This window comes from Salmo salar, chromosome 21 (assembly GCF_965601325.2).
Source record: "Salmo salar chromosome 21, fSalSal1, whole genome shotgun sequence".
Classification (NCBI taxonomy): domain Eukaryota; kingdom Metazoa; phylum Chordata; class Actinopteri; order Salmoniformes; family Salmonidae; genus Salmo; species Salmo salar.
The window spans coordinates 31535100-31591230 of NC_138311.1; the positions used below are offsets into that span (position 1 = coordinate 31535100).

Genomic DNA, 56131 nt, shown 5'->3' on the forward strand with positions numbered 1-56131 from the left:
ATTATTTTAGTGCCTTGTTGCAAACAGGATGTATGTTTTAGAATAACTTCCTTCTTTTCACGCTGTGTCACACCCTGACCTTAGAGATCATATTTATTCTCTATGTTTGGTTAGGTCAGGGTGTGACTCGGGTGGGAATGTCTATGTTTTCTATTTCTTTGTTTTTGAGCCGAGTGTGGTTCCCAATCAGAGGCAGCTGTCTATCGTTGTCTCTGATTGGGAATCATACTTAAGCAGCCTGTTTTCTACCTGAGTTTTGTGGGAGGTTATTTTCTGTTTAGCGTGTGTGCCTGAACTGTGCGTTTTCGTATTTCCCTTCTGTTATTTTGTTTGAGTGTTTCTTGAAAATAAAATATCATGAGCACTTACCACGCTGTGCTTTGGTCCACTTCTTCAACTACAAACGACGGGCGTTACACTCTGTCAATTAGGTTAGTATTGTGGAGTAACTACAATGTTGTTAATCCATCCTCCAGTTTTCTCCTATCAAAGCCATTAAACTGTTTTAAAGTCACTATTGGCCTCATAGTGAAATCCCTGAGCAGTATCCTTCCTCTCCGGCAACTGAGTTCAGAAGGACGCCTGTGTCTTTGTAGTGACTGGGTGTATTGATACACCATCCAAAGTGTAATTAATAACTTCACCATGCTTAATTTGTAAAACATTCTAGAAATATGATTCCACTTTGATATTATGTGGTATTGTGTGGAGGCCAGTGACAAAAAATCTAAAATTCATCCATTTTAAATTCAGGCTGTAACACAACAAAATGTGGAAAATGTCAAGGGTTGTGAATACTTTCTGAAGGCACTATAAGTGAATTGTGAAGGTGAATTTGCTTTTAGATCAGTGGCCAACAGAGATCCATCAGTCAAAAAATGTTGAGGGTGAAATGATTGATCCCTTCTGGTTTCATTGTAATAACTGTTCTGGCTGGTGAGGTGGAAGCGAGAGGAGTGTAGTTGGTTGATAGAGTGATGTAACAGGGCTGTTTGGCATTCCAGTTCCTAATCCTCTGAGAACAACAGCGTGATTTGATTCAGAACCCTGGAGACACAATGAGATGAGAACTGCTGTAAAACCACTTTGAGAATAAAATATATTTTAAAATACTTTCTGCCTCCTGTCATACATTTACTTGTATTTGATGCTAAAATATTTGATGGGGTTTGTTATTTGTTTCTTCTTACAATTTAATTGACATCTTTGAAACTTGAGATTATAATGGGATTCTAAAAAAGAATTGTAAGAAACTGTAGTGCCACATTTGACACTAGAGAAGTATAGGAGACTCTAGGGACTGAAAGGATGAGCAAAAACCCACTGGGCACACACTGGTTGAATCAAAGTTGTTTCCATGTCATTTCAATGAAATTACATTGGACCAACGTGGTATAGATGTTTATTTGAAGTCTGTGCCCAGTGGGAAGTCATTGTATGCTTCTGTCTTTACAACAACTAATGTGTAAAAATAAGAGTGGGGAGGGCTAGAACAAAAAGAGAGAGAAGGAGAACTGACACAGGAAGTGGCTGAGGTCTTGGTTAGCTGTGAGAAACTGACTGTGTTGCTGCTTACCCCATTCTACATAACGGTTCCACTCTGCATCCAGCTGCTGCAAGGAGACATTTAGTGATCTGTAAAGAATTTAATAGATTGCTGTATGTTGGTTATATGTCAGAAGAAGGCCTTTCGGTTAAGGAGAGCCTGTTGAAAAGAATAGCTTCAAGGTAGGTTCCTTCCTTTCCTATAATTTATGTTAATGCAGGTGTAAAGTTCGTACACTTGATATAGAGTACAGTCTTGCACAGAAACTGCCATGACCCAAAATAAAGAATATAAATACATATGATGAATACGAAGCGAAGCGTAAGTTCAGTGTTCAGAGGCTACTGAATTAGATCTTATTAACACTACAGTTATCCACTTGAAACATTAACCAATGTGGAAGTAGTGAAACAACACCACAGCACGATAAATCAAATAACATTTTATTGGTCGCGTACACTTATTTTGAAAATGTTATCACAGGTGGAGCGAAATGCTTATGTTTCTAGCTCCAACAGTGCAGTATACTTAACAATACAAAACAATACACACAAATCCCCCAAATTAAAGAAAGAAATTAAGAAACATTAGATACTGCAACATAATCAAGTTCAGGACAACAACATTAAAATAGAGAAGTTAATGAGTTAAGTTACAGGAGTTCAATGTATTAACATTTACAGCAAATACACATAGTATAGTAACAATGTTATCAGGAAAGCCCCACATCTGCATATCTTCTCTGGGCCTGTATATTAAGTGAGTCGTACTGCCTACCAGACAACCTACATATAAAACAAAGACATACTCAACAGTTTCATTTCCCATTTTGTAGCTTGTTCAGAGTGAAGAGGCTCTGAAAAAGAAAACAGCAAATGATTTGGTACTGACAGACCAGACATCAATTTAATCCTGCCCTGTCTTATGCATCTGTTTAGGAACCTTTCACAAAGGTGCAACAGGAAATCCAGCAACACACCAACTGATATGGGGTAGGCTGAAACAATTTTTGGGGTCATTTTTAGGTAATTTAATAGTACATTATAGTGAGTAAATACTGTACATTTCATAACAATCAATATTAGAATGTACTTGCTTCAGTAAACTGCAATGTGAACTGCCAAGCAGTGGACTAAACTACTACAGTGGCTGAAGATGGTACAGCAAGGACCCCTGTTATTTTGTGTTCCAGGGGCAGTGGTGAGGAGAAGGAGAGTGGTCCGGGGAGGCTTCACAGGAGACTGTCTCGTCTGGGGAGCAGAGGCTCTCTTAGAGAGCCCGCCAGACTTCCACCCCAACCTGTCCAACCCCCAGCACCATCTCCGGCCCCAGCCCCAGCTCCGGCCTCAGTCCCAGCTCCGGCCCCAGTTGACAGACCCACTCCCCCAACATCAAACCCTCCAACCCCTCCAGATCCAGCACCTAAACCATTGGAGCTTCCCCCGAAACCCCCTGATATCAAACTGAAGCCAAGCCTCCCCCCAAGGCCTCTAACCAGGAAGTTCAGCAGCAATGAGCATGGCACCGCAGTCCTACAGGTACAACCCAACCACACCGCTCATACACCAGCCAGAGTTATGAAAGGGTTATTGGGGTTATTACTTTGCTGGGAAAGTTGTCAAGATGTATTAGGATCCTAGGACGATTATTTTTGTAATCTATCTGAATGGTGTCCAACACATGCATTTATCAATAGGATACATGGGGAGATAGTTATTCCATTTTGTACCGTCAAAACTGTGATTATATGTAGAAGCCAGACAACATAGTTTAAATTAAGCCTTTAAAATTGATAGATCAAGAATATCACTAAACAAACGGGAGAGAGTGAGCGGCTAGTAATACACAACAGCGAACCAATCTGTGAGTAAAGTGATGCTGAGACTCGAATCCGACAAGCCTTGGCTTCCCTTAGAGGTAAAGACAAAGAACAACTTGGAGATGCAAATGAGAGCAACGAACAGCTGAAGGATATCCAGGAAATCATAGCTAAAGTGCTCTCAATGCTCACCAAAAAAATAGAGTCTATCATGTCAGATATGCATATACAGAGCAGGCACGTGGACGAACAAGACAACGAAATTGGCCTTCTGGAAACAAATGTGTAAACTTTAGAAGATGAACTGATTCAGCTAGAAAACAGATAGAGACAAAATAATATGATAATGTTGTCCCTACTGGAAGATGAGGAAAAAGGGGACCTTTCCAGCTACGTGAATCACCGAAGGATCTGGAGCGATGCCATCGGATCTGCATGAAGCAGAACAACTCTAAATACCCTGGCATGGTAATCTTTAAGCTGTGGAACTATCATACCAAAGTCAACATTCTGCGGGCACAGGGAGGAAAGGAGATCAAGGTCCAGGGCCAGTCCATTCGATTCGCCCAGGACGTGTCTGCTAGGCTTAGGAAAAAACACAAGCAATTCATTCCAATCAGACAGTCACTGGAGGAAAAACAAATCAAGTCTCATCTCCAATTCCCGGCAGTACCGTGAACAGGCTGCAGGAAACCTTTCCAGTTGAAGAAAGAGAGACCAGTGCCCTGAGGAGAAGCAGAAGTGGAATAAACAGATAAGCACACTACAGTAGGCTACATACATTGATGCCCAAGACCAGCTTATCGTAAGTTGAGACAATATTCGTTCCCCCTCCACCCAATAAAATCTAGACTCTATTGTCCCCAAGTAATTGTTCTTCTCTATGAAGTAACGATAGAATTAGCCGATACCAATGAGATACATGGACACTGAAAAGACAATATAAAAGTGTGAATACAGCTAATAATTGTCAATAATTGTTCTATGGATGTGTGTGTGTGTGTGTGTGTGTGTGTGTGTGTGTGTGTGTGTGTGTGTGTGTGTGTGTGTGTGTGTGTGTGTGTGTGTGTGTGTGTGTGTGTGTGTGTGTGTGTGTGTGTGGGAAAGAGGGTGTGAGTGGGTGTATGTGTGGGTATGTGTTTGTCAGTGGAGGCAGCTGACGGGAGAACGGCTCATAATAATGGCTGAAATGGAGTAAATGAAATTGTATCAAAAACATATTTTTAATGTATTTGATACCATTCCATCCACTCCATTCCATCCATTATACTCTATTCCAGCCAATATTATGAGCCGTCTTCCCCTCAGCAGCCTCAACTGGTGTCCCATATGAATGGGAGAGTGAAGGAGGGTGAATATGAATATGTGTAGGAAGGATGGGTGTGCGAAGGCATCGGATATATGCTGTGTGTGGATGAAGGAGAACGGATGAGTAAGCAGATGTATAGTAAATAATTATAGTAAATAAATGTATAGAGGTGTGAATATGTTTGAGAAGAAGGGTGGAGGAAGACGGAGGTTAGGATAAACTTAGCCTGGGTGGGTAAGGGAGGGCAAGGAGGGGAGGTGGTGACAAGTTTCGCTTGGGGGGACAAGGGGGAGTAAATATGGGAGGTGGAAATAAGCTTGACTTGGGTTGGATAAAGACAATTGGATTTGGATTTGGTTTGGGAGAAAGAGAAGAAAGGAATTATACTACAATGCCATTGTATTAGTTTTTTTTAATAACTTGTAAACCTGTTGTAAAATGAATAAGAGTTCTGGATAGATTAGGAAAGGATGTCGAATCATTATTATTCCTTGTTTGTAATTACAACAAAGATTTAATGGTGGTTATTGGTGAGAATGGAGAGGGGCCATATCCAGTGACTGGGAGGCCATCAGACACTTCTCTGAGGTGTGTGTGGGGCCTCCACTCATCCCATTTCAGTCTCTCGGAGGACCCACTCACCCTAAGTAGACCCCCACCAACCACTATAATTTAATTTAGAACATAATGCAAACCAACCACAGTACTTCAGTGGCAGTCTTTCTTCAAATATATGTACAATGTATGTATCCACAGTTTTTTAGGGGTAACATTAGGAGAGGAGTCTGCGCAAAAAAATACATACTTTGCTTTATGTTTTTTAATTTTATTTCTGCTCAGCTCACATGCCCACACACTCTGTATATGTAATGTATACAATAACTATGTATTTATACTATGATCCTCCCATTCTATGGAATGCCCACCGCCCTCATATGTCATGTATGCTAAAATGTTTTAATTGGTTCTTAAATGATAGACAGAACAGATAAGGTTAACTTTGATTCTATACTAGTAAAGAGCAGCATGTAATGTCCACGGGCTCCATGATGGGGAAAAAAGCATATGGTTCTCCAACACCTTGTACCTTACATGGTGAAAAATACATATTGATTTCATTGTGTATCCCACCAGGGGAAAATCTGGTGTTTTTAGATTGAATTCAAGCTACTTTATGATAAAATCCAGACAGTAACTATTATTTTAGCAGGAGACCTAAATTATATATTAGATAATATTGACAGACGTAGTAATAAAAAAGGAAAATTTATAAAAAATGGAATCTCTACAAATGAATTACAGGACACCTGGAGATCATTATTCCCAACTACAAAAGACTATTCCTTTTTTTTCTCGAAAAAGTAAGAAAAGCTATTCAAGAATTGACAAAAAAATGTTTCTCCAAAAATACACTCAACAATTTACTGGATAAAAAAAATGAATGATTAGTGATATCGGATCCGGTATCCTGTTTAATTATGCCAATTTAAAAAAAATTGCCGACAGAGTTTGGAGAATGAACAGAATGCATCTTCTGGACACAAAATGTATTAAATACATAAACAAAAACATTTCAACCTTTGCCATTACAAATGTAGACATAGAGGACAGAGAAAAGCCAACCCCGATATAATTTAGGATGCCTTTAAGGCATACATTAGGGGGATGATAAGATCATACTTGGCAAAAGTTCAGTCTGATTTAGAAATTAAAATTAAAGAAAAATAAATCTTAGAAAAAGCCCAGCAAAAAATCTTTACAAGGTAAAGAAGAAAATACCATTTCTGAAAATATCTTGCAGCTCTCACAAAACGAATACGTGCTAAACCAGTTACAATTTCTAAAGATAAAGATACAAAAACGGTCATTAGAAACAACAACGTGATTAATGACAATTTTAAAAGCTTCTATGAAAATGTATATAAAACAGAATTAAACAACAGTTGGAAGGATCTGAAAGCCTTCTTAGACTCAACAACTCTGAAGCAATAATCAGCAGACAAAAAAATGTCACTTAAACATTCGCACAGAGAAAAGCACCAGGAATGGATTGCTTTCCCATAGAATTCTATTCAACATTTTGCAACAAAGTAGCACCCCTATTTACACAAATGACAACACACATGTCACTCATTTCAGTACATCCTAGTTCCATGTATCAAACAGTTATTTCAGTTATATTAAAACCAGAAAAATCTGGAGAGTCCACTGCTGACTACAGACACATAAGTTTAATAAATTGTGACAACAAAATATTAACAAAGATTATAAGCAATAGAATGGCAAAAGTCTTACCAGACCTTATACATATCATTCAAACAGGGTTTATAAAAATAGGCAGTTACAAACAAATACAATAACATATTTCAGTTTAATACAATACCCCAAAAAACAAGATATAGGTTCATCAATAATGGCTGTTGATGCCGAAAAGGCTTTCAACTACCTTGAATGGCCTTTTCTATTCAAAATTGTGTAAGCTTTCAACTTTCCAGCTGAAATAATAAATTTAATAAAATATTGTATAAATGCCCTAAAGCAAAAATATACACAAATAATACATTGTCTGATGAAATTGTTTTAGAAAGGGGCACAAGATAGGGATGTCCCCTCTCCCCCCTCCTGTTTGACTGGCATTTGAACCGCTTGCAGAAAGAATTAGACCCAAACGTAGCAAGTGTCAGTATTGGTAAATATAAATGAATATAAACTATCTTATTTGCAGATGATCTCCTGATATACCTGACCAATATTGAAAACTCAATGCACCCTTTGCTAAAGATATTTTCAGACTACTCAAAAATCTCAGGATATAAAATGAACGTGGAAAAAAACGAAATAATGGCAGTAGGAAAAAGAAAAAGAATAACTCACGATCTACAGCTATTCTTTAAGTGGACCACAAAAAATATTAAATACTTAGGATGCTTAAAAAGTGACAACAAACAACAAATATATAAAGATAACTTTATTCCATTACTCAACAATATGAAAGCAGATCTAATTAAATGGAATAAACTTCCCAGAAATCTTACAGGTAGAATAAACCTCTTTAGAATGGCATGGCTGCCAAAGTTTTTGTATTTATTTTCAGTAATACCAATTACCCCACCGAGGACATTCTTTAAAAAACTACACTCGGTCATAACATACTTTATATGTGCAAATAAAATTCATAGAATAAAAAGGAAAGTTTTACATCTTCCTAAGTCTGAGGCTGGTTTTAACCTTCAATTTGCTACCCAACTATTCTACTTCTGACATATAGTTAAAGAGGAACATGGTACATATTGTAGATACGCATGGTCATCCCCAGAATCTTTTTCGTATCTATTTTCAAAGGATAAAGCTAACAACTTTGTAGTTAAGAACATTATAAAAATATGGAAGAAAATTAAACGTATTCCACAGGAACAATATCACTCCCTAAAAACACAACCTTATGGAACAATCCTTGGATAGTTTTTCAGAATTCACCGATAAATTGGTCCACCTGGAAATGACTTGGTAATAGGAAATACATTTATTTTCATGACAGAATTAAAAAGTAGTTTCAAATAAAAGTTAAAAGTTACATATCAGAGCAACCTGGAGGGAATCTTAGTTGAGTCAGAAAAGGATGTCTATATGATAGGGAAGATATACAAAACCTTTCAGGGAGCTCATCCAACTACAATCTCTTAGAAAAAAAATATTATCTATTGGAACCAAGGTTTAAGAAGAACGGATGTTGGCACAAGATGGAGGGAAAGTTGGAGCATAACTGACTAAATTACAGTTAACTAAAATGTACACTTAATCCAGTATAAACTAATGTGTATAATTTATTATACAAGAGACAAAATTCACAAATTCGAAATTGGCTGTCAGAAGTATTACAATGTAAACTTACTTTTAATCCATCTGTCTGCATATTTCAAGACATGGCATAGGGGGGTGTAGTGAGATACCCGATGGGCTGGACGATTCTCTTCTCATCACTCATCACTCATCTAAAAACTTGGAAATCAATCAATCTGCTATCATTAACACAATGGAAAAATCGAATGATTTATTATTGAAATATTGAAATAGCATGGGCGACTGAGAAAAACAAATTGGTACAATTTAAGGCCAAGTGGCAAACAATAACTAGGGATGGGGACAGGGGTGTGAGCATCCGGGTCAGGGCAGATAAGATGTAGTAGTCATATGTTGTTGTACTTACGTATAATTTTGTATCTGGAGTGAAAAAGATATATACAGTACCAGTCAAAAGTTTGGACACACCTACTCATTCAAGGGTTTTTCTAAATTTTTACTATTTTCTACATTGTAGAATAATAGTGAAGACATCAACTCTATGAAATAACACAGATGGAATCATGTAACCAAAAAAGTGTTAAACAAATCAAAATAGATTTTATATTTGAGATTCTTCAAAGTAGCCACCCTTTGCCTTGATGACAGCTTTGCACACTCTTGGCATTCTCTCAACCAGCTACATGAGGTAGTCACATGGAATGCATTTCAATTAACAGGTGTGCCTTGTTAAAAGTTAATTTGTGCAATTTCTTTCCTTCTTAATGCCTTTGAGCCAATCAGTTAGAGGTTGTAGGGGTGGTATACAGAAGATAGACCTATTTGGTAAAAGACCAAGTTCATATTATGGCAAGAATAGCTCAAATAAGCAAAGAGAAACAGTTTCACTGGTCAGTCTGTGTCCATCATTACTTTAGGACATGAAGGTCAGTCAATACTTCAAGTGCAGTCGCAAAAACTATCAAGCGCTATGATGAAACTCTCTCTCATGAGGACTGCTACAGAAAAGGAAGACGCAGAGTTACCTCTGCTGCAGAGGATAAGTTCATTAGAGTCACCAGCCTCAGAAATTGCGGCCCAAATAAATGCTTCACAGAGTTCAAGTAAAAGACACATCTCAACATCAACTGTTCAGAGGAGACTGCGTGAATCAGGCCTTCATGGTCGAATTGCTGCAAGGAAACCACTACTAATGGACACCAGTGAGAAGAAGAGACTTGCTTGGGCCAAGAAACATGAGCAATGGACATTAGACCGGTGGAAATCTGTACTTTGTTCTAATGAGTCCAAATTTGAGATTTTTGGTGCAAACCGCCGTGTCTTTGTGAGATGCAGAGTAGGTGAACGGATGATCTTTGCATGCGTAGTTCCCACCGTGAATCTTTGAGGAGGTCTGATGGTGTGGGGGTGCTTTGCTGGTGACACTGTCATGGATTTATTTAGAATTCAAGGCACACAACCAGCATGGCTACCACAGCATTCTGCAGTGATAAGCCATCCCATCTGGTTTGCACTTAGTGGGACTATCATTTCTTTTCAACAGGACAATGACCCAACACACCTCCAGGCTGTGTAAGGGCTATTTGACCAAGAAGGAGAGTGATGGAGTGCTGCATCAGATGACCTGGCCTCCAAAATCACCCGACCTCAACCCAATTGAGATGGTTTGGGATGAGCCTGACCTCATGTGAAGGAAATCATCCAACAAGTGCTCAGCATATGTGGGAACTCCTTCAAGACTGTTGGAAAAGCATTACAGGTAAAGCTGGTTGAGAGAATGCCAAGAGTGTGCAAAGCTGTCATCAATGCAAAGGGTGGCTACTTTGAAGAATCTCAAATATAACATATATCTTGATTTGTATAACATTTTTTTTGGTTACTACATGATTCCATATGTGCTGTTTCATAGTTTTGATGTCTTCACTATTATTCTACAATGTAGAAAATAGTAAAAGTAAAGAGAAACTCTTGAATGAGTAGGTGTGTCCAAACTTTTGACTGGTACTGTATATCATGAAGAGAGAAAAAATATTGTGGCCAACACTATTAGACAATGGAGGGGATCCAGACCATAGATGTAACATTTATGTTGTTCTTCCTTTCAGGGGTTTCAGTTGTTCAGAGGTGATGAGACTCTGTGTGATGTCATCCTAGTGCCTGGGGACAGCAGTGACACCTTCCCAGTACACAGAGTCATTATGGCCTCCGCCTGCGACTACTTCAAAGCCATGTTCACTGGTCAGTCTGTGATAAATAACATTCAATGAGGTTTTTCAATATGTTAATATATTTCAATATGCCAGTATATTTCACTGGTGATTGTTTCACAATGTGTGATCGAGAGCAGTCATCGAGTAAGTAAGTAAGTAAGTAAGTCATATTTTTTAACAGATGTGTCTTTTAGGGCTGAGCCTATGAAAAGTCTCTCTCTTACTGTATTTGCTCTCATGACGTCCACTTAGACCATTTTCAAACTATGTTTGAAAATTCTTTCACTCTTACACCATTAACTGTAACAGCATTCACCCTCTATATGTCTCACTTTTCCTCTTTCCCTCTCTCTAGGGGGTATGAGAGAGCAGGAGATGAGGGAGATTAAGCTCCATGGTGTGAGCAAGACGGGCCTGATGAACATCATAGAGTTCATCTACACATCCCGGCTGAGTCTGAGCATGGCCAACCTGCAGGACACTCTGGAGGCTGCCAACTTTTTACAAGTCCTCCCCGTCCTCGGCTTCTGCAACGAGCTGCTCAGCACTGAGGTGAGTTGATCAGGTTACTTACTGGTACTGAAACAATGAACAGGTGGATGTGCTGGATGGGTGGATTGAAGAGACAGTGAAAAGCATGGCCAATGTAAAGACAGGAGACCTGTCACAAGTTCATCCAGTCGTGTCTGTTTTCCTGTGTGTGTGGTAGATCACCATTGATAACTGTGTGGAGGTGGAGCGCATCGCCGGGGACTTGCTCCTGGAGGACGTGCAGGCCCACATTGGGAAGTTTGTCTGTCAGAACCTGTCAGCGTTGCTGCAGTCTGGCCGCTACCTGCAGCTCTCCGGGCCCAGCCTAGCCAACGCCCTGGCCAGCGACAGCCTCAAGGGCTTCTCTGAGATGGAGCTGTACCGCATCGCCCGCTCCTGGCTGGACCACGACCCTCCTACCCGCCGCACCGCCGCCTACTCCCTGATGCGCCACATCCGCTTCCCCCTCATGACCCCAACGGAGCTGCTCGAGATCTCCCAGGAGGATGAGGGGCACGACGACGGCGGGGCAGCCATGATGCGCTCGGACACGGCCTGCGTAAACCTCCTGCTAGAGGCCAGCAACTACCAGATGATGCCCTTCCTCCAACCTTCTTTACAGACAGAGCGCACGCACATCCGGTCCGACGCCACACACCTGCTGGCGCTGGGTGGGGTGATGCGGCAACAGCTGGTGGTGAGCAGGGAGCTGAGGCTGTACGATGAGGAGAGCGGCCACTGGAGGGCGCTGAGGCCCATGGAGGTTCCATGCTACCAGCACGGCGTTGCTCTGCTCGGGGGCTTCCTCTACATCGTGGGCGGCCAGAGCACCTACGACACCAAGGGCAAGACAGCGGTGGACAGCGTCTACCGCTATGACCCGCGCTTCGACCGGTGGCTGCAGGTAGCCTCGCTCAATGAGAAGAGAACCTTCTTCCACCTGAGCGCCCTGAAGGGGAAGCTGTATGCTGTTGGGGGCAGGAACGCCTCAGGAGAGATCGGTGGGGCACTAGTGTACTGGAGATGTTTTTATTGCAATCTGTTACAGAGAAATAGGGATCTTTAAGGTGCATATTGAGTGAATTTACGTTTGTTTTACTCTTTTAGACACCGTGGAGTGCTACAACCTCAGAAAGAACGAGTGGATGTTCGTGTCACCCATGATCGACCCCCACTACGGGCATGCTGGGACAGTCCATGGTGACCTGATGTATGTCTCAGGTAAGTTTCTCAGACCACTGACAGTTAGAATACAAACTCACCAAACAGTTAAAACCTACAAAGTGAAGGCTTGAATTGACTGTGATTGTTGTCCTGATGCAATCAGCTCAGTCAGACCAGAGAGGTTTACAGTTAATGTATTCAGGCAAACAAATGATGTGTTGTTGACCTATTTTAATCCACTCTCGCCACTTAACAGCTTTGATAGACTTTAACATAACATAGTAGCTCTGGACCGTTATCATTCTCATCTTGGTCGATTTCTATGATGGTCTCCTAGCAACCTTGGAGTAGAAACCAATTTCTCATGTTGAGAACAGAAGTTGTAGATATGGGATTGAGGGCCAGGAAACACAAAGACCTTTAGTTGAAATGGGTCAGAGAGTAGGTTAACCACAGCTCTCTGATGAGTAATTGTGTCGATTTTATGCTCGCGGAGACAATCAAAAACCAGCTAATTCTGAAAAGATGCTTTAAAAGGTCCATGCAGAAAATGTATTATTTTTTAACTGCATTCATTTCAGCATCCAAGTGTTAAAGTTACAAAGCAGTGGCTAAGTAGTTTGAGCCCAAGGGTGAGTGGGGATGGTATGGCAAAGAGTAGGTGGATTTCATCGGAGGCGTGGTGACATGTAGGGGATGGTGTAATGGAATAATGGTCACAGCTCTCTGCAGCTCACAGCACCAGACCACATCCTTCCTGTTCAGACCCAAACGGTCTGTTTTTCACAGTAGGGCCCTACTGCTCCTGTCCCACTCTATGGTTGATCATGTGGGTAGAAGAGCACCCGACCACTGCCTAACAGTTCAGCCCCCTACACCGTCACTCTTTCCTTCTCAACGTCCATTCTTTACATATGCTACAGTCCCAAAGTTACACTGCCCTCCCCTTGAACTCTCTCTGACTGTGGTGTATTCCACATCAGATGAAAATGTCATGGATGGATTGAAATGTTTGACTTATTAAAACCAGAGGATATTAGTTTGTACACATAAAACTGTATTTTAGTAAACATGTTTTCATGGTATCTATCTAATAAAACCAATGTCAATCCACTGATCCAACAGGTGGCATCACACAGGACACATTCCAGAAGGAGCTGTCATGTTATGACCCTGAGACTGACACATGGAGTCACCGTGCCGACATGATGGAACTGCGTGGCCTCCACTGCATGTGCACGGTGGGCGACCGACTCTACGTGATGGGAGGGAACCACTTCCGGGGCAGCAGCGACTATGATGACGTACTGGACTGTGAGTTCTACAGCCCCGAGGTAAGGCATGGCACTGGGCTTAGTTTTGGTCCCAACAATATGATAGGCAATTTGACCACTTTCTCGATACCTTACCCTTTTCCTAACTGTTCTGACTTTGATGGTCACATGTCCGGAAGTTTTAGGAGCTTTCTGGCTTGGGCGAAAATGATGACCAAACAAGGAACAAATTATATTAGGGGAGAAAAGCGGAATTCTGTGAGGCAGCTAGCCAATCAGAACTCAGATCTTATTATGATGTTGTCCCAAGACAAAGACCTGTGTTTTATATCTTCCCCCAGGTGGACCAGTGGACAGTGGTGGCAGCCATGCCATGGGGCCAGAGTGATGTGGGGGTGGCCGTGTTCAAGGGCCAGATCTACGTAGTGGGGGGCTATTCCTGGAACAGCCGATGCATGGTGGACATTGTGCAGCGCTACGACCCAGAGAAGGACGAGTGGGACCGGGTGTTCAACGTGCTAGAACCACTGGGCGGGATCCGGGCCTGCACCATGACTGTGCACCTACCTGAGGGTGCTGTGGACGACGGACAGATGCATGAGTGCCCGCTGGACACTGCCAAGAACTGAGAGCTGAGAGCAAGGACATATGGCTTTAGCCTCTGTGTTTGTGATGCTGAAAAATGTGACCTTTTTGCAAGCTTGAACTGTGTGAGAAGTGGAACGAACGTCAGCGGTAGCATTTCTCTAATATATCCATACATTTGGTTGACTGACTGTTCTTTTGTAATCTTTGTCTTTTGTGTTGGAATTATTTTCGTATCTGAATGACTTCTGCTTTGCTCTTTAATGTGAAACACCTCTCAAAAAGCTCCTTTTCATGGAGAATATGTTTTTTACTTTTGACAATGTATTTTCAAACTATAAGTGATGGCTTGAATTATGTTTTATTGATGGAAGAGTATTTTGTATTGTAATATGAATGACTAATGAAAATAAAATACATACTATTAATCATCATACTTTTCAATACAAAACAGACACCACACAATCTAACAAGTCAACCCACTAACTAGTCTAGGGGCTCCACCCTTCTTGGTTACTGTTGCAACCTCAGACAACCTTTTCCCGGGAAGCCCAATTCCCCATTCAACCAATGGCGAAATCCCCTCACAATGATCTCAAACTGTGTTTCTAATACACACTGGAATTGAACTCAGACTACCCATTGCTAACCAGGAAAGTCTTGGGTATGTTGTGGTGGACTGTCATTACAATTGCTTCATGGGAGCATGGTACAATTATGTTTGTAATATAACTACCGATGTAGGATCTTAAATTGATCACTCTTTTATTGATAATAATTTTACTGTACAGCAGCTAATGCAAACTTTTAGTGTGTTTGAGGTTTAAAAAGGCTTTTAAAGTTTGTAATTTCCACTTTCAAATGACAGACTTGATTTGCCCTAACAAAAAATGTATCAACCCCTACAAAAAATGTCCATTAATTAGAATTCACATTTCCTGTTGCTGTAGCAAACTGGCTCAAATTAAGATCTTACACTGAATGGCTGAATGGCTCTGAATTCACTGCCAGCAGGCAGTCAAAGCCATAACCACTGTTGGAGCTAACTAGTGCTCTCAAATCGCATCCTGATGTCTAGAGCAGATGGGAGTTGTATTCATAACATCGCTAACTTAGCTAGCTGACACGTTTTGAGAGAGAGAAAAAAAAAAGTACCCTCTCAGCTCTCTTGCCTGTCACTTTACCTAGTGGCAATCCCCATCGAAACCAGATGCAGTTCGACTACAATAGTAAGTTGAGGTCCAATTCACTAGTGTTGCCCCCTCGATTTAGCTTGAAGGCGCAAGTGAAGAACTTTGATCACTTTTGGGGTTGATATTACCCACAATTCAATGCAAACTGTAGTCACGTGTCAAACTCCGGTGGCCGCGAAGTGTCAAATTTAATCAACAGAACTGCATTTTCAGGATGTCAGTTGATATGATGATAGTAGCTTGCTAAAATATATAGATGACATTGATTTTAGAGTTGGGAAATTGGCTTCGTCTCATAATGAGGAGCCTATAATACATAACTAGCTTCATAAACATATTTTGGGGAATTATGACATTTATTGGAATAAATGACCAACTATTCAACTAATTAGCCAGCTATGATTAACTGTAGCTAGCTGGGTTAGCTTGCTCGGTACATTAATAACTTTAGGTTGGTTGTTTTTAAGCACCAAGGATGTTGCCTCTCCGATCATCGCTTGGGTAAGGGTCATTTAGTAAGGTACACTTGGATGTGACGATGTAAAAGGTCATTCAAGGGCTGAGGGTTTAGGGCCGAGGGCTGTCTACTTTGAGTTTGGACTGCAGCCAAGTTATATTAAATGGCTAGCTAGCTAGCGTTAGCAACGTTTGTTGGCCAATGAGACTGAGAGTTAGCTAACCAGCTGAGCTAGCAAACGATGTAACAAAAGTATAATTTCATCAACAGGCTCTGTATTTCAGGGATCACAGTAGCAAGTTCTCCTTGTGCATTGTTAAATTATTTAGCCATTTCAATATTTATTTTTTAAAGAAAACTCAGTTTTTGCCATAGTCCTCACTGGCTTTCATGCGATTTAAACGTAAGCTTTTCCAAGGTTTTGGGACTTGACAACAGTTCTGTGATTGTTTGCCCAAAATTATGGGGCGGGGCTTAGTGAAGGGTCAATTGAGTTGAAGTGATGCAGGTGGAATATGGAGGCTTTTGCATGTTTCAGCTCTAGCCTTGTCACAGTGACGTCATCCTCCATCCTCCAGAGAGAGCAGAGAGAGAGGCCCTGACACCAGACCAAGGACAACTAACGCTTTTGACACGTTTACAGACACCTTAATGCATACTTTTAAATTATTATATATATATCCTTGGTCTGGTGTCAGGGCCTCTCTCTCTGCGCTATATATATATATATATACACAGTGCCTTCGGAAAGTATTCAGACCCCTTTACTTTTCCCACATTTTGTTACGTTACAGCCTTATACTAAAATGGATTAAATTGTTTATTTTTTTTCTCATCGATCTACACACAATAGCCCATATTGACAAAGCAAAAACAGGTTTATATAAATCTTTGCAAATATATAAAATAAAAAAATGGAAATATTACATTTACATAAGTATTACTCAATACTTTGCTGAAGCACCTTTGGCAGCAATTACAGCCTCGAGTCTTCTTGGGTATGACGCTACAAGCTTGGCACACCTGTATTTTTGGAGTTTCTCCCATTCTCTGCAGATCCTCTCAAGCTCTGTCAGGTTGTATGGGGAGCATAGCTACATAGCTATTTTCAGGTCTCTCCAGAGATGTTCGATCGGGTTCAAGTCCGGGCTCTGGCTGGGCCACTGAAGAACATTCAGAGACTTGTACCGAAGCCACTCCTGCATTGTCTTGGCTGTGGCTTAGGGTCATTGTCCTGTTGGAAGGTGAACCTTTACCCCAGTCCGAGGTCCTGAGTGCTCTGGAGCAAGTTTTCATCAAGGATCTCTCTGTTCATCTTTTCCTCGATCCTGACCAGTCTCCCAGTCCCTGCCGCTGAAAAACATCCCCAGAGCAGGATGCTGCCACCACCATGCTCCACCGTAGGGGTTGTGCCAGGTTTCCTCTAGACGTGACACTTGGCACTCAGGCCAAAGAGTTCTATCTTGGTTTCATCAGACCAGAGAATCTTGTTTCTCATGGTCTGAGAGTCTTTAGGTGCCTTTTGGCAAAACCCAAGCAGGTTGTCATGTGCCTTTTACTCAGGAGTGGCTTTCGTCTGGCAACTCTACCATAAAAGCCTGATTGGTGGAGTGCTGCAGAGATGGTTATCCTTCTGGAAGGTTCTCCCATCTCCAGAGAGGAACTCGGGAGCTCTGTCAGAGTGACCATCGGGTTCTTGGTCAACTCCCCGACCAAGGCCCTTCTCCCCCAATTGCTCAGTTTGGCTGGGTGGCTAGCTTTTAAAAGAGTATTTTTGTGTCCTCCATCTTCCCTTTAAGAATGATGGAGGACACTGTGTTCTAGTGGACCGTCAATGTTGCAGAAATGTTTTGGTACCCTTCCCCGGATCTGTGCCTTAACACAATCCTGTCTCGGAGCTCTACGGACAATTCCTTTGACCTCATGGCTTGGTTTTTGCTCTGACACGCACTGTCAGCTGTGGGACCTTATATAGACAGGTGTATGCCTTTCCAAACATGTCCAATCAATTGAATTTACCACAGGTGGACTCCAATCAAGTTGTAGAAACATCCCAAGGATGATCAATGGAATCAGGATGCACCTGAGCTCAATTTCGAGTCTCATAGCAAACGGAGACTTTGCTATGAGACTCGAAATTGATACATTTAAAAAAGTAGAATTTTATCCATTTTAGAATAAGGCTGTAACATAAAATATGGAAAAAGTCAAGGGGTTTGTACATTTTCCGAAGGCACTGTATATATAAAAACATTTTCCTTAAAGTATTTTTTTTTGTACTGTTACTGTCCACACTACAACAATCAAATACTTAAATACATGTAATTTTGTCCTTGAAACATTTAATTGAAATTCCATTAATTCCTATGGAGGACTGTGCCTACTTGGGAGTGCCAATTTGGCCGGACAGTGGCTTCAAAGTCTCTCAATGGCCAATACATAGTGTCAGCAATCCAGGGTTAATATACGTCATTGATATTGTAGCCTCTCATTATAAGACATGTCCAGGGTGTTCAAAACCCCACAAAACCAGCTGCAATCACATACATTAGGCAGTCTCTGAGAGGATGAAACCACTTCAACATATGCTACTCAGATATAGAATAAATGACACTGTTAGGGTGAAAATACTGCAGATGCTTTATAGATCACGTTGAGAATCAGTGGCCAAGCCAGTCAAAATTAACCCAGCCACTAAATCTGCAGCGTATTGACTCTACCCTGACCAGAATCAGTTCATCACTGTGTCAATGGGAGAGCAAAGCGAATCGTTAGTCATCTGGCAGACGTCGTCTTGACTTTCAAGTCATCTCAAACTGTTTTCCTTGGCTGGTCTGGGGCCAGCAGCCTTGGTGGCCATCCTTGGCAGATACTGGTTGAATAAAATGTCCCTGCCCTCTCTCCCTCTCTTGCGTCTGCCTGCCTCTAGAACATGCCTCACTTCTCGCCCCAGAGTGGCAGAGTTACTGTCACTTCCAGCACATTCCCTCAGGCTAGAAAAAGGGGTTGTCGCAGAGGGGGATAACAGAGTGGGGTGATAGGTTTGGAGTGGGGACCAAGTCCGGAGCATTGGTCATGTAAAGGGCATGTTCAGCATGTTGATGAGCTGCCGGTTTATGGGCAAGTACCTGAAGCCCAACGGCGACTCATACAGTCTCTGGAAAATAAATACTGTACCAGCTCTCCTTTTGTTCTCCGTTCCTACCAGGGTTGGTGTAAATATTGATATTTAAAAAAATGTATTTGGTTTGTTTCTTCTCTGATTCATTTTTTTCTTCTCTGTTTGTTGGTAGAGGTCAGAGGTGACATTGTGGTGAGTGTGTTTGAGGAGGACATCAGGGACAGTGAGCTGCTGAGGACAGTGTGTAAAGGGAGCATCGCTGGTCTACCACAATGTGTCCCTCATAGATGTCATCGAGAAGGTGGACTACAGCGAGATCCACGGAGTCAACGTCAAAGGTATGGTCGGGTTTCACTGAAACATTGGGTTGGGATTGGCAGCAGTCCTGAGTGAAATGTCCAATACTTTCAAATACTTGAGCTGCACTTGAAAACTGAATTGACCCTGCTAACTCATTAATCTAATTTCTTCCTCAGGAACCCAGCTCCTTCTGTAGACGTACGTCTGGGAAAATGTGGTGTCCAAAGAAAGAAAGTGAATAAAGGCTAAATAATTGCCCAAGGCCCTGCCTGTAAGACTGTTCCTATAGCTGACCATCCCCTGGTCCATGCTTATAATCATTATTACAGTGGTCTGTAAATGTGTAAATTAAAGTTGTGTGATTACAAATCAAATGTCTGGCTTTTTCTTTCCTGGTCTGTTCCCATTTACAACCACTCTGCCTAATCCAGTTGATAACATTGTTAATTAACAAGAGAAGAGGAGACAGATTGTATTTTCAATCCCAGAAACAATAAATGCACTTGACCTAATTCTCTACTACAGTCAGATTGCAGTTGCAGGTCCATCTCTATGTTCACATGGACTAGCATAAAGGTAGAATTGGTAATCCATTGCTGAAATGTCGCTTATTACCATATAATACAGTGAGTGTCACCCCCAGATGGCCAGAGTGCAGCATGAAAACAAACAGGCATTGATCATCGGTGAGGTCATGGATCCACGGCCTGTGTCCTCCCCCCCTCCCCCATACAGACTAAGCACTTGACCAAGCACTGGGTCCTAAGCAAAACACCGACCAACGACTGGAGCAGGAGGGGTACATGGGTATGTGGGTATGTTTTCATAAGCCTAGTTTACTGTGCCAGCTGAGCTTTACGAGAAAGCAGGGAAGGAAATTCCTCCAACCCCCCATCTCTGTACTGTAATCAGATGTTGTAACTTAATATTTCAATGCCAGGCATTGTGAAATAACGTATTCTCTTCGACTTAATTCTCTTAAGGAGATTTCTGCCCTGTTTGAGGTTACTGTTGAACAGTAGAGGTTTGAATGGCATTTCTAGATCCAAAGTGAATTACAGTACTTTTAAATAGTCATTGCATAACTTCAAGCACTGTTGGGAGGGATAATAGGTTTTCCAAAGCTAAGGATCTGAGGCACAGACCACCAACCTAAGCGGTAAAGCTACAGAACAAGTTACCATTCGTGACATTCTTTCAAGAGAATGGGCTGGAAACTGAAAACAGCGGAAACTTTTCTCAGTATTTTAGCATTCTACATCACGTCCACAGTAGGTAAGTACCACTCATCTCTATTGCAGAAGCTTCTTCCTAATACATTTTTCATGTAATAAACACGATCCTTGCTCTAAGCATATTTATTATAGCATATGCCACTTCACTGTATGTAAATAACTCTGTTGTGAAACATGATTTTTAACGCAAATGGTGCATCTGTCATTGTTGTTGTTGGTGGTGGTGTTGTTGTCGTCAAGGTTCTTTATGGACATTTCTCCTCTGAACCAGCAGGGGAGGATGAGGAGTCCAGATCAGAATGTGCTGACTTCAACAACACGACCTGGCTGGAGTACCGTCAGCAGGGCAGCAAGCTACAGGTGCAATACCTGCTCCTGACACGCAAGAATACAGACTGTGCCAGCCTCTTCAGTCAGGAGTCCCTCAGCAACAACACCTCCTACTTCAACTCCTCCCTACCCACCAAGATCATTGTCCATGGATACAGGTGAGGAGAAGGGAAGGGAGGTCAAAAACTTGACACAGTAATTTCATACTCTTTACAGAGGTGAGAGAGATAGAGAGAGAAGTTATGCTGATGGGCACATATAAAGTGCGAGGGGATCTACATATAAAACATATAAGCTATCTCCCTCCCTCCCTCCCTCCCAGGGCTCTGGGCAGTAAGCCGTCCTGGGTGAAACAGCTGGCCCAGGCTCTGCTGCGGGCGCAGGATGCCAATGTGGTGGTGGTGGACTGGGTCTATGGGGCCTCCTTCGCCTACAACCTGGTGGTGGAGAACTACAAGGAGGTGGCCGTCCAGATATCTGTCCTCATCAACCAGCTCCAGGTCAGGGCCTACTCATTTGTTTATGTTTACATACTAATAAATGCAATCTCAATGTTCACTGACCAACAGCAAATTAAGTTAAAAGTAATGAAAATAATGTAGAACTGATGTCTGTCTCACAGAACCATGGATGCAAACTGGAGTCATTTCACTTCATTGGGGTTAGCCTCGGGGCACACGTGTCTGGATTCGTGGGGACCCTGTTCAAGGGGGAGATAGGGAGAATCACAGGTGAGCTCCATCTGTGTCTGACCCAGTAACAGTTGCACAGGGCCCCTACTGTCTGCAGAACAAGGCTCTACAGGGCCAGACAACGACTGGTCACCACAAAGCAGAGCAGTCACTCACCCTTTCATCTCTGCCAATTGGACTGAATGAGGCTTTCAGAGAAAGAGAGAGCGCGCTCCAGAAAACAACAGCAGACATTGAAAAGCGCTGCTCTGAATTTGTGAACGATGGAGACGTTACCCTTCTGAGGACACACAATGGCACAACAATGCATACAATTGTCTGTCTTCACATTATCTCTGGTGTTTTTGTCTGAGTAGAGGCATTCAGCCCTGTGATGTGAAGTAGTCTGAATGTTTAGGTGCAGTAATTCACAGCCGTGTGTGTGTGTGTGTGTGTGTGTGTGTGTGTGTGTGTGTGTGTGTGTGTGTGTGTGTGTGTGTGTGTGTGTGTGTGTGTGTGTGTGTGTGTGTGTGTGTGTGTGTGTGTGTGTGTGTGTGTGTGTGTTTGTGTGTTTTACTATTCAAGAATTGTAAACAAACAACAATTTGACCAACTGGGGACATTTTGTTTGTCCACACGAGGTCAAATGCTATTTCTAGGGGGATTAGGGTTGAGGTTAGAATTAGTGCTAGGGTCAGGGTTAGGAACTAGGGTTAGTTTTAGGGTTAGGGTTAAGAGCTAGGGTTAGGTTTAGTGTTAGGGTTAAGGTTAGGTTTTAGGGTTAGGGTTAGGGGTTAGAGAAAATACGATTTTGAATGGGATTGAATTGTGTGTCCCAATAAGGTTAGCTGTACAAGACTGTGTGTGTGCCCCTCTTTTTGCTGTAATACTGCCCCATGGCAAAATGAGTAGAATTGCAGGAAATTAACTCTAAAACCGCTAGCAAGAGGAGGATCGCTTAAATGTTTTACTCGCATGGCTCTGTATGGATGTGGGTACGCAGAGCCAACGCGGCCCCTCACGATAAGTTGAGATTTTTTGTGAACCCCAACCCCATCAAAGTTGCCCATCCCTGCTGTAGCCTATCACTCACTCACTTCAATCATTCACTGCTCTGTCTGTATCTCCTCCTGTAGGTCTGGATCCAGCTGGACCCATGTTTAAGGGAGCCGACACGTTTGACCGTCTTGACCCCTCAGATGCACTGTTTGTGGAGGCCATCCACACAGACTCTGACTGTAAGAGAACACACAAACAATGTTATTGCAAAGAGATGTCTGTTATTATCTTTCCACCTAGCTTGCTGGTTATTGGGCTAGGTAGCTAGCTTGGATGCTAGTGTGTTCTGTTTTGTTGTAGGTCTATTCACTACACAAAGGTTGGCTGCACCCCAACAACACTGCTTACCTGACAATCTCCTGATATCAGCCGTTTGTCTATATTTTCTCTCAGACTTCGGTATCTCCATCCCTGTTGGCCATGCTGACTTCTTCCTGAATGGTGGGATGGACCAGGCAGGTTGCGCACGCTCAAGGTTTGAGTCAAGTAAGTGTGTGCTTTTGCCGCCAAAATGTTTAATTGGTGTAATATTATTTAAATTGAGGAGCACATCCTACTACAATTGGCATAGAGGCCTGTGCAGAGGCGTCATTCCTACAGGGGGCACAGGGGCAGGTGTTCCCTCAGATTTGTCCTTTATTTTTAATTTTTTTGGGGTTGTTTCTCTGTAATAATACTGGCCCACCAAGCAATTTAATGGTTGGATTTAGCTAGCCCAGATAGGTTCACAATCTCCCAACGTGATAACAAGCTATCGAGAAGCCATTTCAGGCTATCAATCAAGTTAGAGTAGCTAGTGTGTCTAACTATCTTAGCTGGCATGCCTGCTGGTAAGGTTGGTAGACTTCAGAAAAGCAAGCAATAACTAAATGTACTGACTAAGACTCACATTCCTTTCAATCTTTTACCCAGATTTTAGCAGAGATGAAGAGAAGCATATTTAGTTTCTTTAAAAATAAGAACCACCAGTCAGATGGATACAAACACCTCAAGAGGTATGCTTAGATATGCAGAAAAATAGGCATATATATTTTTTTATATAGAATCAATTATAACAATTATGTCTCTAAATTGCAGGAAAAATCTGTTTCAGGTGTTTGAAAAATTCTATATTCTACAACGTCCATGATGCCCCTGGTCCTGTGTATGATAGTATGATATGCCTACATAAACTTCAGACATATTTGGTGGTAGATATATTTGGTGGTAAGCTGATGGCTACCTGAGCCTCTTCGTTTGTTGTCAGTTCTTGTCTACTTTCCAGTGTATGGCTATGTGATCTGTGACCACATGAGGGCGCTCCACGTCTACATAAGTGCACTGAACGGGACCTGCCCACTGACTGGCATCCCTTGTTCCAGCTATGAGGAATTCCTGAAGGGGCGCTGTTTAGGCTGCCAAGGTGTCTTCAATGGCACATGTCCACAAATAGGTAGGGTTATCAACATGACACAATTTCCTGAAAACTAATCCAACCTGTTGTCTGTGAGTACTTTGATCATGGGAATGTAAAAAATATAAATAGCCACTTCATACATGTATAGTAGGCTATATGTAAATGATTTTCATCATGTTCATATTTTGATATTTTGAATAGGCCTAATCATATTAAAAGTTCCCAGCACACTTTCCATTTTCACCTTAATTAGGTTTCACTCATTGAGAGATAGGGCTTCTGTCTGACCTAGCAAGTGTCACGTCTGGTCTGGTGTCCACTTACAGTATCACTGTGGCCACTGGCACTGCAGATACAGTTACAGACATACAGTATACAGACAAAGCGTTTAATGTAGTCTGGAGGCCTTTCATCTGTCATAGATGTGATAGGAAGGTCTACTTTACATCTCACTCTCTCTGTCTTTTGTACATCCATGTGTCCTTGTGTGTTTCAGGGTTATTGGAGAACAGCGGTATAACAGCCTCTCCTCTTCCTCAACAAGAGAAGCTTTTCCTCCTGACAACCTCTGCACCTCCTTTCTGTGGTGAGTAGGTGCATCTAGCCTACCTCTCGTGATCTCAGACTGACTGTCCAGCAGAAGATTGTTGAATTTCCATGACACGTCACCACTACTTTCACCCCACAGTTTAATGCTTAAATAAAGCAATATTTGAAGTGATGATGATAAAGTTATTTTCCGTCCCCCTCCTCCACCCTCTCCCCCTCAGCCCATCACATCCTGGTGCAGCTGGAGGTATCCCCCCTGGACAAGACTGCTGAGGTGCAGGTGACCCTAAGAACCAGGGGACTTCCTGAAACAGAGCACAGACTCAGGCTGTAGGTATAACAACCTCTAACCTCACTGTTAGAGACAAAACAAATATTTAGACAGCAGCATGAATCACAGCTGTTCACTTTATGATACGTAAACATGGATTATATTCTCAGTAACAGTCATGCTGTGTGTGTGTGTATTCCAGAGAGACAGACGGTACCGTTTACAGGAGGGTGATAGCCCACCTGGTGCCACTGTGTGAGATAGACTCCATCCAGCTGAAGAACACTGGAGCACGCTTCTACAGACAGGGAGACATCCACTTTGTGTCTGTCTGCATATCAGAGTTCCCCTCTGTCGGGTATATGTCCTTTCATCTATTTAACACACACACACACAGCAGCATGCAGTCTGTGTGTGCGTACCTGTGCATGCATATGACACTGTTTCTCATCTGTTTCTCTTTCAGAGAAGTGGAGTCGTTGTGTGTGAAGAAGATTGACATTAGACGAGGATCTCCGTGGAACCATGATTTTGTGCAGCTGTGTGGGAATGACTGAGAACCCTTATGTCCTGAACACACACAACCTATGCACCAACATCTGTTTCTTTGGCTGTGTCAACATCCCAATAGTTCTGAACTAGCATCCTCTCCTCGTCTCCTTTCCTTCATCATCAATGATGTGGAATGCTTTGATAGGTCTAAGCAGTAAGGAGGAAGCCTATCCTGTCCTTATCATTAGGCATGAAGGAAAGGAAATTAGGAGAGTTTTACTGGGACGCAGCCTGTTTCCAGCTCACACAGAAACACACACACATGCAGCCAATAGCTCCTGTTGGAAATATACATACAAACACACACTCATATGTTACTGATGGACCACCTACAGCCAGACTACGCTACAATTTTCTTATTGTTACATTTCTTCTGTATTTTCTAATAGCATTAGTATTGCTGTACATAATCATTCCGATGCAGCTGAATGTTACTTTCTTAATAAGAGCTTCTGTTGAAGCGAAACAGTTCTGAGAAGCAGGGGTGAGCAATGTGTTCAAACTGTGATGAGTTTGAATACCTCATCATGATAAACCTGAAGACTCAATCTTATTCTGACTGAGGATGGAGGAGAGAGGAGACATAGATGAAAAAAATGACAGTCAATGCATTTTCACCAAGACCTTTACGGAGAAAGATTGGCCCCATGAAAATACATGTTTATCACATTATGTATATGTAGGCCCACATTTTGGGGGGGGGAAACAACAAAAACAAAATACTCCTGTTCTATGTTTTCTGACAAAATGTACAATGTGTGAGGCATCTCACGTTTACAAGCACGTAGACAAAATGCAGAAGTGCCTGTTACATTTGGAATCATGATTTGAAAATATGTATGTATGAAGAGAAAACCCTTTTAGCATGCTCTCACTCAAACATTATTCTCTCAGATTATGTCTGCACAAACAAACAAGATTAACGTGCCCCTAGCTAGCCAACCCAACCCTGGCTGTTAAAAAATCTAATACTCATGATTAGTTTATGTGGAATCATAATAGCATAATCCTATCTCTACTTCAAAAGACTTTCCATCCAGATGAATGGGAGATGTGAGTGACATAATAAAAAGAGTATACCATTCTTTTCTGTGACATTAACTAATAAATTCAGTTTATAACATAATTATGTTCAGTGTCCAGAGTCTCACTCTCTCCTTTATTGTCACGCGTAGATGACATCACAGGAGTGAGATAATGTTAGGTGAGAGACTGGGATGTGGTGTTGGGTGGGCCTGATTCCACCCAGGACAGTGGTGATAGTTATATCCCAGGTTGTCTTTCCTGCAGTTCCACTGGTTTTCTCAGGAAAATGCTATAGATATGCATAAACATTTTGTGATAGTGTTATAAGCTGCACAGCATGACTGTAATTAAGACAACCTGGAACTGTTTGCGCTTTGGGTAAAACTATCACAGCTTAGGGGTGTCCGTGGGAGCCAGAGGAGCTCTTCCTCTCTGGTATCGCATTGGTAGAGTCCCAGCGGTTTCCCCTCCTGTGGAATAAACAGAGGACATCTGTCAAAAAACAAGCATAACTGTTACTACGACAAACTTCCTTATGGCAGGCAAGCAGATCATATTCACCTTGTCCGAGTACAGAGAGTATTTCATTGTCACCTAAATGCTATGTATCACGCATTACAGCTGAACATATAGTATAGTGTAAGGTTGCAACATGATCTCACAACGAACGTTCCCATTGGTCGAATTAAACTGGCATAGTCCTCACATTCCTGACAACTGGTTAACAGTGAGAGATGGAGGAACTACTGACCTATGATGTCACAATGACATTGGAGTGATAGGCTGTTCTCTGAGCCTGGCTGGTCTCTGCTTTCACATGACCCACATCCCTCGCCCTTCTCTTATCCCTTACCCCTGTCAAACCCTCACCCCTCTCATTCCCCTGCTTGCCGTAGCCACTGTCTAACTGACCATAGCCTGCATCTGAAGGTCAGCAGCAGCCGTTACAATGACAGCAGAGCCAGAGCCCTCCACCAACCACCCAGCAGCTGTCCTGGAATCCAACCCCCCTCCTGCCCCCCTCTCTCTCCTCCGCCCGAAACACGATCTGCCCCCGGTTGGGTCAGGGAGGATTTTAGGATAGGGGGGAAAGGGAGGGGGTAGTGGGTAGGCATGTGGATTAATGGCATGGCACTGGATCTCTGACTGCCAGGATATCCCCAGTTTCCAGCAGGCTGTAATCATTGTCTCTGTCAGAGAAAAACACACAGATGATTGCCAGCCTCCCACCCTGCTGTCTCCCTATCCTGGTCCAAACTACAAACCTCCAACATATATACAGATGGTACCCCCATCTGTTTGAACCAACATAAGCTATCAGGGTCACCCTCAGGTAAACTGTTGTGTACAACACCGTCTTTCATCTGGCCAAGCTTTGGAATCCAGCCAGAAAGTACAGTCTAACTAACCTAGCTAAACAAACACACTCTCCATACACACTCTACAGTACATCCAGCTACCAAGAGGACATGCCACATACCGGAAGAGGAGTGGTGGAGAGGCTGTAATATACTGTACATACATATACAGTATAATGTAGAGAATTAGACCAGCAAGAGTTTTGGGTGTAGAGATCCTGAGGCATCAGATCTCCATTGAGATGGAGTGGAGGTAAACTTTATAACAACAATCCTCAGAGACAGAGTGCGTACCTAAGAGGTGAGGTGTCCCAGTTTTGCCAACTCTTTGGTCAATCTAATGTTCTTCCCTTCAGGCTCATTCATTTTGACCAAAAAATTTATTACATTTACTAACTCACTCTCTAAACGTTCATATCATTTTCAAAAGCGAAGGAGCAAGCAGTGCATAGCCTCTGCATAAGATAGATGGAATATGTGTGAAAACAAACAGAAAATCACTTAAATAATTGTTGAAATGAGGTTCTTTAACACAGGGCATTGCCATTTTAAAACTGGATTAGTGAGAGTGTGGACATAGCAAGCAAAACACACAACCCCCCCCAGCCCACCCTATCACTGCACACAGCTGTACTTACATGTAGCTTAAGTAGTGGCCCAGTGTGTTAGCTCCAACAACCTGCCCTCTACCTCAAATAATCCCTCTCACTCCCATAATCCATTAAGGACCCGGTCATATCAGCGAAGTCCTCCAGGACCAGGCTGGTGGAGTCCTCACCAGAGAGCATCTCCATGTCTGAGGGCCAGGGCTGGCGCTGGGGGTGTGGGCCCTGGGGTTGGCGGGGGCTTGCAGTTGATTGGTTGGGGGACTTCTCTTGGATCTGCAGCCGTGGGGTCGGTGGTGTTGGAGGCTCTGACTTCTGGTAGGCTGGCACCGGGTCCACATCCACCACTGCTGCCTCCTGCTGCTCCACTGGGTCTACCCGGTCCCTTGCACTACCACTGCTGCTACAGACCTCACCCTCGCTGCCCGGGGGTGAGGGGGCCAGGACATGGTAGAGACTGGGCAGGCGGATGTCGAGGCGCACACCGCTCTTGGCGAAGAGCTTATCATTGAGTGAGTAGAGCTTGTTGGCAATGTCGCTGCCCAGCATGACGGAGAAGAGGCGGGTGATGTAGCGGTCCTTGGACAGCAGCATGTAAAGGCGGCGCCGGCTCCACGAGATGTAGCGGCAGTCCGTCTCCGCCGTCAGGGTCACCTGGTGGTTAGGAATGTCAAAAGTCAGTGGTAAGTGTGAAGGAAAAGGCTAAAGCTTCAGAAATTAATGAATGAATGAATGACGAGAATCCGTCCAGTACCTGAAAGTTCCCCTCTTCATTGGGTCTGAGAGACTCCCACTCAGGAGAGTCCAGGAACTGGAGTGGGAAGATGTAATGGAGGAACTGTCCTTCTAGAGACACACGGATCCTACCAGGGAGAGCAGGAAAGGACAAGGTTAGTAAGAGAGGAGAGGGGGAAAAGCATGGATAGGTGATACTGGGAGAAGAAAGAGAATACACACATCACTAGGTTTGATCCAAAACTTTGAAACAAGTTAACATGAATATCTATGTCCTTAACCTCAACACTCAGGGAAGTAATCCAAGTTAAACATAGACAGAGGAAAACATCTATTCTTGGTTTATAAATCACAGACACTCCAACAGTGCTCTTTCATATCTGATTAATGTTGATGGTATTCATTTGAATCAATTGAAACTAGGAATTGCTTGTCATAAACAGATGTCATCTTAAGACACCAAATGTTATTTGCATATGATAATTAGCTATCCTGAAGTTATAAACTTGACTTGCACTCACATAGCTGTCAGTACCTTTAATGAACCATTCATTTTAGAGGCCGTATAGGAGTTAGTTAACTGTGTTGATACACAACCTAAGGAGAGCAAAAAATATTTATAATATCACAACACTTTAGCAGCCGCCAGACCTGGGTCAAATACATAATATACTTCCAAATTCTTGAACAGCACTTGATTTAATTTGCCCGGTACAATGGAGCTAAATCAAGCACACCTCAAATACTTGAAAATAAAGTGTTTGACATGATGTATTTGACCCAGCTGTCTGCTGCTAAGGGGAGCAAGTACACTACAGTGAGTCAGTGACACGAATACTCTGTGTTTTACAACGTCTGGGGCTCTGACATTTTAACCATACCCTCCCAATCCCAACACACTTGATACACACACTAAACCTGATATTAGCCAAAAAGCAAAGAAGTGATGGAGTCACTGCTGAGGACCAGTGTTGGGGAGTAGTGAATTACATTTAGTTCAACTAGTAATTGCATTATATTTTGCAGTAGCTTGGTGGTAGTTGAACTAAATTAAAATATTGGTAGTGTTTTCAGTAGGTAATACATTTTTTTGCCATGTAGTGGTGTAGCTAACTACTGGAATTACACACTACTTTATTTTAGCTCAAATAAAATATGGGTGAAGTAGTCAAGAATGTCCTTTCTTTTTCATCATCAGACATGCCTAATTCTCACTTGAAACACTTTGTGCCTAATTCTCACTTTTTTGTGTTTAATAAGCTAAATTACACATTATGTTAACATCTGTCTCCAGAGTGATTTGTTCTTGCAATTTGTAGTCTATGACATTTCAGATTTAGATATGATAATTTTTCACAAAGTAGTTTGGATGTAGTGAACTACTTTTTCTAACTAATTTTAGTTAAGTAAGATGTGTTTTTCTTAAGGGTAGCTTTAGTGCAGCTTAGCTTCTTCCTGTGTGAAGTAATTGGTAGCTTAGTAAACTATATTTTCAGAGTAGCTTCCCCAACACTGCTGAGGACACATGACCTCTTGAAAGTGTTCTGTGTTTAATTATATTGTTGGTATGTGATATATCTCACTCAGGTTTCCATGAGCCCTAGTCTAAGCCATTGTTTTTTTTGGACAGACAGATCAAGAGATAAAATGCTAAGAGAAGAACATTCACTGGGAACACTAACTCTACTACCTGACAATTGCAATCTACCTACAGCAATGTAATTAAACTACAGTTGGCTATGTTCCTCCAGCAACTCAACTAAAACAAGACTCAGGTCTGTTCCAATATCTCCAGTAACATAATACCAAGAATGAATGAAGTAATGTACTATTGATCATGCATTCTAAGTGGTATGATACAGACATTAGAACTGACACCCTCCTCTCGCTCACCTCCCAGACAGCAGAAAGGATAGCTGGTTGATGGGTGTCTTGCCCTCCACTGCGTATGTCTCCTCTACTCTTAGGGCCAGCACCTTGTTCTCACAGGCCCCCACAATGTCTTTGAACACCAGTACGGGCACATCCAGGGGCAGGTAGACGGCTGAGTAGAGGGCCGACAGCTCCTCGTTGGCCAAGCCATCCTGTTGCAGCCTGTATATGAGGTGGCAGATCTGGAGCACGCAGGCCACCAGCAGCAGCAGGTTCCAGGTGAACACGTCCACCCCACACATGGTCATCCAGCCCCACAGGGCCAGGCAGGTGAAGGCAGGCGTCATGAAACCAAAGATGAACAGGGAGCCGTAGGCGCTGCTGCCCCCCATGTACCCCAGGAACAAGATGGTGTTGCCCAGGTGGTAGAAGGCCCCCTCTGTGTTGTTGGTCCAGCCATCACACAGTGGATGGCCGTAGAAAACTGTCTCCAACAGGGTGGAGTTGTCAGCACTCATGGTGGAGGGAAGCTGTTATTCCAAACCAAACTGTCTAGTTGTTCAATAAGTTCCAAAAAAACTGTTACACTCAGAATATTCCAAAATTTACTACACTACCTGAGGTCAAAGCTGGAAGAAAAGGTTTGTCCTTCACTCAAGCCTCAAGTTGTTGTTGTTGCTTTACCAGTGAGTCTGAAAAGTTGTCATTGGAGTTGGTCTATTTCTTAAAAGTTCAATCAAGGTATTGTCAAAACAGAGAAAACGTTGCAAAAAATAGTATGAATTGTCAAAGGTTGCTCTGTTGCCCTCTTACGTACAGCTGGACTACAGATTGTCTTTGTCCTGCTTCGGTTATTACACCATAAACATGATTGGAATGGATTTCTCCTCACATTGTGCGTCTCTCCCTCCCTCTCGTCCCTTCTTTTCCCCGTCTGTGTTTTGCTGTGTCTGTCTCTTGATTTTCTCTCTATTTCCCTCAGCCATTTGCTTACTCTGGAGAGCTTACAGTTGGCAGCAGAGAGAGAGAGAGGGAGGGAGAGGGGAGAGAGAGGGAGAGAGAGAGACCCCTAGTAGGATAACCATGTTTGGAATTGAAACCCAAGGAGTAGAAAGCCACAGACAGAAAGCAGACCAACTACTTATCATAACACTGCTGGGGAGAGAGAGAAAAATAGAGAGGGAGGAGCGAGATGATAACAAGTGACAGAGAGAGAGAGAGAGAGAGAGAGAGAGAGAGAGAGAGAGAGAGAGAGACCCTTGAATTGAATTGAGAGAGAGGCTATAGTCATGCCTCCAGGTAAGTCATACCAATAAAACTCTCCCTTCTGCCAAAACGGAACCATGTTTTAACAGAATACTTATTTGGCCCCTAAACCTCTGGTTCAATGGGGTGCCAAGAGAGTGGGTCTGCTTGGTGCACATTTATAAATCCTGAAATAGTATAATTACAGTGTAGGTCGGGTTAAAAAAATTCACCATGCCCCACCAGTCAGACACTGTTCTAAGGGGACTGTGTCACTGGAATAGGGGTCAGGGTGAAGTGAGTGGCTTTGTTATCATACCAGTTGGGATATATTCAAAGCACACGTGATTCTGGTGTGTGTGTGTGTGTGTGTGTGTGTGTGTGTGTGTGTGTGTGTGTGTATCTTAGAGACTCATAAACAATTTGGACTGAAAGTTACATTTGCTTCAAAAGCACAGGTGCTTTGAATCATATAGACGTATCTAATGATTCTATACAAGGTGTGTAGACTATGCCCCCACTCACATCTTTCTCGTACTGTACACATACTATCTCCTTTACTTGTGTGTATCAAAGACATCAGTCAGGCAACGGCTGTTCACATGGCAGTCCTGAGTAGCTCCCGCCTTCTGCAGCAGCAGATAAGTCGGAAAGGTCACAGTGTAGGGCTGGTTCCCTGGCATGGCGTCCATACAAGGCATTGGGCCAGGGAAAGGGTGCCAATGCAGAGATACCTCAGTGTTCTCTCTACTAGTATATTACAATGGCATTCTTCTGCAGGACACAAAAACAAGATTTATCACAGATACTTGTCCTAAACTACCAAGAAACAAATTGCGCTGGGAAGATTTCTGCAGTTGGTACATTCCAGGTTGTGTTAACTGCCTAAAATACCTACGTCGATCTATTTGCAGAATTTGGGACACTGGCAACGCTCATTACATTTCCATTAAGCACTTGGCTCCTTTGCAGCACATAGGCCATTGAATGACCTCCATATCACTGCTCATTATGTTCGCATATTTAGCAAGCATCAGGTCTTACAACTTCAAGTCCATTGCTAGCAAGCAGGCTTCTAAACTGAAAGGTACTCAGCACTTCACAGAACAGTCGCACCTGCGGCAATGTTTACACAGTGAGCCCAATTAAGATATATATTTTATTTTTTCACTAACTGGTCTTTTGACCAATCAGATCAGCTCTTTTGCCTATAATTGGGCAAAAGATCAAAATTGGGCTCTGTGTAAAAACAGTCCTTGTTGTGAGAGGAATTCAGATATGCGAAGTGTTGACTTGAGCAGAAGTTATTTTAAGCCAAAGTGCATACCAGAGAGAGCAGCTGTCACAAGCCAGCCTCAAACAGGAAGGAGAATATCAAAGGACATTCAAACCAGGAAGTTTTTTTCAGGGCGACAGGAAGTAAAGTCTGCTTATGTGTATATAGTTATGGCGTCGGTATGGTTCAGCATGAAATTAGGACAGTATTGCATCTTTAAATGGCAATCCACAGTTCAAACAATAAAGCTTTTCTCCCATCCCCATTTCACTAAAAAGCTGAGGGATGGGGCTGGGAAAATGTAATCACTTTTAAATGTAGTTAGAACTATGTATGCAAGGACTGACCATCCATGATATAAAAATGTGTTTTAACCATGTTGAGGCTATATAGGGTTTACATTTACTTTGTTTACAAACATTGGACATAAAAACAATGTTATATTTTGGTTTCTGGTTGGGTACATTTCAACTAAGCTCATGGGGCATTTATAAAGTTACAGTTGAAGTCGGAAGTTTACATACAATTAGGTTGGAGTCATTAAAACTCATTTTTCAACCACTCCACAAATTTCTTCTTAATAACAAACTATAGTTTTGGCAAGTCGGTTAGGACATCTACTTTGTGCATGACACAAGTAATTTTTTCAACAATTGTTTACAGATTATTTCACATATAATTCCCTGTATCACAATTCCAGTGGTTCAGAAGTTTACATACACTAAGTTGACTGTGACTTTGAACAGCTTGGAAAATTCCAGAAAATTATGTCATAGCTTTAGAAGCTTCTGATAGGCTAATTGGCATCATTTGAGTCAATTGGAGGTGTACCTGTGGATGTATTTCAAGGCCTACCTTCAAACTCAGTGCCTCTTTGCTTGACATCATGGGAAAATCAAAAGAAATCAGTCAAGACCTCAGGAAAAAAAAACAGTAGACCTCCACAAGTGTGGTGCATCCTTGGGAGCAATTTCCAAACACCTGAAGGTACCACGTTCATCTGTACAAACAATAGTACGCAAGTATAAACTCCATGGGACCACGCAGCCATCATACCGCTCAGGAAGAAGATGTGTTCTGTCTCCTAGAGATGAACGCACTTTGGTGCGAAAAGTGCAAATCAATCCCAGAACAGCAGCAAAGGACCTTTGAAGATGCTGGAGGAAAAAGGTACAAAAGTATCTATATCCACAGTAAAACGAGTCCTATATCGACATCACCTGAAAGGCCGCTCAGCAAGGAAGAAGCCACTGCTCCAAAACCGCCATAAAACAGCCAGACTGCGGTTTGCAACTGCACATGGGGACAAAGATCGTACTTTATGGAGAAATGTCCTCTGGTCTGATGAAACAAAAATAGAACTGTTTGGCCATAATGGCCATCGTTATGTTTGGAGGAAAAAGGAGGATGCTAGCAAGCCAAAGAACCCCATCCCAACCGTGAAACACGGGGGTGGCAGCATCATGTTGTGGGGGTGCTTTGCTGCAGGAGGGACTGGTGCACTCCACAAAATAGACAGCATCATGAGGATGGAAAATTATGTGGATATATTGAAGCAACATCTCAAGACATCAGTCAGGAAGTTAAAGCTTGGTCGCAAATGGGTCTTCCAAATGGACAATGACCCCAAGCATACTTCCAAAGTTGTGGCAAAATGGCTTAAGGACAACAAAGTCAAGGTATTGGAGTGGCCATCACAAAGCCCTGACCTCAATCCTATAGAAAATGTGTGGGCAGAACTGAAAAAGCCTGTGCGAGCAAAGAGGCCTACAAACCTGACTCAGTTACACCAGCTCTGTCAGGAGGAATGGGCCAAAATTCACCCAACTTATTGTGGGAAGCTTGTGGAAGGCTACCTGAAACATTTAACCGAAGTTAAACAATTTAAAGGCAATGCTACCAAATACTAATTGAGTGTATGTAAACTTCTGCCCCATTGGGAATGTGATGAAAGAAATACAAGCTGAAAGAAATTATTCTCTCTACAATTATTCTGACATTTCACATTCTTAAAATAAAGTGGTGATCCTAACTGACCTAAGACAGGGAATTTTGACTAGGATTAAACGTCAGGAATTGTGAAAAACTGAGTTTAAATGTACTTGGCAAAGGTGTATGTAAACTTCTGACTTGAACTGTATACTGTTCAAGAATCACTGGGTACATATGATTAATTTATAAGTACAAAAATGGATGTAACCACTGCAGATTGCCCCTTTAACACTACCTATACAATTAATTTAATTGTGGTTCATCCTGCCATAAAAAAACAAATAGTCATGTTGCATTGGACATATATTTAATTCCAATCAGCAGAACAAGATTCACATAATTCAGAAAATCAGAACATTAAGCCAACACATTTCACTCAGTGGAACATCATCCTTGCAGCGATCACATCTTCCATTCAGGTTGCAGTATAAATACAAACAAGAGAAATATCCCAGGTTTCCTTCCGGACAGCCGGCCACCAACGACACACTGCAAAGGGAGAACAGAGGAGTGTCAACTTTAGCACATATAAACCATTTCATATAGCAGTCAGACCTTCTTAAATGTTGTTAATCCAATGTGACAAGGTTATGAATACTCTGATCAAAATAAAGAAAAGCACTACTAATATACAAGCTTGTCCCCATCACTGCTTGCGAGCATCATTTAATAAATCACATTTAATCCTCTTTAAGTCAATCCAAGAGAAACAAGCCCTGCACCACCAAAGGTTATTTGCTCTTATCCATAAACAAACACTACAGCTGTTGACATCAGCAGCTTGATCAACTTGAGCAGAAAAAAAGGCAGAACATGCTAACTTACAGAGGACACTGCAAAACATGCAGAAGTTAGGGAGGGGCCTTATCCACAAAGCATCTCAGAGTAGAAAATGTGTTAGTTATAGAACTGTCATTCTCATTGAAAGCAGGTCTAAGAAGCGGTAGGTCTGTTCCATGAGCACTATTTCTATACTTCTCTTAAGTTTCGTTTTTGCATCTTTTACTTTTGTACATCAGCTTCAAAAACAGCTGAAAATACAATATTTGTGGTTATTGAAAATATATTTCACAGCGGTTTGGACGGTACAATGACTACCTACACCTGTTTTGTCAAAGTGAAATTAGGCAAACAGGAAATGGCGGATGGATTTCGGAATATTGTACCTTTAACTTCATTTTAATGTAAATAAAAATGACCTAATAGCAGGAGTGTCTACTACTGATTAGGGATGGATCAAAATTCACAGAATTGGTACCTGGAGGAAAATGTGGGAGGGTCATTAAATTTCAGTCAACGGGAGGGTTTAGTATTTTTTTTTAAATCTAGTCCAGGGGAGTGTCATGTAATTCATAATTGATGAAATGTATATTTCCCAGTGTTTTAGAATGTATTGCTTATTAGAAGATGAGATCGATAAACAGTACATCTGTCTATGTGTGCTCAATGCCGCCCCTCATCTCTGATTCTCCACTGGGAATGCAATATCAAGTGAGTCTATAGGCTATTTAGTGTGGTCTAAATCAAATGATACATAGCCTATAGGCTACGAAGTGCATGCGCGTAGACGCACAGAGCAAAGTTATATTTCTAAGATAGCTGCTGGGACGGTGTAAATAAAACTAGTCTGCACTACACATTGCAATGGATATTCCAAACCTGATCCCGGCCTGCTCTGGCTGATCAAATCTAAATTTTATTAGTCACATGTGCCGAATACAACAGGTGTAGACCTTACAGTGAAACACTTACAAGACCCTAACCGAGAGTGCAGTTTAAAAAAATATGGAAAAGAGATAAAAGTAACAAGTAATTAAAGAGGAGCAGTATAAAATATTATATACAGGGGGGTGCTGGTACAGAGTCAATGTGCGGGGGCACCGGTTAGTTGAGGTAGCATGTACATTTACATTTTAGTCATTTAGCAGACGCTCTTATCCAGAGCGACTTACAGTAGTGAATGCATACATTTCATACAATTTCATACATTTTTTTTTTGCTGGCCCCCCGTGGGAATCGAACCCACAACCCTGGCGTTGCAAACACCATGCTCTACCAACTGAGCTACAGGTAGGTAGAGTTAATTGAAGTGCCTATGCATAGATGCCAACAGAGTGCCAGTGTTGCGGAGAGGGGAGGTCAATGTGAATAATCGGGGTAGCCATTTCATTAGATGTTCAGAGTCTTATGGCTTGGGGGTAGAAGCTGTTTAGAAGCCTCTTGGACCTAGACTTGGCACTCCGGTACCGCTTGCCGTGTGGTAGCAGAGAGAACAGTCTATGACTAGGATGGCTGGAGTCTTTGACCATTTTCAGGGCCTTCCTCTGACACCGCCTGGTATAGAGGTCCTGGATGGCATGAAGCTTTGCCCCAGTGATGTACTGGGCCGTTCGCACTACCCTCTGTAGTGCCTTGTGGTCAGAGGCCGAGCAGTTGCCATACCAGTCAGGATGCTCTCGATGGTGCAGCTGTAGAACCTTGAGGATCTGAGGACCCATGCCAAATCTTTTCAGTCTCCTGAGTGGGAATATGTTTTGTCGCGCCCGCTTCACGACTGTCATGGTGTGCTTGGACCATGTTAGTTTGCTGGTGATGTGGACACCAAGGAACTTGAAGCTTTCAACCTGCTCCACTGTAGCCCTGTCGATGAGAATGGGGGCGTGCTCTGTGCTCTTTTTCCTGTAGTCCACAATCATCTCCTTTGTCTTGATCACGTTGAGGGAGAGGTTGTTGTCCTGGCACCACACAGCCAGGTCTCTGACCTCCTCCCTACAGGTTGTCTTGTTGTTGTCGGTGATCAGGTCTACCACTGTTGTGTCATTGGCAAATTTAATGATGGTGTTGGAGTCGTGCAGTCATGAGTGAACAGGGGGTACAGGAGGGGGCTGAGCACGCACCCCTGAGTTGAGGATCAGCGTGGCGTGGTCCGTCAGGATCGAGTTGCAGAGGGAGGAGTTTAGTCCCAGGGTCCTTAGCTTAATGATGAGCTTCGTGGGCACTATGGTGTTGAACGCTGAGCTGTAGTCAATGAATAGCATTCTCACATAGGTGTTCCTTCTGTTCAGGCGGGAAAGGGCAGTGTAGAGTGTAATACAGACTGCATTACAGTGAGGGAAAAACGTATTTGATCCCCTGCTGATTTTGTACGTTTGCCCACTGACAAAGAAACGATCAGTCTATAATGTTAATGGTAGGTTTATTTGAACAGTGTGAGACAGAATAACAACAAAATCCAAAACACATGTCAAAAATGTTATAAATTGATTTGCATTTTAATGAGGGAAATAAGTATTTGACCCCCTCTCAATCAGAAAGATTTCTAGCTCCCAGGTGTCTTTTATACAGGTAACGAGCTGAGATTAGGAGCACACTCTTAAAGGGAGTGCTAATAAATCTCAGCTTGTTACCTGTATAAAAGACACCTGGGAGCAGAAGCAATCAATCAGATTCCAAACTCTCCACCATGGCTAAGACCAAAGAGCTCTCCAAGGATGTCAGGGACAAGATTGTAGACCTACACAAGGCTGGAATGGGCTACATGATCATCGCCAAGCAGCTTGGTGAGAAGGTGACAACAGTTGGTGCGATTATTCGCAAACGGAAGAAACACAAAAGAACTGTCAATCTCCCTCAGCCTGGGGCTCCATGCAAGATCTCACCTCGTGGAGTTGCAATGATCATGAGAACGGTGAGGAATCAGCCCAGAACTACACGGGAGGATCTTGTCAATGATCTCAAGGCAGCTGGGACCATAGTCACCAAGAAAACAATTGGTAACACAGTACACCGTGAGGGACTGAAATCCTGCAGCGCCCGCAAGGTCCCCCTGCTCAAGAAAGCATATATACATGCCCGTCTGAAGTTTGCCAATGAACATCTGAATGATTCAGAGGACAACTGGGTGAAAGTCTTGTGGTCAGATGAGACAAATGGAGCTCTTGACATCAACTCAAATCGGCGTGTTTGGAAGAGGAGGAATGCTGCCTATGACCCCAAGAACACCATCCCCACCGTCAAACATGGAGGTGGAAACATTATGCTTTGGTGGTGTTTTTCTGCTAAGGGGACAGGACAACTTCACCGCATCAAAGGGACGATGGATGGGGCCATGTACCGTCAAATCTTGGGTGAGAACCTCCTTCCCTCAGCCAGGGCATTGAAAATGGATCGTGGATGGGTATTCCAGCATGACAATGACCCAAAACACACGGCCAAGGCAACAAAGGAGTGGCTCAAGAAGAAGCACATTAAGGCCCTGGAGTGGCCTAGCCAGTCTCCAGACCTTAATCCCATAGAAAATCTGTGGAGGGAGCTGAAGGTTCGAGTTGCCAAACGTCAGCCTCGAAACCTTAATGACTTGGAGAAGATTTGCAAAAAGGAGTGGGACAAAATCCCTCCTGAGATGTGTGCAAACCTGGTGGCCAACTACAAGAAACGTCTGACCTCTGATTGCCAACAAGGGTTTTGCCACCAAGTACTAAGTCATGTTTTGCAGAGGGGTCAAATACTTATTTCCCCTCATTAAAATGCAAATCAATTTATAACATTTTTGACATGCGTTTTTCTGGATTTTGTTGTTGTTATTCTGTCTCTCACTGTTCAAATAAACCTACCATTAACATTATAGACTGATCATTTCTTTGTCAGTGGGCAAACGTACAAAATCAGCAGGGGATCAAATACTTTTTTCCCCTCACTGTATCTGTGGATCTGTTGGGGAGGTATGCAAATTGGAGTGGGTCTGGGGTTTCTGGGATAATGGTGTTGATGTGAGCCATGACCAGCCTTTCAAAGCACTTCATGGCTACAGACGTGAGTGCTACGGGTCAGAAGTCATTTAGGCAGGTTACCTTAGTGTTCTTGGGCACAGGCACTATGGTGGTCTGCTTAAAACATGTTGGTATTACAGACTCGGACAGAGAGAGGTTGAACATGTCAGTGAAGATACTTGTTAGTTGGTCAGCGCATGCTCGCATTACACATCCTGGTAATCCGTCTGGCCCTGCGGCCTTGTGAATGTTGACCTGTCTAAAGGTCTTACATCGGCTGCGGAGAGCATGATCACGCAGTCTTCCAGTACAACTGGTGCTCTCATGCATGTTTCAGTGTTATTTGCCTCGAAGCGAGCATAGAAGTAGTTTAGCTCGTCTGGTAGGCTCGTGTCACTGAGCAGCTCTCGGCTGTGCTTCCCTTTGTAGTCTCATGGTTTGCAGACCCTGCCACATCCGACGAGTGTCAGAGCCGGTGTAGTATGACTCGATCTTAGTCCTGTTTGCTTTGCCTGTTTGTATAACGCTCCTTGAAAGCGGCAGCTCTAGCCTTTAGCTCAGTGCTGATGCTGCCTGTAATCCATGGTTTCTGGTTGGGGTATGTACGTACGGTCAGTGTGTCGACGACATCGTCGATGCACTTATTGATGAAGCCAATGACAGATGTGGTGTACTCCTCAATGCCATTGGAGGAATCCCGGAACATATTCCAGTCTGTGCTAGCAAAACAGTCCTGTAGCTTAGCATCCGCGTCATCTGACCACTTTTTTATTGATCTAGCCACTGGTGCTTCCTGCTTTAATTTTTGCTTGTAAGCAGGAGGATAGAATTGTAGTCAGATTTGCCAAATGGAGGGCGAGGAAAAGCTTTGTATGCATATGTGTGTGGAGTATAGGTGGTCCACATTTAACATCTTGATAGAAATTAGGTAAAACTGATTTAAGTTTCCCTGCATTAAAGTCCCCGGCTACTAGGAGCACCCCCTCTGGGTGAGCGTTTTCTTGTTTGCTTAAAATGGAAACAACTCATTCAATGCTATCTTGGTGCCAGCCTCTGACTGTGGTGGTATGTAAACAGCTACAAAGAATATAGTTGAGAACTCTCCCGGTAGTTAATGTGTTCTGCAGTTTATCATGAGAAACTCTACCTCAGGCAAGCAATGGTTCGAGACTTCCTTAGATATCGTTCACCAGCTATTGTTTACAAAAATACATAGACCGCCGCCCCTTGTCTTATCAGACGCTACTGTTCTATCCTGCCAGTACATCGTATAACCATGTTGATATTGTAGTCGTTCAGCCATGACTCTGAAGCAGAAGATGTTACAGTTTTTAATGTCCTGTTGGTAGTTTAATCTTCCGAATAACTCATCCATTTCATTGTCCAAAGATTGCATGTTTGCGAGCAGAATTGAGGGGAGTGGGGGTTTATTCGATCGCCGTCTACTTCTCAGAAGGCAGCCCGCCCTCCGGCCTCTCTTTCTCCGCCTCCTCTTCACGCAGATCACTGGGGTCGGGGCCTGTATATCACTGGGGTCGGGGCCTGTAGATCACTGGGGCCGAGGGAGCCGTATATCCTCCGCATTGGGCTCATCAGAGTCGTGAAATAAGAGAAAGGATTCTGCTCGTCCGTGGTGAGTAATCGCAGTCCTGATGTCTAGAAGTTATTTTCGGTCATAACAGACGGTAGCGGCAACATTATGTACGAAAATAAGTTACAAACAGCACAGATAAACGAACGTAAAACGTCTGCATTCTGCTCCGCCGCCATTTTACAAAACCTTTTTTTGTGTGCTGCCTAACCAATACTGTGCAGGCTTACATTGGCAGATCAGGAGGAGAGTCTAAGGCATCTTCTGAAAATATTATTTTTATTAGGCCTAGTCCAAAAAATGAAATATCTTAGCCTATTCAGTTCAGTTTGAGAAGGCGATCACCGAGAAGGAGGACCAGAGGTCAACTTGAATTGCTTGCTACAACTATCATTTATTTCATTTTAATTACTTTCCTAACAACAAGAGGGCTTTGTGTTGGAGCCTATTTCTTGCTATTTAAGAAATAAGAGGTAGGCCTACCTGCTTCACAGTCAAAATTATGCTACAGGTGTCTATTTCCATAGATTTCCTGGCAAATTCCTACACCCACCATGCACTCTTTAAATAGCCTACCTCCTTCCTGTCAGTGAAGGGCTATTCAGTTAAAACCAGGACTCAAATTGAGGGGGTATGAGAGGGTATGCCATAGGCCTACCTTTTATTAAATAAAATGGCAAAAAGCACAGACCTACCCCTTGTTAGTTTCAGATTTTGAAGAAAATATTTATATAAAAGTGATCTACTGTATAACAGCGCTTTGGTCCACAATGCTTTATGCTACAAACAAGCTGTAAAATACCTGGGAAAAACGTGACTCCGATGCATATGGGGATATCATTGTTTCGTTTCTTTGACATTGAGGATGAGCAAAGTCCTCGGCTATACAAGGTTACCACTTTTTTTCACCTGACAGGTGTGGCATATCAAGAAGCTGATTAAACAGCATGATCATTACACAGGTGGGGACAATTAAATGCCACTCAAATGTGCAGCTCTGTCATGCCACAGATGTCTCAAGTTGAGGGAGCATGCAACCAATCAGAGCTCTTGCAGCACGAACTGACATGTTGTCCACTCAAAGGATCAGAGAATAAATCTAGTACTGAAAGCATAAGCTACAGCTAGCTAGCACTGCACAAAATGTGGTGAGTAGTTGACTCAAAGAGAGAGAAAGACCATTTTTAAAGAGTTAACAAATGTGTTTCTTAAAAATGAAGAAGCGAGAGAGAGAGATGTTTTTTTATCACTTTCAGTTTCACTTAGCTCGCAAATGTCATGTTAGCTAGCTGGCTATGACTATCCAACACAAGTCTACCAAGTAGAGCTGTTCTTGGTTTTATTAATTTATTGCCACTGGGGCCCGCCAGTGTAACTACTTACTGACTATACACTAGCATTACTGCATGATTGTAGCAGGTTTAGTAATGCATTAGTTCTAATAGCTATGTTGACTAGGATTACTTTAGCTAATATGGGTACAACGATGTAGACTGCACGTAGCAGTTATGACATGGTTCGGCTTGTAAAGGTTTTTTCACCTGGTCACATACAGCTGTGTTGTTTGTTGAACTTAAGGTGAGAGGAGTAGAGTACATAGAGGCAAGAATGAATACAACGTGGCTGCTATGAAAGTGAACTGTGTTTATGCGTGATCAGGGGTGTATTCATTCCGCTGATTTTTTGGGGGGAAAAACGTTTCTCAAACGGAAGAAAACAAAACAGGGATAAAAATACTAATTTGTCCAATAGAAACACTTTTTGCAAATGTTGGACTAATGATTACACCCTAGATAATCTAGATGCAGGCAAGAGTGTGCAAGGCGATATTGAATGTGTGACTGTCTGTCCATGTGTCACTATCATCTCAAATTTCTCTCTCAACCGGTGTACATTGCAAACTTTCCTTCATAAGCCAGGTTGTAGCAACCTCATGATGGGTATTGGGAAAATTTGAGTATCATGTAGTTGCCTAAACCTATTGATGTTACATTGAACTGGGTGAATGGAATATGAATTACAGTCATCTAACATGATGTAATAGAAATAAGGCCATACTCATGTAAAAACAAAATCGTCCTCCCTCATCAAAAACCCCACAGACCGCCACTGAACTGAATACTCCAGAGAAGACAGTCCACAAGAAACTGTCACTTTACAAGTATAATGCAATTCAAGTTCCAATACATGTAAGCCTACCAAACATCCCTGACTTTCTTCGTCTCAGGGCACGCACAACTGGGTTTCAGTGGTTTATTCTCTGTGCCCTCAATGGCCCGACGCTGGCAGCAGACATGGAGGACATTTTTCAGGCTGTAAAATAAACAGTGTAAGCGATTAGCTGCATGGCATCATCATAAAACGGTCAATGTTATCCCGTTTCCTTAGAACGTCCCTACCCTTAACCATATTAAACGTCAACCTCAAAATTGGGTGGGGATGTCCCAAGGATCCCGGATAGAACGGACCATCATAGAACGCAGAGTGAAAATGGAGGCAACTTTACACGAGAAGATACTCTGCTACATGCGTTTCAAAGTGACAGTTCTCAATATATTTGCTAGCTTCCCAAATTGACGGCAACATTGTGATTGTAGGTAGTTATTTAACTAAAGACAAACACAGTTTCCTATAGCTGATGTCACTTCGCTTGTTACATTATAGGTAACTTAATATCACGTAGAAATTCAACTTGCAAAACCATAGTTGGCCATCTGCTAGAACCAAAACTATATGTCTAGGCTAGTTATCTAGCTAACATACAAAGCTATATTTTAGAAAAACATTAGCTTGTAATACTGTATGTCAAGATCACTCGTACTGAATTATTTAAGAGCAGAGCACAATTAAAACATTCAGTAGAGAAGATATTTAACAACACACTAACGAAAATAATCCTTATGTAAGATACTTAGCTAGCTAGCTGTTATGCATGGATGCCGATTTATGTGTGTCCTTCCTTATACAACACGGTGTAGCCAGGTATGTTTTTTGATTCTCATTTCTTTGGAATACCTCTGGCTGTTATGTTTATGTTTTGCATGTTACTGTTAATTTTTTTAAAAAGTTTTTGATGGTTGCGCTAACATTTCTGGGACATGAAGTTTTCATTTCCAAGCTGCAACAAAATTGACAAGTGTAAGTTATTCCACTCATCTTTGCTTCTACCAGGGGCGCAACTTTCACCGGGGGGGGGGGGGGGGCATGATGCCCTCACATTCTGAAATTGCATATTTGTCCCCCCAGTTTTATCGTTGCACTGTGATACGCAACGCAGCACCGGTGTGCTTTAGGACCATCAAATCAAATTTTTGGTCACATACACATATTTAGCAGATGTTACTGTGGGTGTAGTGAAATGCTTGTGTTCCTAGCTCCAACAGTCCAGTAGTATCTAACAATACACACAAATCTAAAGTAAAATAATGGAATTAGGAAATATATAAATATTAGGACGAGCAATGTCGGAGTGGCATTGACTAAAATACAGTAGAATAGAATACAATATATACATATGAAATGAGTAAAGCAGTATGGTATGTAAACATTATTAAAGTGACTAGTGATCCATTATTAAAGTGACCAGTTATTCCATGTCTATGTATATGGGGCAGGGTTGAGTAACCGGGTGGTAGCCGGCTAATGATGGCTATTTAACAGTCTGATGGCCTTGACATAGAAGCTGTTTTTGAGTCTCTCGGTCCCAGCTTTGATGCACCTGTACTGACCTAGCCTTCTGGATGATAGCGGGGTGAACAGGCCGTGGCTCGGGCGGTTGATATCCTTGATGAGCTTGTTGGCCTTCCTGTGACATCGGGTGCTGTAGGTGTCCTGGAGGGCAGGCAGTGTGCATTGGGCAGACCGCACCACCCTCTGAAGAGCTCTGCAGTTGCGGGCAGTGCAGTTGCCGTACCAGGCGGTGATACAGCCCGACAGGATGCTCTCAATTGTGCATCTGTAAAAGTTTCTGAGGGTCTTATGGGTCAAGCCACATTTTTTCAGACTCCTGATGTTGAAGAGTCAGATTGTCAGTGGTGTACGCTGATGAACTTGAAGCTTTTCACCATACAGATATGATAGAATGCCCAGTCATGTTCATATAATCTCAGACAAATTACTGCAGTTTAAAACCCATCCATAGAAGGTACTATATGCCAGTGAAACTGAATATCATGCGCTCAGAAATGTTATTCTTCTGCTGGAGGTGTAAAACACAAAGGGGACGTAATATTATTTGCATATTTTATGGTCTTGTGGACGCTGGCTGAATTCTGGCAAAGAGTAAGTTATTTTATCTCAGCATATCCTAAGATTCTCCCTTCTCCCTGTTTTTGTTTGCTTGGAAATGTTGATACTGGAGACTGTTAGGCATTCCCTAGCTGCTGTGCTGCTCATTCCTGGCCCTGGGGGTCTGCCGCACTGTTGGTTGTCACTCTGGCCGTGGCCTAACACACCTGAAACCAATAATGAATGTTTCACTAAGATCCTAAAGCTGAGTGGGGTGTGTTGGGTTGGGGCGCTGCAGGGCAATGGACCCCTTGGGGCAAGACGGGATGACCCAGCTATATTGTGTGCAAGTAAAAAGAGCTCTACAGTACTATTAGGCCTATGATAGAACTAAAATGTAAATGTAAAATGTAACCGAATTTGGCAAAAGGCTCGGCACAAGCATACTCAGGCTGACTGGCTATCGTTCAGGCAAATTAGAAATAAGTGCACTCAGGCTATCCGGAAGGCCAAAGTTAGTTAGTTTAAGGAGCAGTTCTCGCTCTGTGGGTCTAACCCCAAGAAGTTCTGGAAAATGGTTAAAGACCTGGAGAATAAACCCTCCTCACAGCTGCCCATGGCCCTTAATGTTGATGTGGTTGTTACTGACAAGAAGCACATGGCTGAGCTCTTTGATCACCACTTCATTAAGTCAAGATTCCGATTTGACTCAGCCATGCCTCCCTGCCTGTCCAACATTTCCTCATCTCCCTCCCCTTCTAATGCGACTATCCCCTATGCTTCTCCCTCTATTTCCACTGCACCGCTGCAAAGTTTCTCCCTGCAGATTGCTGCACCCATCTTCGCCAAGTCTGTCTTCTTTCTGGGGAGGTTCCCATTGCATGGAAGGCAGCCACAGTTAGTCCTTTATTTAAAGGGGGAGATCAAGCTAATCCTAACTGTTATAGGCCTATTTCTATTTTTCCCTGTTTATCAAAAGTGTCAGAAAAACTTGTCAATAATCTACTGACTAGCTTTCTTGATGTCTATAGTATTCTCTCAGGTATGCAATATGGTTTCTGCTCAGGTTATTGATGTGTAACTGCAACCTTAAAGGTCCTCAATGATGTCACCATTGCTCGAGTCGAAGCAATATTGTGCTGCTGTTTTTATTGACTTGGCCAAAGCTTTTGATACAGTAGACCATTCCATTCCTGTGGGCCGGCTAAGGAGCATTGGTGTCTCTCTCAAAGAGCGCAGTGTATAAAGTCAGAAAATCTGCTGTCTCAGCCACTGCCTGTCACCAAGGGAGTACCCCAAGGCTCAATCCTAGGCCCCATGCTCTTCTCAATTTACATCAACAACATAGCTCAGGCAGTAGGCAGCTCTCGCATCCATTTATATGCAGATGATAGTCATACTCAGCTGGCCCCTCCCCAGATTTTGTGTTAAATGCTCTGTTACATACACCTCTTGGCAGAGGTAACGGAACACCCTGCTACAACTCAACTCCCCATGGAGTGAAAAAGGTGTGTGATCGTAGGTGCGGGGGAAGGACGACAGAGGCAGAGAAAATTACCGTTACAGGTAATTTATTATTTCTAACACGGAATTGTGGGGAAAAGGGGCTGGACGGAACCAAAGCAAAGAAAGTAAGAGAAAGAGTCCCCTCTCCTACCTTACCTGCCTACCCACTACTTCCCTAATCTTTTAGCACCTCCTGGCGCGCCAACCAAAATACAGGGGGTGGTCCTCCCAGGTCTTACCTAGTGTGCATAGACAGTAAATACTACAGGTTATGTATGCCCGCAGGCCTCTTGCCTAAACACTCCCAAGGTGTATTCTCCCCCCCCCCCCCGAGGAACAAATAAAATAGAATTACTAACTTGAAGTGAACAATTTCAATAATCAAAAACACTAAATCCTATTGGCATACCCATACCTCATGCATAGCGGCTACAAAATACTTCCAACAAAAACTTTAGTGGACATCAAAGAAGCACTCCCCTCCTGACAAAGGAACACTGGCTTTTATCCAGCTGTAAAAAGGAGTTGGTAATTCAAGACAGCCGTTTCCCCTGACGAGAGGGAGGGTTCAGAGCTCCAATCGTCGATGGGGCCGACCAATCAGCTGCTTGAAGAATCCAGGATTCCATTTCCTGAAATACACACAAACCCACAACACAGAAACTGGGGAGCGTAACACTCTACAACAAAGCTTTGTTAGTGTCCAACAAGCTTTCTCTACCCTTAACCTTGTTCTGAACACCTCCAAAACGTAGGTCATGTGGTTTGGTAAGAAGAATGCCCCTCTTCCCACAGATGTTATTACAATCTGAGGGTTTAGAGCTTGAGGTAGTCACCTCATACAAGTTTTTTTATTTATTTTATTTCACCTTTACTTAACCAGGTAGGCCAGTTGAGAACAAGTTCTCATTTACAACTGCGACCTGGGCAAGATAAAGAAGTGCGCCAAAAACAACAGAGTTACACATGGGATAAACAAACATACCATCAATAACAAAATAGAAAAATCTGTATACAGTGTGTGCAAATGAAGGCAATAAATAGGCCATAGCGGCAAAGTAATTACAATTTAGCAATTAACACTGGAGTGATAGATGTGCAGATGAGGATGTGCAAGTAGAAATACTGGTGTGCAAAAGAGCAGAAAAACAAAAACAAATATGGGGATGAGGTACAGTTGAAGTCGGAAGCTTACATACACTTAGGTTGGAGTAATTAAAATTTGTTTTTCAAACACTCCACACATTCTTGTTAACAAACTATAGTTTTGGCAAGTCAGTTAGGAAATCTACTTTGTGAATGACACAAGTAATTGTTCACAGACAGGTTATTTCCCTTGATCACAATTCCAGTGGGTCAGAAGTTTACATACACCAAGTTGACTTTGCCTTTAAACAGCTTGAAAAATACCAGAAAATTATGTCATGGCTTTAGAAGCTGCTGATAGGCTAATTGACATCATTTGAGTCAATTGGAGATGTACCTGTGGATGTATTTCAAGGCCTACCTTCAAACTCAGTGCCTCTTTGCTTGACATCATGGAAAAATCTAAAGAAATCAGCCAAGACCTCAGAAAACAAATTGAAGGTACCACGTTCATCTGTACAAACAATAGTACGCAAGTATAAACACCATGGGACCACACAGCTGTCATACCGCTCAGGAAGGAGATGCGTTGTCTCCTAGAGATGAACGTACTTTGGTGCGAAAAGTGCAAATCAATCCCAAAACAGCAGCAAAGGACCTTGTGAAGATGCTGGGGAAACGGGTACAAAAAGTATCTATATCCACAGTAAAACGAGTCCTATATCGATATAACCTGAAAGGCCGCTCAGCAAGGAAGAATCCACTGCTCCAAAACCTATAGAACTGTTTGGCCATAATGACCATCGTTATGTTTGGAGGAAAAAGGGGGACGCTTGCAAGCCGAAGAACACCATCCCAACCGTGAAGCACGGGGGTGGCAGCATCATATTGTGGGGGTGCTTTGCTGCAGGAGGGACTGGTGCACTTCAAAGTAGATGGCATCATGAGGATGGAAAATTGTGGATATATTGAAGCAACATCTCAAGACATCAGTCAGGAAGTTAAAGCTTGGTCGCAAATAGGTCTTTGAAATGGACAATGACCCCAAGCATACTTCCAAAGTTGTGGCAAAATGGTTTAAGGACAACAAAGTCAAGGTATTGGAGTGGCCATCAAAGCCCTGACATCAATCCTATAGAAAATTTGTGGGCAGAACTGAAAAAGCGTGTGCGAGCAAGGAGGCCTACAAACCTGACTCAGTTACACCAGCTCTGTCAGGAGGAATGGGCCAAAATTCACCCAACTTATTGTGGGAAGCTTGTGGAAGGCTACCCGAAACATTTGACCCAAGCTAAACACTTTAAAGGCAATGCTACCAAATACTAATTGTGTGTATGTAAACTTCTGACCCACTGGGAATGTGATGAAAGAAATAAAAGCTGAAATAAATTATTCTCTCTACTATTATTCTGACATTTCACATTCTTAAAATAAAGTGGTGATCCTAACTGACCTAAGACAGAATTTTTACTAGGATTAAATGTCAGGGATTGTGAAAAATTTTGTTTAAATGCATTTGGCTAAGGTGTATGTAAACTTCCGACTTCAACTGTAGGTTAGTATTGTGGAGTAACTACAATGTTGTTGATCCATCCTCAGTTTTCTCCTATCACAGCCATCAAACTCTAACTGTTTAAGGTCACCATTGGTCATCATGGTGAAATCCCTGAACGGTTTTCTTCCTTTCCAGCAACTGAGTTAGGAAAAATGCCTGTATCTTTGTAGTGACTGGGTATATTGATACACCATCCAAAGTGAAAGTGTAATTAATAACTTCACCATGCTCAAAGGGATATTCAATGTCAGATTTTTTTTTATTTTGAGCCATCTACCAATAGGTGCCCTTCTTGGGAAAACCTCCTTGGTCTTTGTGGTTATATCAGTGTTTGAAATGCACTGCTCGACTGAGGGACCTGACAGATAATTGTATGTGTGGGATACACATGAGGTAGTCATTCAAAAGCATGCTAAACACTTATTGGACACAGAGTGAGACCATGCAACTTACAGTATTATGTGACTTGTTAAAAAAAACGTACTCCTCAACTTATTTAGTCTTGCCATAACAAAGGGGTTGAATACTTATTGACTCAAGACATTTCAACTTTACATTTTTAAATCATTTGCAAACATTTATAAAAACATAATTCCACTTGGGCACTGGCGTATTTTGTGTAGGCCAATGACACAAAATCTCAATTTAATCAAAATTAAAATTCAGGCTGTAACACAAAATGTTAAAATGGCGCCGGAAGAAATGGCAGCAGTTTTACGGGCGCCCAACCAATTGTGCTATTATGTGTTTTTTGTCGCGTTATTTGTAACTTATTTTGTACATAATGTTTCTGCCACCGTATCTTATGGCAAAAAAGAGCTGCCGAATATCAGGACAGCGATCACTCTCTTCGGATTAGACAAAGATTTTTTCTTCAACAAGCAGGACGCACAGGACATTCTCCTAACACTCGACAAGGCCAACATCCCAGTTATTTGCAAGAGGAAGAGAAGCAGGTACAGAGGACACAGAGCGGGATGCCTCGTGAGGATCCGCAGAAGGTGAGTGGGAAAGCTGCCGTTACGTCAATATTACTCGCCAACGTGCAATCATTGGACAATAAATTAGACGAGGTACGATCATGAATATCCTACTAACGGGACATCAAAAACTGTAATATCCTATGTTTCACGGAATTGTGGCTGAATGATGACATGTATATTCAGCTAGAGGGAAATATGCTGCACCTGCAAGATAGAACAGCACACTCCAGTAAGACAAGGGGGAGCGGTCTGTGCATATTTGCAAACAACAGCTGGTGCACAATCTAAGAAGTCTCTAGATTTTGCTTGCCTGAAGTAGAGTATATTGTGATATGCCTAGAGAGTTTTCAGCTATACTTTTCGTGGCTGTTTATTTACCACCACAGACAGATGCTGGCACTAAGACCTCACTCAGTCAGCTGTATAAGGAAATAGGCAAACAGGAAACCACTCACCCAGAGGCGGCGCTCCTAGTGGCCAGAGACTTTAATGCAGGGAAACTTAAATCAGTTCTTCCTAATTTCTAGCAACATGTTAAATGTGCAATCAGAGGGGGAAAAAAATTCTAGATCACCTGTACTCCACACAGAACGTGTACAAAGCTCTCCCTCGCCCTCCATTTGGTAAATCCGACCACAACTCTATCCTCCTGATTCCTGCTTACAAGCAAAAAAAAGTGGTCAGATGAAGCAGATGCTAAACTACAGGTCTGTTTTGCTATCACAGACTGGAACATGTTCTGGGATTCTTCCGATGGCATTGAGGAGTACACCGCATTAGTCACTGGCTTTATCAATAAGTGCATCGAAGACGTCGTCCCCACAGTGACTGTACGTACATACCCCAACCAGAAGGCATGGATTACAGGCAACATTCGCACTGAGCTAAAGGGTAGAGCTGCCGCTTTCAAGGTGCAGGACTAACCCGGTAGCTTATAAGAAATCCTGCTATGCCCTGCAACGAACCATCAAATAGGCAACGCGTCAATACAGGGCTAAGATGGAATCACACTACACCGGCTCCGACGCTCGTCTTATGTGGCATGGCTTGCAAACTATTACAGACTACAAAGGGAAGCACAGCCACGAGCTGCCCAGTGGCGCGAGCCTACCAGACAAGCTAAATCACTTCTAAGCTCGCTTCGAGGCATGAAACACTGATGCATGCATGAGAGCATCAGCTGTTCTGGACGACTGTGTGATCACGCTCTCTGTAGCCGACGTGAGTAAGACCTTTAAACAGGACATCATTCACAAGGCTGGGGGCCAGACGGATTACCAGGACGTGTGCTCGGGCATGTGCTGACCAACTGGCAAGTGTCTTCACTGAGATTTTCAACATGTCCCTGATTGAGTCTGTAATACCAACATGTTTCAAGCAGACCACCATAGTCCCTGTGCCCAAGAACACAAAGGCAACCTGCCTGAATGACTACAGACCCGTAAGCACTCACGTCCGTAGCCATGAAGTGCTTCGAAAGGCTGGTAATGGCTCATGTCAACACCATTATCCCAGAAACCCTAGACCCACTCTAATTTGCATACCGACCAAACAGATCCACAGATGATGCAATCTCTATTGTACTCCACACTGCCCTTTCCCACCTGGACAAAAGGAACACCTATGTGAGAATGCTATTCATTGACTACAGCTCAGCGTTCAACACCATAGTACCCTCAAAGCTCATCACTAAGCTAAGAATCCTGGGACTAACACCTCCCTCTGCTACTGGATCCTGGACTTCCTGACGGGCCGCCCTCAGGTGGTGAGGGTAGGTAGCAACACATCTGCCACACTAATCCTCAACACTGGAGCCTCCCAGGGGTGCATGCTCAGTCCCCTCCTGTACTCCCTGTTCACCCACGACTGCATGGCTAGGCACGACTCCAACACCATCATTAAGTTTGCAGACGACAACAGTGGTAGGCCTGATCACCGACAACGACGAGACAGCCTATAGGGAGGAGGTTAGAGACCTGGCCGGGTGGTGCCAGAATAACAACCTATCCTTCAACGTAACCAAGACTAAGGAGATGATTGTGGACTATAGGAAAAGGAGGACCGAGCATTCTCATCGACGGGGCTGCAGTGGAGCAGGTTGAGAGCTTCAAGTTCCTTGGTGTCCACATCACCAACAAACTAGAATGGTCCAAACACACCAAGACAGTCGTGAAGAGGGCACGACAAAACCTATTCCCCCTCAGGAAACTAAAAAGATTTGGCATGGGTCCTGAGATCCTTAAAAGGTTCTACAGCTGCAACGTCGAGAACATCCTGACTGGTTGCATCACCGCCTGGTACGGCAATTGCTCGGCCTCCGACCGCAGAGGGTAGTGCTTACGGCCCAGTACATCACTGGGGCTAAGCTGCCTGCCATCCAGGACCTCTACACCAGGCGGTGTCAGAGGAAGGCCCTAAAAATTGTCAAAGACCCCAGCCACCCCAGTCAGACTGTTCTCTCTACTACCGCATGGCAAGCGGTACCGGAGTGCCAAGTCTAGGACAAAAAAGGCTTCTCAACAGTTTTTACCCCCAAGCCATAAGACTCCTGAACAGGTAACCAAATGGCTACCCGGACTATTTGCATTGTGTGCCCCCCCCCCCAACCCCTCTTTTATGCTGCTGCTACTCTCTGTTTATCATATATGCATAGTCACTTTAACTATACATTCATGTACATACTACCTCAATTGGCCCGACCAACCAGTGCTCCCGCACATTGGCTAACCGGGCTATCTGCATTGTCCCGCCACCCACCAACCCCTCTTTTACGCTACTGCTACTCTCTGTTCATCATATATGCATAGTCACTTTAACCATATCTACATGTACATACTACATCAATCAGCCCGACTAACCGGTGTCTGTATGTAGCCTCGCTACTTTTATAGCTTCACTACTGTTCATTTTCACTGTCTTTTTACTGTTGTTTTTATTTCTTTACTTACCTATTGTTCACCTAATACCTTTTTTGCACTATTGGTTAGAGCCTGTAAGTAAGCATTTCACTGTAAGGTCTACCTGTTGTATTCGGCGCACGTGACAAACTTTGATTTGATTTGAAAATGTGGAAAAAGTCAAGGTGCGTGAATACTTTCTGAAGGCACTATAGGTTTACAATTTCTATTGGGTTAATAATTTGTCGACTGTAAATACTTTTTATGCATGCTTATTGTGTTATAGCTATTCACTTTTCACACGTTGAACATCTTGTTTACTCTGTTGCTATCATGCTCACCTGTGGCTGTCTTTGCATGTGTGGAATGTGTGATTCACCTTCAAAAAAAAAAAAAAAAAGTCTCTCATTGAAAGTTATGCAAACGGATACAAATAGTGGAATCATGTCCTATTTGGACTAGATAATGCTAAACCAGGTTGGAATGTTGTTACATAATTAACAAATAAATACAATAGTTAATTATCTTGACAATAAACTGAAAAAAATGCTGAAATCCCGCTGTGGATGTATTAAACTGCATAATTCAATTGGGGGCCTACTTACATGCACTGCACAGTATTACCTATTAATTGTGCACCAATGAAACGGTGGATCAGCCTACTTAGTGACACCACAGAAAACTATTCTCAAGAGTTTACACAAATATTAGCATCTTAGCTCTTATTGCAGGACTTTGACTGTGGGAAATCAACATCCCAGTCAGCCTATTGTGCATATTGAATAATTAAAATTGCACTGGACAGCCTAACCTATGGACAGCCTAACCTGTGCACCCATGAAATGGGATATCAGCCTACTCAGTAACACAAAAAGAACACAATTCAAGAGTTTACACAAATTGTTTAATTAAACTTTTTTGTCGCAAGCTCCTGATATCAGGGCATAACAATGACAATATATGTCCTGATACCCCATTTCATGGCTGCACAATCCATAGGTAACTGTTAATGTCGCGACAGTTCGTTTCTGGTAACAGAACAAAATAGTCAGCACATAGTAACTTCTGATTTAGCTGTACTTTAATTAATGCAAACACGTGTGTGGTATACGTGTGGTTCGTATATATACGGTCTCGCTGTTTTACCTCGCAGGGCAAAACAGAGAAGAGAGCGACACATCCTATTGTTCTCTCTTTTATACTCTAACAGAGATAGTTCCTGCTCAATGCTGGCCTGTCCGAGAGAGGAGGAGCGTGGTTTAAACTTGCTCCTCCTGTCGTCGGCGTGTAGGCTGATCCCAGCGTCGTGACGCACTTCCTGTTGCCGGTTGTAGTTCTTCTTGTCTTCAGTTGATTTACTCGCAGTTCATATACTTAATATTGTAGCATAGCTTCCCCAGTATATTATAAAGGTTATGCATTCAAATAGCCAGTTCAACCCTAACATAACGCTGTAGAGTGCAATATGAATGTCCAATACACACAATAGACTGTGTATGGAAAGCAAATCAGCTAATCGGACAAATGTGTTGCCGCTCAAGACCGTTTTGCGTGGCTGATTGGGCTGCACAACGAGTCGATTGTTGACAACTGTAGCATTTTTAGCTAAGCCTAACCCTTTTCCTAAACTTAACCTCATTCTCCAAATCTGCCATGTTAATTATCCTAACCTGCTACGTTAGTTATCTTAACCTGCTATGTAAACATTAAACCACGGTGCTCCAGGCTATGGCCGGTTTAACCAATAACAGAGAGCAGAGCCCTATACTACAAATAAGGTTTGTGGAGTTAGTGAGGTAACTTTGGTCAACTGTGAGTTCAACTGCAAGCCAGGTACATTTCTATGGCATTGAATCCTTCAGAACTAACCTGCACCGGGGCAGTTTAACTCAGGGGTAACTCAATTTAACTGACGGGTAACTCAATTTATCCTGAATGGTGTCTAATGCCACGTTCACAAAGCTAGTCGGAAATAGGAAACTCAAATGTTCGACTTGCTAACTGGTTGAACGCAGCACGTGTATAACTACAACCA

At 42.7% G+C, this 56131-nt stretch overlaps 3 protein-coding genes and 1 long non-coding RNA gene across 10 annotated transcripts; 3 read left to right on the forward strand and 1 right to left on the reverse strand.

Annotated features, from left to right (window-relative positions):
- The first annotated feature begins 1552 nt into the window (after positions 1-1552).
- On the forward strand, positions 1553-14667 carry klh13 (Kelch-like protein 13). 2 transcript variants are annotated; one of them, NM_001140108.1, is made up of 9 exons: positions 1609-1728; positions 2485-2538; positions 2739-3084; positions 10581-10713; positions 11041-11237; positions 11395-12217; positions 12324-12437; positions 13506-13714; positions 13996-14667. In NM_001140108.1, exons 1-9 carry the CDS (start codon positions 1673-1675, stop codon positions 14281-14283), a joined length of 2220 nt encoding a protein of 739 aa, NP_001133580.1. In that variant the 5' UTR covers positions 1609-1672; the 3' UTR covers positions 14284-14667. The 2 variants fall into 2 exon arrangements, with proteins under 2 accessions (XP_045560281.1, NP_001133580.1); XM_045704325.2 differs by lacking the exon at positions 2485-2538 and having other exon boundaries at positions 1553-1728.
- A 974-nt stretch (positions 14668-15641) lies between these two features.
- On the forward strand, positions 15642-19671 carry LOC106582081 (uncharacterized). The gene is made up of 3 exons (XR_001323245.3): positions 15642-15933; positions 19183-19348; positions 19487-19671. It is a non-coding gene; the product is annotated as an uncharacterized LOC106582081 (long non-coding RNA).
- A 305-nt stretch (positions 19672-19976) lies between these two features.
- On the forward strand, positions 19977-26499 carry LOC106582073 (phospholipase A1 member A). 5 transcript variants are annotated; one of them, XM_045704663.2, is made up of 12 exons: positions 19977-20117; positions 20424-20585; positions 20817-21033; positions 21198-21375; positions 21498-21606; positions 22683-22784; positions 22999-23091; positions 23852-24037; positions 24498-24587; positions 24772-24880; positions 25024-25179; positions 25288-26499. In XM_045704663.2, the coding sequence occupies exons 2-12, from the start codon at positions 20516-20518 to the stop codon at positions 25376-25378; spliced, it is 1401 nt and encodes a 466-aa protein (XP_045560619.1). In that variant the 5' UTR covers positions 19977-20117; positions 20424-20515; the 3' UTR covers positions 25379-26499. The 5 variants fall into 5 exon arrangements, with proteins under 5 accessions (XP_045560619.1, XP_045560621.1, XP_045560618.1 ...); XM_045704665.2 differs by having other exon boundaries at positions 19984-20125; positions 20820-21033; XM_045704662.2 differs by having other exon boundaries at positions 19985-20125.
- On the reverse strand, positions 25971-32012 carry LOC106582076 (popeye domain-containing 2). 2 transcript variants are annotated; one of them, XM_082967098.1, is made up of 4 exons: positions 30991-32012; positions 29117-29225; positions 28536-29016; positions 25971-26869 (listed from the first exon to the last, which is right to left on the reverse strand). In XM_082967098.1, the coding sequence occupies exons 1-4, from the start codon at positions 31485-31487 to the stop codon at positions 26787-26789; spliced, it is 1170 nt and encodes a 389-aa protein (XP_082823224.1). In that variant the 5' UTR covers positions 31488-32012; the 3' UTR covers positions 25971-26786. The 2 variants fall into 2 exon arrangements, with proteins under 2 accessions (XP_082823224.1, XP_014020278.1); XM_014164803.3 differs by having other exon boundaries at positions 28396-29016; positions 30991-32010.
- Between the last annotated feature and the right edge of the window lie 24119 nt (positions 32013-56131).

Coding starts and splice junctions, on each gene's coding strand:
- klh13 (NM_001140108.1), top strand. CDS start 1,673: ATGTCAGAAGAAGGCCTTTCGGTTAAGGAGAGCCTGTTGAAAAGAATA. Junction 11,238..11,394: donor ACGAGCTGCTCAGCACTGAG/GTGAGTTGATCA, acceptor TGTGTGTGGTAG/ATCACCATTGATAACTGTGT. Junction 13,715..13,995: donor GTGAGTTCTACAGCCCCGAG/GTAAGGCATGGC, acceptor ATCTTCCCCCAG/GTGGACCAGTGGACAGTGGT.
- LOC106582073 (XM_045704663.2), top strand. CDS start 20,516: ATGGGCTGGAAACTGAAAACAGCGGAAACTTTTCTCAGTATTTTAGCA. Junction 22,785..22,998: donor CATCCACACAGACTCTGACT/GTAAGAGAACAC, acceptor ATTTTCTCTCAG/ACTTCGGTATCTCCATCCCT. Junction 23,092..23,851: donor ACGCTCAAGGTTTGAGTCAA/GTAAGTGTGTGC, acceptor GTTTGTTGTCAG/TTCTTGTCTACTTTCCAGTG.
- LOC106582076 (XM_014164803.3), bottom strand. CDS start 31,487: ATGAGTGCTGACAACTCCACCCTGTTGGAGACAGTTTTCTACGGCCAT. Junction 29,226..30,990: donor TCCTTTCTGCTGTCTGGGAG/GTGAGCGAGAGG, acceptor TCTCCCTGGTAG/GATCCGTGTGTCTCTAGAAG. Junction 29,017..29,116: donor ATGAAGAGGGGAACTTTCAG/GTACTGGACGGA, acceptor CCTAACCACCAG/GTGACCCTGACGGCGGAGAC.